Source organism: Myodes glareolus, chromosome X (assembly GCF_982192425.1).
Source record: "Myodes glareolus chromosome X, mMyoGla1.1, whole genome shotgun sequence".
NCBI lineage: Eukaryota > Metazoa > Chordata > Mammalia > Rodentia > Cricetidae > Myodes > Myodes glareolus.
This window is the reverse complement of record NC_142053.1, coordinates 52,153,284-52,225,372: the sequence shown is the minus strand read 5'-3', so window position 1 is coordinate 52,225,372 and position 72,089 is coordinate 52,153,284. Positions and strand designations below refer to the sequence as shown.

The following is a 72,089-nucleotide window of genomic DNA, read 5'->3' as shown; positions in this document are numbered from 1 at the left end:
GTTTTCATCTGCTGAACAAAGACATTAGTCACACTGGATTAAGATCTTTGTAGATGGCACCATCTCAAATTATACCTAAAAAGATATTTTTCCGAATATAGTCACATTCATGGGCAACAGGGATGAGGATTTTTGCATATCATTTCATGACGTATAATTCAAATCATAGTGCCTGTGGCTCAAATACTTGCCTCAAAATTTTCTATATCCTTTAAGATAGAACTGGTGTTCTTTGTTAACTTAGAGAATGGCAACAAAACTTACATGAGGATAGCTAAGCTTGGATAGTAGAAAGAAAGTGACTTAGTAGACATTTATGTATGAATTTTCTATTTTTTAAGCAAACACAGAGTTTCATGAATGTTGACAAGTGCTCTGCTACTGAGCCACATCCCTTGTCTCTGCATGAGTCTCTGGTATGCCACTGAATTCATCCCGAGGTCCAAGGGGAAGGAGGAACATTACTACCACAGGCTTGATGGGTCAAAGGAATATATATATATATATATATATATATATATATATATATATATATATATGACACACACACATATATAGATAGAATTTAGGATACTACATGGAGATGACCTCTTCCAGCAAGTGCCTAAACTGATGTAAGTAAACTATAAGATGACCTTGTCACAATGTATGCATCTTCTGTAGTCCTTGAAATAAAATAATATCCCTACTGCTGCTCTCCAAGAGATGATGATAAGTTGGATATTCGTTGTTTTTACTTTCATATATCCAAGTTCAACAGCTCGTTTTCACCACTATTTCAGACAATATTATTCAATTGAACATCTTTTAAGCAATCCAAACTCTTTCAGAGATACTTGCAAACTTTCATTAGGTCCATTCTTTATTCTGTAAGCCTTGGCATCCACTTTATAACGGGCATACCTTATGGGAAGCCTAAGGGAAGCATGTTTTCTTATGTTCTTGTTACCCAGTTTCCGTTGGTAATGTTTCAATGTTGATGAAAAGAGAAAAGCACAGAGTGCAGCAATGAGCACCAGGAAGCTATGGAGAAATATCTAAACAGGAGCAGGAGTGCTCATACCCACAGAGCCCGCCAGTGCTCAGAGCCTTACCCCAAGCCTAACATACAATCAGGAGAACATAATGAGAAGAAAACAGAGCAATTAGCAAAGTCCAACTGTGCACACCAGTCAAATATGTGTGAATTTCGTAGTGGATCATTGTCTCAAAAACAAACAAGCCAACAGAAAAAGACAAACAAAGGCAGGATATATCTCAAAGGTTAGCGCCCTTGCGTAGCAGGCACACATGGATTCGATCTCCAGCAGTGGAAAAAAAAATACCATGAGATTTCAGCAAAAAAAAAAAAGCTTCCTCTGACCGGATATTAATTAGTCTGATAGCTCCAGAATGTGATTGAAGGATCTTAACAAGTACAGGTGAAATCATAAAACAAACAAACAAAAAACAGCAAATCAATGCTTTCACCACTGTTTTCCCAGGGGGTGTGGCCTTAACTGTATATTAGTCTTGCTCTTCAACTTTTACCTGACTATAGTTATTAAAATAGGCTCAGTCAGACAGTTGATTATTGGGCTTTTTTGTTTGTTTGTTTGTTTTGAGCAATCAACCACACTTCCTTTTCAGAGTCCTCTTAACCACATCAGGACCTTTGGAACATGACTTCTAGGTATGGGATGTGTGGGACCAAGGTGTTCTATTGCCTAACAGGTCTCCTTCCGTGTGTTTGTGTGTTTGGTTTAGTGGTGTGAGAGCTTGCAGGAGAGGAATAAAAAGACGAGTCTTAGTTCTGGGAACACACTTCAGTGACAGAGTACTCACACAGCTTGTTTAAGGCACTAGGCTCAATCTCCACCACTCAGAAACACAAAATAAAATACACCTCTTCATCTAAATATCTAGGGTGACCCCCATGTAATTACTCCCACGTAATTCATCACTATTAAGATTCAAGTTAGATCCTATATATTCCAATGACAAGGGCTGGCACCAGAGCAGCTCTCTTAGCTCCGTCACTGCCATCTCTGGAGACTGGGCAGTCTCTTACTTGTAACTTTCACATCCACATTACTATACTATGTAGGCCTTTTTGGCCTGCGTTGTAACTCTGTATCTCAAACTTCTGTTTCCTCAACTTCAACTTTGGACCCTGCCAGCAGGGAGGGACTTCTTTTTCTTATCGTTTCAGAGTTGGAAACCTTGTTAGAAAAACAATACTGACCCTTCAGTTTTCTTTCTGTCACACAGAGAAACCTTGCCTTGAAAAACCAAAAAAAAAGAAGTAAAGATAAAAAAGAAAGAAAAATGAAAAAAAATCTGTTACTTTATTGTAACCAGTCTCCTATATAAAATTTGATTTGAAAGTATATACACATGTAAGTTTTTGCTCAAGAAAATTAGGTGGCTGCAAACAAAAGACTTATCCAGGATGGATCAAAAGGGCAATGTTCAATCATACACCCTCTGAAAGAAATAAAAATCCACTTGATAAACATCATATTCAATGGTTATGCCACATGATTTATCTACTTGCACGAATTCTTTCAATGTTATTCATTAATTTTTTTTTCTACTTTACACTGTAGCCTTCAGAACAATATCATCAAAAACAATTACCATTCTTTCAGCAAATATTCACCTACTTTACTTAAAAAAAATAGTGAATCACTAAGTATGCCAAATGGATTTTACAATATAACTAAGGAAAGCATCATAAACCAATACTCTTAAAACATTGTAAAAACAACTTAATGGTAGTAAAAAATAAGGAGGCAATTTTATCGGCAATTTGGTAGGCTCTGTAAATTCTTATTATGTGTAACCATATTCTGTTAACAATACTATTTCACTATGGGCACATGAAACATAGCCAAGAAATTGACTTGGAGGTATACATCATTACTTTAGCAAACTGACTCTGAACCCAGATTCGTCTGATATCCCAGCTCATGCTTCTATTCCACATCCTTTTAGTCAGTATCATTAACATGGCAGTCTGTATGACGTTAAATCAAGCAAAATTTGGCCTAAAGATGGCTCTATACTAGACCAATTACACAAGAAACTGCAAGAAAACTTGAGGGAAAAAGTTAAATGAAAGCCTAACGCTGGAGTGTACTTTCCTCACAAATAGCAGCATCTCAACTGTGCACAGCATTCCGCCTTCAGTCGGTAGCTGGGGAGGAAGTGTTCTAAACCTGTGTCTCATTTGTGCTTTGTTACTGTGGCAAAACATCATGACTCAAAGCATCTCGTGGAAGTAATTGGTTTATTTGACTCACAGGTTATCACCCACCATCGAGCTAAGCCAAGGCAAGAACTGAAGGTGAGACCATGGAGGAGTGCTGTTTATTGACTTGCTTTCCTTGATTTTCTCATCCGTTTTCTTATATAACCTAGGACTGCCTGCCCAGGGGTAACACTGCTCACAACTGGCTGTTAGCCCTTGAACACCAAGCATTAAACAAGAAAAGGACCACAGGTTTGCCTACAGTCCAGTTTGATGGAGGCAATTCTTAAATCGAGGGCCTCTCTTTCCAGGTGACTCTAGTTTGTATCAACTTGACCAAAAATTCACCAGGATACTAGGCTTAAAAAGCAAAACAAAACAAGCCCTAAGCTATAATCAATCAAGCTGTGTCTCTACCTCAGCTCTGTTTTCTGTACAGTTCCATTTTCTGTCCAAAACATGGGGCATGCATGTTGAGGAACAGCATCTTTGAACCTGCTCTGGCTCTGGGCTTTCTGGTTTGGGAATCATTCATTGTTCAAATTGATCAGTTTGTCTAAACTTTTTTTCTTTTGAGATAAGGGTTCTCTGTAACTTTAGAGCTTGTCCTAGAACTTGCTTTGTAGACCAGGGTGGCCTCAAACTCATGGAGATCCACCTGCCTCTGCCTCCCGAGTGCCGACATTAAAGGCATGCACCATCACTGCCTGGCAAAACTTTTGTTTGTTTGTTTGTTTTTAAAAACGAAGTGTGAGAGAGAGAGAGAGAGAGTTCAGAAATCGCTAGCATTGCTTCAAAAAGCAATTACTTGCTATGACTTTGCAATTTGAGATTTTGGAGCTATGTGCTAACATCTCCAAAGTCATAATTTTATAAGTGATATATAGCTGCCAATCCTTAACACACCAAGCATTCACACTTTACTTCTCCAGTAGTTCACATCATTTATCAGGGGAGGAGACAGTACAGACATTTGAGGCCCAAACTAGAAGCAACTTCTTGCTCTCATAATGAACAGTTATTAAATTGTAAATAACAATGCTATGTTTCTAAATATCTATCGTCTAGCTGTGATCTTTTTTTCACCCCTGGGCCTGTCTTGACTGCAGAGTGAGACTTTGTCTCAAAACAAGCAAATAAGCAAAAAATAAAAGCAGTGATCTCAATGTGGAAGAAACAGTTGCATTCAGGACAAGTTTCAGTGTGAGTTTAATTGCTTCATCAGCCATCCTTTGCTTACTTATAATATTTTTGAAACATTCCCATCAGAGTAGGAGGTTTGGGGAATAACTTCTAGATATTTTATGTTCTTCAGTTCATTAAATATTTATAGAGTAGTTTGAAAGGTTTGGAGAGGAAAGCAAGAAATTATAATGGCTCTTTTTCTTGAGGACTGTGGACTCAATGACATCGCATATAAAACCAGCACTTGGGAGGCAGAGGGAGGAGGCCGAGGTAGGAAAGAGTGCCCCAAGTTTGAGGCCATCCTGTTTGATATAGTGAGTTCCAGGCCAGCCAGGACTCCATAGTGAGACCCTTTCACAAAAAAAAAAAAAAAATCCTATAAAACAATGGTTTCTCACTGAAGGAACTATTCCAGGTCAGTTTTAAAGCATTAGCTGTGTTCGGCAAGAGTCCTTCCCTTTTAAAATAAAATATCAAAACAGACTAATGCAGTCTGTTTCAAAACAGCCATTCAAAACCCAGAGAATATATTTTCTGTGTGATACACACAGGTTAACATAAACATACTTTTTTTTTTCATTCTGCAGAATGAAGCATTTCTTTCAAAGCTGGAAAGTGACCAGCCTTGGTAGTGCAGGCCTGTAACCTTAGCTACAAGGGAGGCTGACACAGAAGGATTGAAAATTCAAGTGTCTCTCCAACAACATACACAGGCACTGTTGTCCTCATTTTTTTTAAGTTTACAAAGTGTGTGTAGTGGCAGGGGGTGGAGCAGTCTGGGAAAACAGCTCAGAAGAGAGCTAGCTTGTCCAGCAATTATAAGGCTAGAGGATTTATTCCCCAGCATTCCAAAAAAGAAGTGACCCTTGTAATTTTGAATTTTCTGAAGCATGCTGATTTTATTTAAGGAAATAAAGAGAAGTATGTACAATCTAGCCCACTTTCCACTTCAGGTTTTCGGTGGGGAGAGTTTCTGGGGAAAACGTTTGGCTAAGGTGGAAAGGAATCTCAAAGAAGGCTAAAGCCAAGACCCTGCTATAGTGGGAGAGAGAGATGGAGGATGGTGCAGATTCTCCCTGGAAACAGGGAAGGGAGAAGTCCAACCTCCAGACGGTGATGCCACTTGTGGGTCTTCAGATTGGCGAGGATCTGGATGAGTGACGGGTGGGGCCTGAGGTGCTCGCTCGCAGAGGGGAGGTGGGGGCGGGGCCTCCTGTCGCCCTGGCCTCCAGAGCTGGGGAGCGAGCTTGGCAGTGACGCGGGGCCCTCACGTGACCCGGGGCTGCAGAACGACGCAGCCTTGGGTGCAGTCGTCACTCCCGTCTGGCCACCAGCTCCGTGCTTCCCTGCGCACGGCGGGCTGGCATCGGGCCCTGGGCGAGCGGAGCAGGTAAGGGGCCTCATGCAGCTGCCTTGAGGGCGACAGCCTCCGGATGCAAGGGAGCGCACCGGAGAACCGTGCAGCAGCACCGCGCCTTTCTGCACCGCAAAGAGAATTGTCGCTGCTCCCGGGAAGGGGTGCCCCTGCTTGGGGGCGGGGATGGTGGGGGTCTCGGGGAAGGGCCAGCTAGGCCAGTTGGCCTAGGAGAGCGCTAGCTCTAGCTCTGGAGGGATGAGAAGGCGACGGGCCGGTGGAGATCGTGGGCGGCCAGGTAGGGGGATGGGCGGGGGGGCGGGGTCTCTGCTCTGAGTCGCTCCCATCCCGTCTGCAGGTCTGCTAGCCGAGAGTCGCAGCGGCGCGTCCAGCAGCGACAATTGAGAGGAGGTCTACGCGGCAAGGGATAGGCCCAGGTCGGTTCAGGGGCTGTGTGTGTGTGTCTAGGGGGGCGGCTGGAGGAGCGTTCGGGCAGCCCTGTCTGGGACCCCAATGAGGGCCCCCACCCCATCCTATTCTCCATCTTAGTCCTCCATTTTGGTGCCTGCAGAGCTTAGGGAAAGGATCCTGGGAAATAAAAAATGGTGGGCTTTGGAGGAGGGAGGGAAAAGAGAGCTGGGGGGAGGGGCTCAAAATGGAGGCTCCCTTGAGGTTGCCTGGAGACTCCAAGGTGGCAAAAATAATAAAATAATAATGAAAATTTTTGTTGTTAGTCTCGGAATATTGCTGGTCAGTGCACCAAGCATTCAGTTTCTTTCCTTGCCCTGTCTTACTTGTGTTCAAAGAATAACAACCAGAAAACAAAATCTCACCATGGCAAATATCCACCAGGAAAACGAAGAAATGGAGCAGCCCCTGCAGAATGGACAGGAAGAACGCCCTTTGGGAGGAGGTGACGGCCACCAGCCTGCTGCCAACAACCACAACCGAAGAGGACAGGCTCGCCGACTTGCCCCTAACTTTCGATGGGCCATACCCAATAGGCAGATTAATGATGGGTTGGGTGGAGATGGAGATGATATGGAAATGTTCATGGAGGAAATGAGAGAAATCAGGAGAAAACTTAGGGAGCTACAGTTGAGAAATTGTCTGCGTATTCTGATGGGGGAGCTCTCGAATCACCATGATCATCATGATGAATTCTGCCTTATGCCTTGACTTCGGCCCTTTTCCGTGAGATCATACTGTGATTCCCGATGGATTCCTTTTCCTTGCATTCTCCTTACATGCCTTTACTGATCTGTTTGTGGTGAGCCTTGTACTATTTCTATGTACCAGGTGGGTCTTGCGCTGCCAGCGTCTAACTGGAGATTGCCTTCCCACTCAGTGTAAGTTTCTGTCAACAGTACAGCGTTGCCCATTTGCATGGAAAAAATGTAAAGTAAATAAAGCATCTGAAAAGCAACCTGAATATCCATTATTGTCTCCTTAAAGCATATATAAATACTTACATATAAAACGAACCACAAAAAGTCTGCAATTCAAAAGTATTGGGGGCGGGCACGTGTATACAATTTTCCTTTTATTTGGAGTTTCATAAACTTTTTCAGTGTTTTTTATTAACTTATTGCAGCTGTATATAATTATTTGCTCAACAAACTTAAAGCGTATATCCCCTGACAAATACAACTTCTTAAAATTGTCCTTATTTCTTCTGTGAAGGAAGGGTCGATGGAGTCTTAAAAAGACTGTAGAATGGACCAGGTCAGGTGTGGGACTCTGTTGGTTTAGGGTTTTCCCTACTTGTCAGCATTCAGTAAGCCCAGACCTCGAACCCTCACTAAATAGTCGGGTGAACTGAGGGGAATCCTCAGTCCTTGCCCATTCTTCATCCTGGAAAAAAATGTGGGTTCCTCCATGTTGTTTGTTGCTATCCCACTTCTCTGGTTAAGGTAGGTAGCTTGGGCATACATCTCCTTCCGACTCCTGTTTTCTGTACCATGGAATGACAGCCAAACCTGATTTGTTTAAAGTCTGTAGTGACCTCAGTGTGACAGTGTGGGAAATGCCTTTAGAACTTGACACATTTATCCAGGTGAGTATAATCCCCATGGTTCTTGGCTCTTAAGAATATAGCCCTTTCTGGATTTATTTTTGTGCCCCCAATCAAAAGACTCTGGCAAGGGTTCACTGGAGACTAGCACAATGCCTTTCAGGGTTATGCCCAGAACCGCATAACTAAACATCCATAACACAAATAGGCTAGCAGCATAAAGGTGTTTCTACACTGGGGTGGATTTCTCTAAAGCAGCCTTTCAGCAGGCCTGCCCACCCAATTTACTAGACTTAGCAGAAACATCAGTTTCATTGGGGAACAGGCATTCTCTGGCTGCATCCTGTTTGTCCCATCCTCACCTAAAACTGCATTGTGAACTCTTAGAAACATGTAAAGTATTTTCCTTAATGATTTTTAGGTAAATGTGTATCCTCTAGACAGTAATACAGAGTAATCGGAAACAGTTGATTATTCTGATAGGCTAAGTACAGTGGAGTTAGATGCCCTGTTTGGTACTGTTCCTAATTGATTCTCCATAGCAGGAGCCTAGTAATCCCTGATCTGGAAACTTTTAAAGAAGCACCCCCAAAGAAAGTCTTTAATCCCATATGTAAAAATTATAGATATTATAATATGTTAGTGTTTATGGGAATATAATCCACCTTCCTGTACACATAAGGGAAATATTAAAACTGAATTCTTGCTACTTAGGTGCCCTTCTCAGCTTGTTGTCCACTGTTAGTGACCTCTGAATCAGAGATTACTGTTTTTAACAGTACACAGTTGATTTTTCATGTCTTAAGATTTGAAAGCATAGGTACAAAGAAATTGGTAGAAATCTCCCATTTTACAATAAATATACAATTCTAAAATTATTAAATTGAACTATACTAAATATTCAGTGTATAAGCCCTGCCCTGTATTTAATTTTTAAAATTGTTAAGTTACTGCATTACTATGAATGAATTTATGATACTAAAGTTATACTCTATAATATCTGTGTAGGTTCATTTCCTGTTCATTTATAACAATAATTTTGTCTTTACCATCCTAAAGCTCAGTGTTTGGCACAGTACCTAATATAATGTATATCAAATAGCGTGTTTTTATTAAGTTATTAAGTATTTTTAGTTATTAATCTAAAATTATATACAGCAATGCATACTTTTGTTTATGGTTGATTCATTTTTTTACACAACAGAAAGTTTTGATGAAGAACATTCAAACTTATTATCTTTTAGAAATATGCAATGAAAGGTCATTATGTATATTTAGATTGTGCCAGAAACTAAATAAGAGCATAAGCAACCGCAGTCCAGTCGTCCAGCAGTATCACTTGTAATTTCTTTTTGTCCTGCATGCAGCTACAGTGGAGTCTGATGCAGATCCTCACAGAAGAATAAACCCTCCTCTTTCTCACCTTTGAAGTTAGGTGTGATGGCACTGGCCTATAATCCTAGAATTTGGGGGTGGGAGTAGAAAGATTTTGAGTTTGAGGCTATCCTGGACTACATGAGACTACCCCTCAAATTAGTTTTCATTTAGCCAAACTTGGGAGCACTTTTTAAGGCAGCACATTTCAGAACTGTGCTTTTTGAACATAAATTATACTCGCTCCTGCTTACTAGAACAAGATAGAACTATTTACTTAAGATTAAAAATTGGCCCAGTAACAGAAAAAGATCTGCATTCTGTTAACAAGATTGTCAAAACTCCCCTGGCTGTTCTGTCTCCTTTCCTGATAATCACAGGTATTATATAATGTCATGCTGATGCTGTTTAGAAAGAGCTAACTTTTAGATTTTCAGTATTATATTTTATGCACTTTTATTATAATTGTGACCAAGGCAGACAAAGAGGACCCACCTCTCTCTGGGGCACTAGATAAGTATCAAGCACTGTTAAAAATCACCATTACTGTTAAATTAGGTCCATTTTCGGTGTAAATATGCTGGCATTGGGGAATGGATAGAGCAAATGGATTCCTAACTAGATGTTATTGGATTCTTCCTGCCCTGCCTGTCTTGAGCAAAAGGACTACAAGCCAAAAGGCCAGACAAACTCCTTTTCTGTCAGCGTCAGCCAGCTTGAACACTCCACAGAGGATTTGAGAACATTATTGCAGCTGGCTTCCCCACCTCCTGGAGGTTCAACTGGGGATGTCTGAAACTGTTTATTTCAGACCTTTCACTTTTACTAACCTTAACGAACTCTAAACAAGCGGGTAAAAGCCTGTAGGATAAGACAGGCCTGCCTAGAAGTATTCAATTAAATTGTCATCCTTAGGACTGCAGTAAGAACTGCAGAAGTAGATAAAACCAGCCAAGGAGAACAGAGAGACTGAGAGGAGATTGGACTTACAATCTTTAGAGAGAAAATATAGCTCGGTTCCTAAGACTCCAAGTTTGTAATTTATCAGAAGCAATTAGATTAAAATCTACAGCCTCTCCTCTTCCTAGTTTAAGAGAAGCAATGAGAAGAAAAAGTATAAGATGGTGGCAAAATGTTCACAGTAGGTATATGACAGAAAAAAAAAACGAACCTCAGAAAATGGTGAGAAGTGTATATACCCTGTAAGCAATCTGACGCTGTTTTTTAAATGTCACAGAAGGCAATGAATGTTCTCTAGTTAAACTAAGACATTTAAGAAAGAGATGAGTTAAGGCAATGAGAGTTCTGTTTATAAACAAGGATATTTAATAAAGAAAAACTGACAATCAACCCACTAGGAGTGTCATACTGCTTAACTTCTATCATCGCTCCGTGAAAGAATGCGGCATTCCCTTCCCCGTTGCTGTGATTAAATGCCCTGACAGCAACTTAAGAGACAAGGATTTATTTTGGGTCACAGATGAAGGGGCCAATCCTTCATGGTAGGGAAAGCATGGTGGAAGAGGCTGCGAGGTGGCAGCTGGTCACATGGAGTCTGCAGAGTGTGGTGGATGTTGTTCTGTTAGCTTCCTCACTTCTCGCGCATTCCTGTGCTCCCTCCGCCTGCCCGCCCTCCCCAGGGAATGGATTCCCCCACATTTAGTAGGAGTCTTTTCACCTCAATTAACTTAATTTAGATAAGCCCTGCCACATGTGCCCAGGGGCTAACCTAACCAAGATAATCCCTGACAGACATTTGCCTAGGCTTGTCTCTGGAGATTCTCGAGTCTGTTGAGCTGACAGTATTAACCAGCACAGAAGTAAAAATCAGAACACAGGAATGATAAGCTACTTCTCTGTCGCCATCACAGATGGCACGAAGAAAAAAATCAACTTAAATGAAGAGAGATTTATTTTGCCTCATGTTCCCCGAGGTTTCAGCCATCAGTTGGTTCTGTTTCCCTGGGCCTAAGGTGAAGCAGAAGCATCAAGAGTCAAGAATATGTGGCAAAGGCTGCTCACTTTCTGTTCAGGATTCAGGCAGAGACAGGAAAGGACCAGTCACAAGTTTTATTTTGCAAGATATGTACCAATTGATCTACTTCTTTCAACTAGGCCCTAAGTCTCACTATGACCATCACTGTGGATTCAACAAGCTGAGGCAGGGTAGAAAGTCAGGGGAAATATTGGAGACTTGAGGAGAAGGGACTCCCCCTCACCCTAGAATCCAGCCAAAGCCTCTGGCCAGCAAAGAAGCAAGAATTCCAACATACTGTTATTAACAACTCCTAAACAGCTGCTACTGGACTCTTCCTACCCTGCTTGTCTTGAACAAAAGGCCTTTCTCCCTTCGCAGCTGAAAAATCTGAATTTTCTAACAAGCTCACTAACCAGTCCACTTACAAGGACAGGTCATATACTAAATACCTTGGGCAATACTTCTGGTTTCTTTTATCGGATTCTAATTCCACCTAAGCCACCTGCATAGCCAGCCTATAATCTCACCAATTGAAGGAGGAGAAGAAAAATGATTTCTTAGCTATCCTCTGAGATGTAATCTGAGAGCTACCTTAATAGTATATATGACTAATGTTGACAATCCCTAGCTTACTCTCCCTTGAGAAGCCCATGTTGATGCTTAGATACACACTTGGTGCGCCTAATGCTCTGCAATTCTTTGAGAAGCTCAGACTCATGCTTTTAGACATGTCTTACTTTCTTCTGAGAGCCTGGCTTTCTGTCAACTGTTGTGCTTTTTAAAATTAAAATAGCTTTAATACAAATCTCCAGCACTGATTTCTAAATTGGCTAGTCCTGATGTTCTTTTTAGCAGCAAAGCCAAAAAATCCAGCCTGAGCTGAGGTTCCTAAAAGCTTAGGGGAACTCTTAGGTTGCCTAGGGTGGCAGTGTGGAGCTCCGTGTCGGTCTTCTCACTGCTGACGAAGAGATTAATCCCTTGATTAGGTCGGAGCCCTCAGAAACCTATCATTCTCCCCAAACCCATCAACTGACAGCCGAGCCTTCAGGGACAGGGTTGGGCAATTCAGATTCAAGTCAGATTCAAATCACAACAGGTATATTGAAAAAATCTATAATCAATATAAGAATGGTATAACTGGATATCAACATGTAGAAGAATGAAAATAGATCCATATCTATCACCATGCACAAAACTTAAGTCCAAATGGATCAAAGACCTCAATATAAAGCCAACCACACTGAAACTCATATAAGAGAAAGTGGGAAGTACACTTGCATGCATTGGCACAGGAGACAGTTTCCTAAATATAACCCCAGTAGCACAAAAATGAGAGTAACAATTAATAAATGGGACCTCCTGAAACAGAGAAGCCTCTGTACAGCAAAGGACACAGTCAACAAGACAAAACGGCAGCCTATAGAATGGAAAAAGATCTTCACTAACCCCATATCAAACAGAGGGCTTTTCTCCAAAATATACAAAGAACTCAAGAAATTGGTCATCAGAACAAATAATCCAATAAAAAGATGGAGTACAGACCTCAACAGAGAACTCTCAACAGAGGAATCTAAAATGGTTGAAGAACACTTAAGAAAATGTTCAACATCCTAAGACATCAGAGAAATGCAAATCAAAACCAGTCTGAGATTCCATTTTACACCGGTAAGAATGGCCAAGATCAAAAACACTGATGACACCTTATGCTGGAGAAGATGTGGGGTAAAGGGGAACATTCCTCCATTGCTGGTGGGAGTGCAAATTGGTACAACCACTTTGAATATCAGTATGGTGATTTCTCAGAAAATTAGGAATCAATCTACTTCAAGACCCAGCAATACTACTTTTGGGTATATACCCAAAGGATGCTCATTTGTACCAAAAGTACATGTGCTCAACTATGTTCATAGCAGCATTGTTTGTCATAGCCAGAACCTGAAAACAACCTAAATGGCCCTCAACTGAAGAACGAATAAGGAAAATGTGATACATTTACACAACGGAGTACTACACAGCAGAAAAAAATAATGACATCTTGAAATTTGAGGACAAATGGGTGGATCTAGAAAACATTATATTGAGTGGGGTAACCCAGACCCAGAAAGACAAATATGTACTCAGTCATAAATGGCTTTTAGACATAAAGCAAAAAAAAAGCCTACAATTCACAATCCCAGAGAACCTAGACAATAATGAAGACCCTAAGAGAGATATACATGGATCTAATCTACATGGGAAGTAGAAAAAGACAAGATCTCCTGAGTAAATTGGGAGCATGGGGACCATGGGAGAGGGTTGAAGGGGAGGGGAGAGAAGAAAATATATAGCTCAATAAAAAGAATAAAAAAAATTTTTAAAAGGGAAGAATCTATAATCAATATAATAATGCATAATGTAAGTTTTGGATATATAATACTATAATTAGGAAAATAACACTAATGATATTAAAGATTTACACAGCTAGTAATATATTTTATTAACAGGTAAAACACAGGAAACAACTGCTGAAAAATATCTTTAAGATGCACCTGTGCATTGGGGTTCAGTGGTAAAGCACTTCTCTAGTTTGTAAAAGGCACTGGGATTGGTCTCCAATACCACAATAAGTAAGTAAGTGAATGAATAAATAAATTTGTGGACTACTTCCCAAAGTTGACATATAAACTTGGACACAAAAGAAGGATCAACATATTTTAAGCAATGTAACCTGTCTGAATATATTTCCAGACTTGCAAAGACAATTAGAAGTTTTCAAATGTTTGAGTCAAACAATACCATCTATATAAGGGTGAATAGAAAGGGAATTACAGTGGCATTTAGATACTATTTTGAATTTAGAGATAATGAAGATATGGCACAAGGGAACTTATAGGTAGAAACTAATGCTGTCTTACAGACCAGTGTTGAATTAGACTATTCTGCCTTTTATATTCATCTTGCTGAGCACTCGGGTGTCAAAAATGGTTCATTAGGACCGTAAAGCAAACTTAAAGTAACAATAAAAATCGTATTTCAACAGTGCAAGCAAATGGTGAAAATGAATAGTGCTGGCTTCACATTGTTGTAGTTTTCCCAATAGAATAGAGCTAGAAGTGGGTCAGATGGATTAGCATAGATGGCAAAAATCATCCCAGTGCAGAGAAGCCACAAACCATACCTTCTTCTTATTTAAACTTGTGTTCAACACATATACAATGCACATATGTATATACATGTGCACACATGTATAGATGATAATTTGAGAAAACATAACACTCTGATAGTTTGACGGGGCTGAAGATTATGGATCTGGTCCTAATAGTGACATTTTCTTCATTTGCAAAGTAAATAATGAATCATTGATAATCCAAAATAGAAACTAATTAGAGATTTAATTATGAAAGCCATGTTTGATTTAGGACATTTAAAAGGGTATCACAAAACCATAATAGGCAAATTCCTATGTAGTCAAGGCTAAAGAACAAATTATTCCAGAACGTGCTTCTCTAAGTGACCCCTCTAATCACCTCACCGCTGGGAAGAACCACTCTCCCGTCTGCCTGTATCATTCACTTGCTTTGATCCGTGTTTAACTACTCATGAACATACCCATGAACAAAGCACACACAACTGTTTTCATGTTTTAATCTCTAACTGTATTGCTATTACATATTGGTAATTGCAGGATTTGTTCCTAAGAAGGTTCTAGTGTTTCTCTAATGAAATCTTTCATCATTTTAGCTATGCTACATTGACCATGCTTTCTCATGTGCCTAAGGCTCTCTGAGTACAGACTTAAGGGAGCGGATGTTGTTGCTGCCTCTCTTTACTCCCTCATTGACATTGCCAAGGGTGCCCACAAAGAAGTTGTGCCAGGTTTTCCTCTCCCAGTATTATATTAAGATCTCACAGTTCTCCAAGTTCCATCTTAAAAGGATGTAGTATGAATCTTGCCAAACTCTATAGTTATCTCAGGGCATGTATCAAAGCTTAAAAAAAAAATTCACTGTCTTCACAGTTAAAATTTGTACGTCAAATAGGCTTTTCATAGGGAAAGAAGACGGAAAATTGTGTAAGTTAGCTAACAGTCCAACAACAGTACACTACACGAACAAGTATAAATAATTTTGGAACGTTCATTATTGCATAGATGTGAGGAAGCAATATATAGTTGATTGGAATCAGTATTAAAGAGATAGTTTTTAACTGCATGGTAAATATTTAAATTGTTAAATGATTATGCTATTTGCCAAAATAGTTCCCCTTAAACTCCAGACAAAGCTTGAGGGATGCCCTTCTACCCTTATTTGTGTGTTTTCAGTTCATGGCTGAGTTGACGGGTCCTTAGCTGTCTCTATGACTTTTGGCCTCAGGACACCACTCTGCTCATCATTCTACTTATACAGAAAAATCTACCTCCTGGTTAGCTACTCGGTTTTTGTACACAACTTAATATCCTCTTTAATCTTTGTTATCGAGCTCAGATCCCTACTATTGAAGGAATCTGTAAATGTCTTCATTAATCCCTGAATGAGGAAACTCTCCCTCTTCTAATGTCCTCCAAAGGCCAATCCTACCTATCAGATATAGTTAAAAAATATATATATATAAATCTTTATATAAGATTAAAGAAACACTGACCTTAGAGAGCTTATTTTTCCATATGTGACAGAAAAAAATCCCTAGAACAAGGGGGAGGGTCCTAAACCCGCCTCCTCTGTGGTAAACACGGGAGATGATCAACCCTCACAGCAGAATGTGTTCTCACACATTGATCTCCCACAAGCTTTCCCAGGTGCTGGGGTTGACAGACTTCTTTCCTGGCTCTGGCAAGGGTCTGGAGCAGACTTCTTGCCATCTGTCTCTGAGATCAGGAACACGAGTGTTGTAGTCACACATCCATGAAGACAGAACAGAAATACCTCATAAGAGGGACTGTCCTGAGATTCAAAGCTGACACCAAAGATCCTGGAGCTACAATTGCCATAAAAAATGCTTTATAATAGTTGCTGTTTTTTCTCCCCAGAAAAAATGCTACGGTGGCCTCGTGACCTGTCTCCCCAGCCAGTGCTCTTTGACAATTATGCACATCAGAACCACTGCCATGTGGATTTTCTAAACCAAGCAAGTACACCCCTTTTGTTAGAAATAGGGTTTATTCTTGAAAGGTCAATCAAGCTGTTAAGCCATAATAATATGAGCCCAAAGAAACAAATTCATATGCTTATTTGATGTGGATGGTGTCTGTGCATGTCCTTTTTATTCTAGATATTATCAGTCTTAGTCTTTTTTTGGACATTCTGATCAGCATATTTTCCCAGACGTGCCAATTTGAAAGTCTCATCTCAGATGGTCATTGCTTTATGTATTACGAAGTTCTTCCCTTAGGACTGCTGGATTTAGTAAGGCAGAAAAAGTACAGCTGCAGTCAAATGAACAGAATAAAGATACATGCAACATCAAGAGAAAGACAATGCGTGGGTGTGGGTGCTTGGTAGAGGCAGAGAGTGAACTGTCGGCCTGGAAATCTAATGCTGATGAAGCTGGAGCTCTATCTGCTACAATGCCTCTCCTCCTACTCAAGGGCATTTGGACTTTAGCTTTAATCAGGCTTCTAAATGACTGGACGATGTTCATCTACATTATAGAGTACAATCTGTTTTACTTCGTCTGAGTCACCACACGTTTCAGTGTTAACCCATCCAAATACATCATCGCAGAAACATTCAGAATAATGTTCAGTTGTCTAAGCACAATGGCCAAGCCAGTTTAACACATTTAATTAATTTTCACAGGCAAATAAAAAGTATTCATCATTTATTCTGAACACGAATCTGACCAGTTGCTACCTTTTTCCCTCTGGTAACCCTGGAGGACTGGTGTTTAAACAAGTTGCTTCCAGCAACAGCCCCAGCTGAGCGCCCAGCAGATGTCAATACTAGTTGCAAAGCATGTAAAGAGAGCCTCCGGGTTTCCAGATAAATAGATCCGCCAAATGACTGCAGCTCCAGGTGACAGGCACCATATGGGGCAGGAAAGCATCCATCGGAGCCACGTCCACGCATAGACCACCGAGAATCAGTATCTATATTATTGAGAGGTATCAGTTAAGCAGACACATAAGTCCAAAACATTAAAGTTTGATTAAATGCTCCCTCCTTCTGAGTGAAGCATTTTTTTCATTGGATGAGAAACAATCATTTGTTTTTGTTTGCTGGTCACATGCCTTAGAATTACAAGGCATGCTTTAGTCATTGGGATTCTCTTACTCCTGAAGACTCAATAGGACTTCTTTAGAAAATTGACTATAATTTGTGTATGAGTTTTATTTGTAGACAGATGACAAAAATCACATGGTCACCTACATCTAATAGATGTATAGATGTATAAAAGGATTTTGACAACTTCCTCAAGAAACTTGGAAGAGAAGGGAAATATCTCAGTAGAATAAAGGCTCTTTGTGGGGCTGGAGAGATGACTCAGTGGTTAAGAGCATTGCCTGTTCTTCCTAAGGTCCTGAGTTCAATTCCAAGCAGCCACATAGTGGCTCACAACCATCTATAATGAGGTCTGGTGCCCTCTTCTGGCTTGCAGGCACACATGTGGACAGAATATTATATACATAATAAGTAAATAAATATTTTTTTAAAAAAAGGCTTTTTGTGACAAACCAACGTTATATTAAATGGGGGAAATCCAAGCATTTTCACTAAAAGCTATAAAACAAGGGTGTCTGCTTTCTCTGCTCATATTTGATATAGTATAGAAAAATTTGACTAGAGTCATAAGATGAGAGAAACTAATAAAAGATACACATCAGAAAAGAAGTTGAATGCTTCTATTTGCAGATGATATAATTTTTATACACAAGAAACCCAAAAGATTCCACAAGAAAACTTATGGAACTGATAATAAAAACTTTCAGCAAAGTGGAAGAATATAAAATTGACATATGGATGTGAGTAGCCTTTTGTACAACAAGGGCAAGTCTTTGATGAAAGAAATCAAGGAAACAATCCATTCACAATAACTTTAAAACTACATTGGACACCTATCACTTGAGAAGTAAGAACAAAGTTGGCAAATGGGTTCTCATGAAATTAATAGGCAAAGAAAACTGCTAATCTGGGAAAGTACAGAAAGGGGAAAATTCTTTGTCATCTTATACATCTAACATGAGACTAGCATCTACAATATACAAAGAACTCAGGAAACCAAACATCAAGAAAAACAACCTAATAAAAATAGGCTATATAAGATTAGCATTTTTTAATATACAAAGAATTCAATAAAACCAACAACCCAGTAAAATTAGATGATAAACTAAACAAAACATTCTCAAAAGAAAAAATACAAATGGCAAAAAAAAATTCAAAAATTAATCAACATCATTATCTTTTAAATTATAGTTTTAAACTACATTTAAAACTGTAATTCATCTCACCCAAGTCAGACTATCTATCACCATGAAGAGAAATGAAAAAAAAATTCTGGCTAGGATGTAGGGGTTAAAAGAATCTTTATCCACTATTGGGAGTATAAATTGACGAATTCACTATTGAACTACCATATGACCTAGCTATATATTCAAACTCTGTATCCTACCATGGGGATAACTGCATACTTATTTTCACTGCTGCTCTACTCACAATACCTACAAAATAAAATCAACCTAGGTGTCTACCAAGTGATGAATGGATAACAAAAATTATGTGTGTGTATGCGTGTGTACAATTCATATTAAAGGAAAATGAAATTTGTAGGAAAACAAATAGAATTAAAATCTTATACTAATAAAGACAAGACAAATTCCACATTTTCTCCCATATATGAATCCTAGTTTCAAATTGTTATATTTGTGTATTTAATTTGGAATGCCCATAGAGGTCAGGGAGCATTGGTTAATGGTTAAGAGCACTGACTACTCTCCCAGGACATGGGTTTAGCTCCATCTCCCACATGGTGACTCACAATGGCTTGTAACTTCAATCCAAGGAGCAATTCAGCTTCCCTTTCTGGACTCCATGGGCACCAGGCATGGTGCACAGAAAGACATGTAGACAAAACACCAAAACACATAAAATAAATAAATTAAAATGAGTTTGAAAAAAGATATATTGAACAGGTGAATATACTTCCCCCTGAAGACATGGAGTGTTAAATGAAAGTCTCAGTGCCAGATATTAGATTCCTCCCTATGAGTCAAGGGGGCCCGCAAAGTGCCCCCAAACAACACAGACTATTGTCATTCTTCTTGGTTGTCCACTATAACTAGACAACAAAACCTTACTGCTGAACACACACGCTGGTTGCAGGGCATAAAGAAACAAAACTCCACTATCCAGGAGACTTCCTTCTTGGTGGCTAAATACAAATAATAACATGTATACGATGTAAGTTTTTATTACACAGGAAAGTTTTTCTCAAAGGTTGTTCTTGAAACACTGTCTCCTGCTACCAGGATAGACTTTGTCAACAAAGATGCTTTCCTTGTCCACCATGTACAGAGACAGTGTCCTCTTTTACAGCACAGCAGGTACCTGTGAACTACAGTCTAGCGTGGGACTGCCCCAACACAGCACTGCAGGCAAACATTTCTGGAAAATTTTAAAGTTTATTAGTAGGAAGCCAACATGCTGGCAGCTCTTAAGTAACATTGTCTAATATCAGCCTTCTACAGGACAAAGTCCGTGTAGTTTTCTTCTTTTCCCTCCTTAGCTGTTCTGCTCAAGGATAACTATGAATGTGGCCCAATCCCAAATCATAAGTTCATTTAAAATATTTTTTGTTGATGTTTCTTTGGGAACTTCCTTGAATGCCTCTCAAGTATGGACTTTGAAGTTGATAATGTAGTGTCACAGTGTTGAGAGGATTTTGTTGGGTCATCGAAGCCTTTTGAAGGAAGATATAGCTATACTTTGGGAGACAGTGGGGCACAGAAACAGGAAAACAGATTTAAGCTTCATAAAAGTCTACACACACAAAATCAGAGGTAAATCAGAGACATAGCTCCTGCAAGGTAGCTTACTGCCTCTCTGATTGAATAGAGAGCACTTGGGTTATGCAACCCTAGTACAACTTGCAGTGTCTCAAATCAGGTCAATCATGGGTGATTACACAGAGAGAGGGGGGCATAATGCATGTTGGTTAATAGCTATCCTTCTATATTGGGGAAAGTATCAGGAATGGAGGATAAAGATTCCTCAGAATAAACAATTGTATGGCTGAATTGACTAGATTACTGCCAACTAAATTGTGGGTATATTATTCTAAAGACTCTGAAATGATTCTGAGATTTTATTAAATGACATTTGTTGATGTTTCTAGATCATCCAGTCACATGATTAGAAGACAGGGTCTTAGTTTTTTGTTATAAAAGACTGACTGTATAGTATAATTATCTATATGCTGTGTATACTTATAAATATAAGACGTATGCGCATCATATGCTTACCTGAAAGACCTAGCCAATATCTGGAGCCACAAAAGACATTTCTGCCTCCCTTTTTATTTATACTACTCTTCCATGGTCAAGATTTGTTTTGTTTTGGACAGGGACCTTTGAAATATAAAGCATTAAAACAGTGAGCTTCATTATGATATATTCATACACACATTATACTTTGATCACATTATCTTCTCCCAATCACTTCCACTTCTCCAGATTCTATTCCTCTTTCCTAAAAATACTCCCATTTTTATATTCCGCCCCCCCCCAGATTCCATGTACAAGATAAGACATACTCGTCACTCATTTTAAAAATGTATTTGTTCTACTTAATTATTTAGTATTTATTCAAGGAGTTACTTTTAAAGAAAACAAAATTCCCAACCCCAGAAACATGCTTAATTTCACCCATCTGGACAGGCTTCTGGTAATTGCTTGCTTCCATGCATAGTTTCTTTAACGAGTTTGCTTTCTCAGGTGGGTTGAAGAGGTGATTCCGTTTTTGCTTTCAGAAAAATGCGAAGACAAGGAAGGGAGGGCTATGGGGGAAACTTTTCCAGTCTGTTGAACATCCTGTGAATATCAGTTGCCATAGAAACCTGACATCATTAGGGTGACCTTGAGGACTTTTAAATGGAAACCAGCAAGATCTATTACTGAGAGAAGGGGCCAGTCACTGGGAAACTGTTTTGTTTGAATAACATGGTCAAAGTTCTTCTCATTTCCTGATTCCCATCCTACTTTCTCTTAGTGTGCTTTCTCAGGTAGCCCAAAGGTCTTCGAAGGCATTTTGCTTTCAGAAAAAGTCTAGGGTGCAAAAAAGGATGAGCGGGGGCATCTCTATACAGCCGCCTGTGCATGGCGGTTGCTGTAGAAACCTGATGTCATTAAGGCTAGCAGGATGACTTTTTTTTAAATGGAACACTAGGTGATCTGGTAAGAAGAGCAGAAGTTCCCTGCCCTCAAGTATTTGGACTGAGCTGAGAGTGTGAGTGCCCTACAGTGGGGGCTGACATCCATAGGCATCGGAAGACAAAACTCTCAGACCCAAGCCAGAAGGTGCTGCTTCCTGTCCTGAGGGAGAAAGACATGAATGCCGTCTGGATAGACAAGCGTGTACTGTCCTGGTTCAGGGTGGCCAGGAGCCATTTTCTGGAGAAGATGGAATGTTTGTGGCAAATAAAATAGGCATCAGTGCCTGCTCTCGCCCAATACCCGGGTCTCTGAAAAGGGGATAAGAATGACTCATCCATAAATCTCTGGGATCTTCAGTGATAATGCCTGCTTACACCATCATCTGTGATGTGCTTGAATGTCTCAGATGAATGTAAAAAGACACATTTGGATTGACAGGCTTGCTAAGAATCTGATTTTAACACAGACTTTTCTAGATTTTAACAGAGACTTTTCTCTGGGTACCAGGATGTTGCCTCTTACTTATATATGCATTTTAACAAATTTTGATGATTACAATTTTTAACATAATTTCTTTATTGGTCCTCCAGGAATTTCACGTCTTGCAATTCTGTTCATTTCCAGGTACCCCCATATCTGCCCTTCACCCCACAAGAGAATAAAAATTTAAAACCAAAGCCAAACAAACAAAACCCAAAAACCAAGCAAGCAAAAAGCCTCTTATCTCCTCCATTTTTTTCCTCCCTGTCCAACACACCTCTTCATTCATCTTAGTGGCATTGGGATCCTCGGTGATCACACAGTATACCCTTCTGTCCAAACAGCTCTTGTTGCAAACATTCATTGCAACGAGTCATTTGTCTCGTTCATGACCTCTGGTTTCTGGCACACCATCATCAGTGAACCCCCACCAAAACTCCTCTCAGATACCCTGTAGCCTCCCACGTAATAGAGATCCTGCTGGAATCATGCACAGGACCAGTCGCTCCAGTCGCCTCCAGCATTCAAGCAGATCATAAATGGGGTAGATATTAGGATGGGCCAGTCCAAGACCCTGAATGTGGGCCTGGGTGGTAGCCTAGCTTTTGAGCCCAGGCCACCAGGACAGTTCCCCAAAGACTAGGGGTGGAACCAACTCACCTATGCCCATGCCATCAGGGCCATTTCTCCCATGCCCATGGTGAAAGGTAGGACCAGCTCTCCCGTGAAGGTAGGGGTCAGCTACTTGCCGTGTCCAGTGAAGGGCAGGGATAGCTCAGCCTGGCCTTGGATTTCATAATGCATGGTTTTTATGCCCCCTTGTGTTAACATGGGCCACAGACATCAACACAGACCCCCGTTGCAAAAGGACTACAGACGCAGACATGGCTCTTGGCAATAGCTGGAACCCAGATGACACCATGGCTCCAGGTGGAAGTACAGACAACTCAGATCACCACAGCTCTGAGAGGCAAGGCCTGTAGACGCCAATAAGATCACAAGTTACGGTCCAGACCTTGGGCTCCTGTGTGGCATTTGGTGGCAACACAGGCCTAGGACTTCAAAACAGCCCCCAGCTGTAGGGTAGGACCATGGATCCAGAAATGGTCCTTGGCAGCAGCCAGTTGTGGATGTCACCTTTGCCCCAGGTGGCAGCACAGGCAACTCAGATGGGCATGGCCCAGCTGCAGGATGGCCCTCAGACACCAACATGGCCCCAGTTGGTGGCCCAGATCTCAGGTATCCACATGGTCTTCAATTGTAACAGGAACTATGGAATTCAACTCAGATACTGCCTGCTGTAGGGCCACAGACCCAGACATGGCCCTTGGCAGCAGCCTGAGTCCTGATGGTTGGAGTGCTAAGAAGACCACCCACCTCAGCCTGTTCCTCACTGCCTTCACGTCTCTTCACAGCTCATGAACCATCTGCTGCTCTTTCTCTCCTGTTTCTCCACCGCACATTTCACTCATCGTAATGGCCCCCTCGAAGCACCTGGTGGACCTGTGGATGTCTTCCCGCCAGGCCAGGATTTGACAATCCAGGCTGGCCTGTGGGTGGCTGACACTTGCCTGAGCAGAATGTCGTCAGGCGTGCCAGAGGTGTCTTCCCACAAATCAATGATTGCAACTTAAAAAATGTGTATATTGTAAGCACTGCAAGTTACACGGAAAGGGATCCTGGCAGTCAGGAGCCAAGGAATACCGCAAAGTCACCATAAGCATAGCTGCCTATAGCTCTCCTCCAGGGAAAGGCTTTGTAACAGCTCGTTTTGGCAGGGAAGGGTTTCCCCAGTAAAGTTGTTCCAGTTCTGCTAAAGTCCCAGGGAGTAGAACAACTCTGCTCAGCTAGGAGAGGGTTTCCCTGGCAAGAGTGTTACAGTTCTGCTCTGCTCTTCTCTGCTCTGACTCAGGCTAAAGCTGTTGCTTCTCTACTCCACTTCAGTGAAAGAAGGTCTTGTCCAAATATCGTTCAAGGGATTTGTTGGGAGGGAAGAATCCAGGAGGGTGGCTGCCTCTGCCAGGGTGGAATAGGGCAGCTCCAAACTGAACAGGCACAGGACTTGTATAGGGCTTCTTGGAGAGGAGGGTTTTTTTTGGGGGGGGGGTAGATTTTCAGGGTGGAAATTGGTTGGATTTCAATTCCTCATCTTGGAAAAGCTCAGAGATTGACTGGATTTTGTGCTCAGGGATTGGTTGGTTTTGTCCCCAGTTGGTCTGGGGCAGATGGTTTTCCTTTGGTTCTGGTTTCAGGGCCTTTTTTTTTAACCCTTTGGCTTGGTTTTAGAGCCAGCGAACCAGCTCTGGTCTCAGGGTGAGAGTGTGTTTCTTTCACTCTGGTTTCAGGGTCACAGTGTGTTTCTTTGGCTGGCCTTTTTACCTACATGGACGTATACTGAGTGGGTGCCGGATGAAGGCCAGAAAGGAATGTTGCTGTAAGCATCCCAGCTCGAATGAAAAGGGATCCTGATAGTCGGGAGCCAAGGAATACCACAGTCACCATAAGCGTAGCAGCTTACAGCCCTGCTTCAGGGGAAGGCTTCCCCAATGTAACAGCTCTGCTCTGGCAGGTGGTGGGGGGTTCCCATTTGAAGTTGTTAAGTTCTTCTCAGGTCCCTAGGAGCATAACAACTGTACTCTGCCAGGGGCAGCTTTCCCCAGGGAAAGGGTTGCAGTTCGGTTCCGCTCACTCTTCTCTACTCTAGCTCCAGTGAAAAAAATGTTTCCTCCCTGCGTCGTTTAGTTCTGGAAAAAGAAGATCTCACCCTAACCTCATTCAAGAGATTTGTTGGGAGGGAAGAATCCAGGAGAGAGGCTGCCTCTGCCAGGGTGGGAGAAGGCAGCTCCCAACTGAACAGGTACGGGGCCTATGTAGTGCTTCTTACAGAGGTGGGGTTTGATGGGATTTCTAGTCCCCTGAGCTTGGACACACTCAAGCTGGCTAGACTTCATGCTCAAGGATTGGTTGGTTTCATGTTCGGTTTCAAGGGGAGATTCAGCTCTGGTTTCAGGTCCAAGCTGTGTTTCTTTCACTGGCCCTTTTTAGACTTTTGGCTGTAGTTCAGTGCCAGCGTGTGTTTCTTTCACTGACTCTGGTTCCAGGACTAAAGCGTGTTTCTTTTGTTCTGGTTTCAGGATCAGATTGACTTTCCTTGGTTCTGGTTTCTAAAGTATGTTTCTTTCACTGGCTCTCTTTTCAAGGCCAGAGTGCGTTTCTTTCATTGGCTCTGGTTTCAGTGTCAAGGTGGATTTCTCTGACTGGCTCTGGTTTCTGCCTGGCCAATCAGCATTTATTTAAAACAAGATTGACAGAATACAGACAATTCTCCCACACCATGTTTCTTTTGCTAGCTCTTTTACCATACATATGTAACTACCTGTATGTACATATAATGAGTGGGTGCCTCACGAAGGCCAAAAAGGGGTGTTGCATCCCCTGGAAATAGATATACAGTCCATTCTGGGCCACAAAGTGGGTACTGAGAACCCAGCCCAGGTCTTCTGTGAGAGTAGCAAGTCCTCTTAACCATGGAAGCATCTCTGAAGTCCAAGTCCCCAAATTTTAAACATAATTATTATTTTTCTACTTTGCTCCATAATGACAATAGACATCTTCTTATACTCAGATAGGCCCAAGTTTCATTATTATTTACCAATCGATAAGGTTTCATTTCTAAGTTACTCAGGTTCTCAGTCCCAACCACTGCCCTACCCTGTCTCTAAGCAAATGCAGCAATCTGTCATTATAGACAAATTTATATGTGCTTGAATGTATTAGAATAGAATTAGAGTTTAGAGACATCTGGCTTCCTTTATTCATCTTGCATATATGTTTAAATTTATCTGTTTTGCTGCACATGATAATTATTCACTTTTTTCTTTTGGTAAATATTTTTTAAAGATTTATTTATTTAATATGTATACAATGCTCTGCCTGCATGTGTCCCCGGAGGTCAGAAGTTGGCACCAGATCTTTTTACAGGTGGTTGTGAGCCACCATGTAGTTGTTGGGAATTGAACTCAGGACCTCTGGAAGAATAATCGGTGCTCTTAACCTCTGAGCCATCTCTCCAGCCCAATTGTTCATTTTTAGTACTGAATAATGTAGCAATGTATAATCACACTACAAGTTTTAAAGATTTATTTTTATTTTATGTGTATATATGTTTGCCTACAAATAATTCTGAAGAGCACATGCATGCCTGGTGTCCATGGAGGCGAAAAGAGGGTATTGGATCTCTTGGCACTGGAGTTACAGACAATTGGGAACTGCCATGTCGGTTTTGGGAATTGAATGTCTTTATCTGTTGGCTATTGTTTAGGTTGTTTTCGGTTTCAGTCTCTTGTATTGAAAGGTCTGAATTTTCCCATTTTACAACTGGCCCTGAGTTTCAGTTTCCTAAAAGAACAATGAGGAAGATGGCACCTGTGCAGAGATGAGGGTGACAGCCTATACTAGGCCTGAGCCAGTCCCAGAGTACTTCAAGGAAGTGACGTCAAAAGGGGCATTTCCTGTAATCTCCCTAAGACATACCCTGCTTTTCCCAAGTAAGCTCTCAAATGGCAAAACTATAAACACAGCCAATTAAAAATTACTAATGCACCTATGAGTTGCTTTACTAATTGTGTTTGAGATGACCTAACTGTTCATAGAATTACCCTAACTGAGTTTAAAACTGGCCTGTGTGGTCTTGTTGGGGTCTCCATTTTGTACAAATGGTGGACCATGCATTTTGGAATAAATGTTTTTGCTTTTATGTAATATTTATGCCTGGGGTCCTCTTCAACAATTTAAGACTAAGCTGCTACAAATTTATATAAATAAGTCTTTTTGAGAAACTATGTTTTCTTTCTCCAGCATAACAGCTTGGGGATGTGATGGCCAGATGATAATTAACATATCAAGAAACTGAAAAATATTTTTCCAAGTTATTGTCCTGTTTTTCATGGCCACCAGCAGTGGATATGGGAGCGTCATCGTTCACAATCTTGCCAGGTCTTTGTATGAAAAGTCTTTATTTATGAGTATTTTGTGGGGGTGTCGAGAGTCCCCTCAGAGTCACCTGTCTCTTCCCTGAGTGTTAAGGATGTTGATGCTGTATGTTTCCCTTAGTGGAGCATCTACTCACCCTTCTGGTCAACTTTTATTTCCTAAATTGTCTATTTTCTTAGTGGCTCTTTTTGAGGCTTTCTGTATTCTAGAAACAAGAAGACTGTCATCTGAGACACAATTTCCAATGTTTATTTTCCTAGGCAGGGAAAATATTTTTTTCTACTATATACTTGAAAGAGCATATGTACATTTTTCACTTTATAGAGTCTTAACAATCCAGTTAGTTCTTTATTTAAAGAAAGAGGATTTGTTAACTCTAAGAATTGTCCTCCTAATCTATGGTCCTGAACGGTAAAAAGCTTTCTGATAAGAGTCATGTAAAGTTTGTATTTTAGATAAATTACCTTTCAGATTTATTTTTACTTTTTACTGTGTATATGCTTGTGTGTCTGTGTGTGGGGTATGTGTATGTGTGTGCAGATCCCAAGAAGACAAGAAAAGCTATGATTTGTCCTATTCAATGCCTAAGTACTACATAAAAGTGAGTGGGCAGATTTTTTCCTAATTATTTCATATTTTTGATGTTATCTCCAGTGACAGGTATTATTTCATATAATTATTCATATTTTCATATAATTATTATTTTCATATAAGTCACTGTAGTCTACTGTAGGTAGTAGATTTTAACAGAGGCTGTTGATGAATATTTTAGGTTGAAATGTTAGGTTACTTTCTCTATGATGAAAATGTCCTTAATGCTAACATTTATTTTCCTGTGTTTCAGTTCCAGTATTTTGAAGTTTCAGAGAATTTAGTGAATGATGACAAAAGAAACAAATGTCCAACACCCAGTTTAGGGGAAAATTTCGAAGACAGTTATATGCCAAATGTTTGCTCCAAATAAAATCTGTGGAATCATAGAAATAGTCCTTTACTTCCCAGCCAGCTGAATCAAGGAAGTGCTGAGATCATGGGTGGAGAGAAAGAAGGGGATACACATGAAGATTTAGGTATGTATGTGTAACTCCAGAAAGGCTTGTATTGTAAAGAAAACTTAGCTAAACATTTTCATAATACCTAATATAATTTTCCCAACACAAAAAGGGCCAGGTGAGTACTCGTGTGTTTCCCCTCTTGTTTTCCCATCAGTCACGCAGATTTTAGCAGTGTCTGCTGTGGACTGTATACAGAGGGGGTGTTTATGTATGGTTCTTTCCATATGGTTATTACCATGACACCTGCTAAGCGCTGCTCTGATACCTACTTCCCTGTGCAGTTTCTAGTCTACAAGCATTGCTTGTCTTTGAGTAAAGTTGCTTATTAACGCATTTACTCATGTGTTTGTGTCTACTCAGAAACACCCAGTTTTAAAGGAGTACTCCCTTGTCGTCATTATATATTGTGATGCTTAAATTATCCCATAACGTGCCCGGGCGAGGACACACAATCAAGCGGACCTGCTCTTCATTTGTATCTGCCTAGAATTCTGGGTTATCTGACCACCCCTGGAAGAAAGTCACCAGCACATGCTAGATATCAGTGGCACTTTGTCTCCTCTTTCTGTCAATGTTACGTCTCATCTATGAGAAGAACAACCGGACTGCAGAGAACACGCAGAAGGTTGACAAGAAGCTGACATGAGCCCTTGTTTTCAACATGTGAGTCATCAGGGCCACTGGTATGTGTGTGTGTGCGTGTGTACATGGGTGTGTATAGGAAGGGTCCGTGAGATGAACAAAGAAGAGGAAGATGTCACTGCACAGCTCTGACTTGACTGGATGCAGACAGGCTACTCCATCTCTATATTCAGTACAGTAAACTGCATGAACATTCTCATCTGCCTTCCTCTCCTCTCCGTGTGCTTTCTCTCCCCCTACTCTGCCTTCTAGTAGAACAAGGGAGAAGACTGCGAACTCTCCATCCAGAACCAGCTCCCGGAGAAGAACCAAGTGTGGTGTGGTCTTGTCAGCGTGTTACCTGAGCAGGAGTGACGAGATCACGTGGGACTCACCAGGTGAGTCATCTCCTTTTCTCGTCCCATCCGTGTGAGCAGCAGCAGATCTGTGATGCCTTGTAGGAACACATCCCATCGCTACAGGTAGCAGCAAAGAGTAGCAGACCGTGGAACAATGGCATTCATAGACTCCCCAGATGACTGAACCCTGCATGGGTGCCATTAAATTACCAGGACTCAAATGGAAGCCATCCACATCAGACCATTTCCCCGAATGAGCCATGCATTACTGCATCACATTGGTAGGGAGTGCTTATTAAAATGGTAGATGGCTGGGTCCACAAAAGACACTGAATCAAACCCTGGGAAGTAGGGTGGGGCATATCCACTTCTTTCTGATGACTTTCCATGTTCAAAAGTAATGCCAGTGGGTTTGATATTCTGTCTTCCAGGATATGGAGTCACGGACCGCTTAATTCCATACCATGTTCTCTTATTACTCCAGTAAATATTAGTGTGTTACATGGCAAGTCAAATACGCATCAATTCCTTCAGATATGTTTATCCAGATATTTACATACTGGCCTCTTTTGTGTGTACTGTGTTCTTGTATTGAGAAAAAAAGCAGGGACCCTGGAGTATCATGTTAAATGGCTAAACTCTCAGTAAGCAGAGGAAAGCCATAATTGGAGTAACTCCATATGTCATTTGTGCTTTGAAGACCACAAAGGGGATAGAAAATGGCTGTGATGGGGATTGTTGTAGGTGGTGTTTCCCCTAAAGTTCGGTTTCATCAGTTAACATTTGACTCGAGTCCTGATTGACATAAAGAACAAGGGATGTACAAGCCTTGTTGGTGGGCTTGTCCACATGGACCTCATTTGGTCTACGAGCAGAGGACAAGCCTAGAGGCTGCCCGCCAGTGTAGTCATGTCGGTGTGAGGTGGAAAGGGTAGATGACTCATGGTCTTTCAGTTGGATTATGACTATGAAAGGAAGGTTCAGAGAGAACTGCGATTTGATTCTTGTAGTTGTTTTGTGATTGTGTGGAGAATGGACTGAGTAGGAACTGATGAGAGCGTGGGTTGGAACAGCCATTATGGTCAACAGGAGCCATGCAGCTGCAGTGTGTAGAGAGAAAGAAACCTTTGGCCATGGTTGCTGTTGGCAGGGCAGTGACTGTGCATGGAGCTTATGGAGAAGATTCAGGGCAAAGATTCCTGGGCTTTTCTGGCTCCATGGTCACACAGTGGTGCTGTTTTATGATTTCAGTTGTTTCTTGTGTTTTTGAGACATTCTCTGGATGGTTTGGAAACCCAATGACCGGGGCTGGAGAAATGGCTCAGTGGTTAAGAGCATTGACTGCTCTTCCAGAGGACCTGGGTTCAATTCCCAGTACCCACATGGTAGTTCACAACTGTCTGGAAATCCAGTTCCAGGGGATCTGATACCTTCACACCAATGCACATAAAAGATAAATAAATCATAAAAAAATTTAAAAAAAGAAACCTAATGACCCTTATCATGAAACTTGGTGATTTAATAACATACATCATTTGATGAGGATGTTTCTGATGTAATAAAATTAAAAAAAAAGAAACCCAATGACCCTTATCATGAAACTTGGTGATTTAATAGCATATGTCAGTTGGTGAAGATGTTTCTGATGTAATAAAATTAAACTATTTTCACAACAGTGTTTAAGCCAATTTTTTTAAAAAAAAATCTGATAATTTGTCTTTTGAAAAGTTAATGCACTAATATATTCTTGAAGATGGTTATTTTCCTGCAGTCTGCATTGCTTACCTGATTTGCTGATGGAGCAAACACACATGCTTCGTGCGAAGTAAATGTAAAAATCACAGTTTTCACATGATACACCTCTCTCCCTACTCTGCTCTACAGCCCTGCTCTCATCCTAGCCACTGCTGAGGAAAAAGAAAATGACAGTAGACCCGTGTCTTCGTTACGGTTTCTGTTGCTGTTGAAGAGACGTCATGACCATGACAACTCTTATAATGGAAAACATTTCATTGTGGTGCCTCGATTTCAGTTCAGAAGTTTAGTCTGTGATGATCATGGTGGGACATGGCATTATGCAGGCATTTATGATGCTGGAGCAGTAGTTGCATGGTCTGTGTCTCATTTTGCAGGCAGAGAAGTGAACTGAGGCACTGGGTGTAGCTTGAGCATATATGAGACTTCAAAACCCACCTCCACAGTGACACAGTTCCACCCACAAAGCCACACCTACTCCCACACAGTCACACCTCCTAATAGAGCCACTCCCAAATGAGCTTATGGGAACCAATTACATTCAAGCTATCACAGCCTTTTCTATCTGGACCATAACTCAATGGAATCTTTCTAGTAGTCATCCTGTATCTTTCTAGACAATGTTTATCTAAGAAGAAAGATCGCAACAGTAAAAACTGCTGTTGTTAATCATCATAGCTATGCCTTGAATACCATGACATCAATTCCTTGGACCTATAAGATGATGTTTTTCACTGTTAGGACCTCATAAGGCTTTTGCATTTGGGAATCACATTTTCCCTCTCTACCAGAGACCCTATTGCTTTGGAGGAATACCTGCTCAGGTCTTCTTTGTCTGGTCGAATTTACCAAGGCTACCAGCCATTTGTGAGTTTGGAGAGATACTGTGCCTCAGGTATGTTCTGTGTTTCTCAATTATACACCTGTGTCTAAGAATTTGCCTTGTTCCTTTCAATAGCAATTCTTTCTCCTGGGTTGACTGCACATTTCCTGCAGGTTAACTAGCATATAATGTAAAAGTTCACCATATGTCTTTGAAATAGAAGGAAGTGGATGTTGATTTTTTTTCTTACCAAGCCACAAATTATTTCTTATTAGCAGATTAGGAGAAAGACTCTGAATCACTCATCGCGTGTTTTCTGTGTGTCCTCCTTGGCAACTGACTGTGCTGTTTACATTACTGTTACCTATTTATATTTGTAGACCATTTACTCTTGCTAGTGTATTGTATTACATTGTGTGCCTATTTCATCAAAAATGCATATTTCATGGAATTCTGGGTATTTTCTAGTTTTTATTGATATATATATTGAGTTCTACATTTTTTATTTCCTAGTTTTTAACTTATTTTGAATTATGGTGTTATGAATCCCTTGTGCATAGCTTTGTACGGACACTTACTTCGACTTTTCCCAAGCATGAATCTGCCTGAGACCTGAGTAAGTTGTGTTTGGTAAGTAGACAAGGGTAACCAGATTTTTTTCTAGTAAGTATTCTATTATATTCCAACCAGCAGCATGTGGCATGTACACTACTCTATATCCTACTTAGTACTTGGAACTTAGGAACCTTTTGTTGGCCAATCTATGTGATATTATGATGTTTATAAAGTATTTTCTATTACTGTTTCTTTGGAATTTCACATCATGTACTCCGATCCCACCAGTTTCCCAGTTCTTCCATGTCTGTCCTCCACCCTTTTGTAGCCTCCCTCCACAAAGGAAATTAAAAAATAAAAATTAAATTTACAAAACAAAGCAGAAAACCCTCTCGGCAATGACCTGCTCCTCTGTTACCCACAGAGTTCTCTCTCATGTCCCATCCTGTCCCATCCCACAGTGTATGTGCCACTTTGCTCCTGCTTTTCTTCCTCTCCATCACATACTCCTTCATTGCAGTGCCATTGGGAGCTGCAGTGAGTCACACAGCAGCTCATCTAGCTTTGCTTGCAAATGTTCATTGCAAAGAGCCCTTGGTCTGCTTCAAAGTCTCTGGCTTATGCTACATCATCAATACTGAACCCTCACTGAGAGTCCTTTCTGCTATCTTGCTGCTGCCCCAGGTCATGGAGATCCAGCAGTTATGGTTCCAACAGCTCTCCAGTGCCTTGTGGCAGCTGGTGAGGGGCAGAGCAAGCTCTGTAGGTAGGAGGGTGCAGCCAAAGAGAGGTAGTGTGAGCTCCCCTTGTTGTTGGGCCCTAAAGTCTTCCTCGGAGAAAAGGGTGAGAAGGCACAGTGTCATCATCTCAGACACTTGGAGTTATGTAGAAGACATTCCCCTCAGCCACTGTGTGGTGGCCAGTAAGGCGTGGAACCAGCTCTCCCTCACCCACATCATATCAATGCTAATGTGTGACAGGAGGTGAGTCAGGACCAACTCTCCAGCTACTGGCAAGGGGCATGGCCAGCTCAGCAACACCCTTGAATATCAACAGGGCTTCAGGTGGCAGCCCAGATCACAAGCATCCACATGGCTTTTTGTAGTAGTATGAGCTACAGACATCAGTACAGACCCTGAATGGCTGCAGTAGGACCACAGACCCAGACATGGTCCGTGGCCACAACAGGGCTTGGGCATCACCATGACCTCAGGTGGCAGCACAGGCCACTCAGATCATGATGGCCCTGGCAACAGCATGGTCCTCAGCATCAACATGACCTTTGATGGTGGTGGCCCAGACCATGGAAATCCTCATGGCCCTTGGTGGTAACAAAAGCAATGGACATCAACATAGACCCCAGCCCTGAACGCAGACATGGTCCTCAGTGACAGCATAGGCGGGACATCACGTGCCTCAGTCTGTTCCTCGTTGCCAGCAAGGCTCCAGTTCTGCCTCTCTCCACAGCATGTGGACCGCTCCACTTCTCTTACCCCCTCATCTCTCCACTACACACTTGCTCATCAGTGTGGCACCTGTCCAGCCTGTGCCACGTGGCAGTGGGCCGGGGCTCTGGTTGTCTCTCCTATTATGATGGTTTTAAGATTATTTGTTTTACAATTTGTTTGTTTAGGAGAGTTTCATACGATGTCCTCCTACCAGAGTAGTGGTAGTAGTAATAGTAGTTGTAGTACTAATAATAGTGGTGGTGGTAGTGGTAATAGTTTCACGTCTGGGACCTATGAACTCGCCAACCATGGGATCATGAACAGATTTATAGTTCTAGGCAAGTGTTACCTCCTGTAGAGTGGGCCTTAAATTCAACCGTAAAGTGATTTGGTTACCTCTGTGGTACTCATGCCACTGTTTCAGGGGTATATCCTGCCATGCTGGCCTTTATTGTAGTTCACAGAGGGATAAGCATACTGACGACTTTCCTCCCCTCAATAGCCTGGTAGTATCTTCAGGTAATAGGAAAACTAGGCAGTACGAAGGAAGGTTTCTGGTCAGCATCAACTTGATTTCTCCACACCCTGTGGCCAAAGTGTGTGGTGTCTTAAGCAATAGGAATCAAGAGTGATGACAATGACCTGTGTTGTTTGGGGGAGGGGTCACTGGAACAGCCCTGACCAACAACTGGAGTGGGTAACCCACACTTTGCACTGGGCTTTTTAATAATCCATGGCTTCTGGGAGGAGCATTATCCCTTTTGTCAGGTAGCTCCGATTAAACTCATATATATATATATATATATATATATATATATATATATAATAAAAATCATAGGTTTCCCTACTACTGTCACGTCTGGTCTTTAATTCAATCTGTAAGAGAAAATATTCTATATCTACCTGATAAGTCTGACTTGTTGCACTCATGTGAGGATCTCCATTTTAACACAGGCTTCTGAGTCTTTTCCAAATTCTTCCCGATGTGATAGGTCACTGTGCACTTATCTGGAATCAGCCATTTTCCCCAGGAATCTTTGAGTGGGCAGTGTTTTTAGTGTACTCAATCTGAGCAATGGAGTTGAGTGATAAGTAGTTGATTGGATTCAGTGCATGGAATGAATACTTCAGCATCTCTTCAAGAGCGTAAATGTTATCAGCCTCTGTCCTGGTTTCTTCCATGGCACTCTATAGGAGATCATTTTCTCTTCTTGGGGGGTGCTCAACTATCCACTGTTTCATAGCACAGGCATACACATATTATCAATTCTAGCACTCACAACAAAAGGTGTGAACTCTCGGTGCCCAATGTAACTTTCTGAAGAGATGAAAATGCTCAGTATCTGCACTGCCCAGCCCAGGAAGCACTCACTAGCTGTCTGCTGTTGGGCACCGGAAATCTGAGCAGTGCTAAGGATGATATTTATAAATTCGGTTAAATTTTGTTTGTTAAAATATGACTTTATTTATTTTAAATAGGTTTATATAATCTATTAACCTCCATGTGCCACATGTAACTGTGAGGACAATATTAGGCAGATAACACTGGCCCCATTTCTTCACCTTGTGTTGTCTATTCAGAATACACCCTGGAGATCACTCTGTAGAACTATAATCATGTGCTTCATGTTGCCTTTTTAAAAATTATTTTGTTCTTTTGTTTTGAGATAAGACCTCAATATATAAGTCGGGTAAACCTTGAACTCACTATGTAGCTCAGGATAGCCTCAAAACAACTATTGTCTTGTCTTTCCCATCAGCTTGCTGGCATCCCAGATCCGTACCACCATAGCTGGCTAAGCACATGCGTACCTCATCCTTTGAGTCATAGATACACCCGAGATCAGGCCGTCACTCTCTCCTTCCCCACAGACGATTTTCATAGTTCTGCTCTTGGAGTTCTACATTGCTGCTCTGAGAGGGTCCTTGTGTCCCCTTCTGTGTTCTTTGGGATGGATCCTTAGAAGAAAGATCCCTGGTCCCAAGAATGCACGCTTGTGTTATTCACTAGCCTCAGATTCTCTCCATACACTTGGAGAACAGTTGCATTCTCTCCAGCAATGGAGAAGAGTGTCTCTTTGCTCACAGACTACCCACGGGGAGAGCTGAGAGGAGGTGACTCCTATGTGAGAAACCTGCGGTGAGCATTTCCTGAAACCAGGAGAGTTACATGCTCAGACTAGACCCTCTGCCTGTCTTTGTGTTTGAAGACGTGGTTCTTCTTCCTCTCTGTGTCCTGTGGCTCTGGCTCTAGTCCCAATGTGGGAAAGGGAAGTCACGTGCTTGGTGTCACCTCAATGTCCCCTTTAAACAAATTGTTTTCTTATAGATCATTCATACTTGGTTAAGTATGGAAACATGTTAACTGCACTATCAAATGGGAAGCATAATCAGGAAAAATCTACTCCCCACTCAGGACAACTTCCAAGACAGACACCACACAAGGTTTATCCTCCCCTCCCCTCTTTGTAAGGGAGATACAGCCAGGAGCAGGGTGGGGCCTGATAGCTAGCACTATGGGAAAGATGGCCAAATTTTCCTTAGTTTCCCAAGGCGGTATTTTTTTGTCTTTTTGGACCAGACCCATGGAAGGCAGTCTCTTTGAATCGTTTCCATGGGAATCCACTTGAGCAGATCAAAAGAGGGAAAAAGGAATTGTGTGAGACATGTAGATGTGGGGTTAGAATGATGATGCCTGGCTCACAATAAACTAATTCACAGAGTAAATTTATGACAAGGATGAAGAAAGTAAGTGTGTGTGTGTGTGAGTGTATGTGTGTGTGCATGTGTATGTGTGTACCTGCACTCAATCTTGTATAATTCACAATACACAGAGAATCAAGGTGCGTTAGCACTTATTATTTTGTTACCTATTTTGAGAAGTATTTTTGTTTCTGTTCATAAAAAATATTTCTTTATTTGGTGAAATTTTAGCCTTTAGAAAATAGAGCCAGGCGCCATCTGGTGATCAAAATGTGAGTTGCAGGACCTCATAGCAACTATGGAGTTTGCCTATAGGCAAGGCTGGGGCATCAGAGGGTGGTGCAGGGGTCCACTCACTCAGAGCACTCAGGGAGATCAGTGCCCTTAGCATCCCGACATCTGGTAATGGTCATAGAATTATGCCCAACAATCGAGTGTTAGCGTGTATGTGGCGGCCGAAGGACCCATAGATTAATATACATACAGCAACTTTTCATTCCAGAAAGGATTTCTGAGGTTTCTGGGGTCAGGTCATCTGGGACCTCTTGGACACGTGTAGCTATGCTGTGCGACCATTCTTGTGCATGTTTTCTCGTGTGCACATGCCTGCGACCCTCTCCTTAGTACCCGAGACTGCGGTAGCTGTGGAAGCTTCACGTCTGACTTTTGGTCAGGCTTGCCTAGTTTTTCTACATAGGGAGTACATGAAATTTCTCCTCCAGCAACGTATGGAGTTCTCCTCTGTCACCTTTTCCATTTCAGTGGGTGCAGCATAAAGACATCTTAGCCATTAGACTTTCCCTTCTAGAGCATGAAGTCTAGAATTACCCCAGACATATGTTGTTAAGGCATCAATGTAAACTATGTAACACATATGGAAATTAGAGAAAATAAAACACAATTCTACTTTCTAACACTAGAAGAACATAGACTAACATGTACTAAAATTTCGTGACTTGCATAATTTGGCCAATTGGCAAAACACATGCTTTCCTTTATGGCAGGGTTGGGACATGCAAGCAGAAGTACCAAGACTGTGGAATTCTTGGCCCACATGATGGCTCACTAGACGAAGGAGCTTACAGCCAAGCCCAATGAATTTGAGGCCTGGAACCTACTTGGTGGAAGAAAAGAACCAGCTCCTGTAAATTGTCCTGAGCCTCACACTCATTCCCTGGAATGAACACACTACACACCAGCACAATAATTATATACAATAAATTCTCATTAAAACTATGAATTTTCCTACTGCTGAAGGAAGCAGTCCCTCTTCCCCTCTGTCCACACTGCTCAGGGCAGAGGTGACCACGTCCGCAGTTTCCCTAGAACCTTTCCTTCGGGAACCCTGGCCCTGAGGCGGTGTTTCACAATGCGCCTTCCATTCCTGCTCTTGCAGGGTGAGGGTAAGTGGCCAGGTGGCCGCTGCAATGGGAAGAGTCTGGTCCTCCCTGTTGCAGAGATGAGCACCCTCTCCTGCCACACACACCTCCACAAGAGGAAGCAGCAGACGCGATTAAGAGAAAGCAGGGGGAAAACGTGGCAGGAGCCTTCAGTATTCCTTCCACACCAGGTGACAGGCGGGCTTGGAGTCCAGCCCTCTGAAGAATGTCAGAAAGCTCTGGAATTCATGGACTTCCCTGAGCTATGTGGTAGCAGGCCTCACTATGTTTACAGTGGAAAAATCCTCACCGGCAACGTAAGAGCGTCATAGAGACACTGTGAGTTTGTACGTGCAGGGGTTCTGGATTGGGATGTGCTGTGAAAGGCGGTCCTGAGCCAGTTTTCTTTTCTTGGAATTATCTGAGTCTAGGACAAGCCTCTCTGGAAGAAAGCTGTTTGTCCTCTCCCAAGGTACTCAGCTGCCCTTCAATTTCCATGTACAGTCAGCATCATTTCATAAGCTCATTGGAGCTCAGTGGCATGTAACAATGCACAGTTCTTCTGTCTGGGCCTATCAATTGGCTAGATGCTTCTGTGCACACTGTGAAAGGCAGATATTCTTTATTCAATTGTCTACTGAGTCCAATACTAATCTTTTCCCGAAAAATCTTCCCAGGCATCCTTAGAAGCAGTGCATTACCTTTATTCTATCAGCTAACATACAACATCGAATGTTACCATGAAAGATGTCAATGTTTGTCTGATCTGCAAGTTTTCCATGGACCTGCCATTGGAACACTTCTCTTAGCTTTTTTTCTTGACAGTCCATAGAGTGGCTAGATGTAACATTAAATACTTCATATCCCATAGAATCCAAATTTTAGATAAGTAATATAATATGGCATGCCACAACCAATGAAAGTAATTGTTTTGTAGAACTGAGATTGTACGGAGTTGAGTTAAATCTGACAACTATAAACACAGCAGACTATGTGGAGTAGAAGCAGAACGTTCTAAGCAATTGCTCCTGGCTCATAAGGACCCAGGAGTTTCTAAATGGGGTTTGTTAAGACTCAGGAAATTTTGAAGACAGACTCCTTGAGACTCAGAAGTAAACAATTCAGGAGTCTCTGGAAGTCTTTAAACTGGCCAGATGCACAGGGCGCTTTCCTCACCAAGATTATATAAGCAAGTTGTTCACCGAGGGCCACGTTTCCAGATTTTGTTGTCACTGCCCATGCTAGGGCTTTCAGGGACATGGTTGCCACTGAGTGGTTCTTCCCCCTGTATGTAACCCCTCACACATGCTCCCATGTGGAACTCTAATAAACTTCATGTTTCACCAAGCTAGACTTCAGCGGTGTCATGTCTTTTACTTTGGTCTGCCATTGGTTCCCTCTCTGGGGTAAGTAGACCCTTGTCTCTGTCTCCCTAGAAATAGTGACACACAAGTGTTCACCTAAGGGGCATCTCTGAATACATCAGATTGCTGAAAACCTCTACTGACAGATCCTCATGGAGTGCACAACACCCAGCTGTGCCTGGTCAATGTACAGAAGAATCCTGGGAAATATTCAATAGCCATTGTTTTGTCAAGCACAAATGAATATTGGAAATGTGGCCTCCATGAACTTCCTATCCATTTTTACCGTGATCTCTTACTATATGATAATATACAACTTCCCTCTTCCCAGAATTCTCATTGCCCCACCTCTACTTCCTGCTTGGTAGCCATGCCTATACTTCTTGCCTGGCTACTGGCCAATCAGCATTTATTTAAATTATTATTAAATTATAATTGACACGGTCCAGACCATTGTCCGATAGCACTCCCCACTTCCAGGAAGGGTGTTTGGGGCATAGTGATACTTTTGTCTGTAGCTAGTGTGTTAGTGTATGCAGTGGGGTGTCGACTTTCAAACATTTACACGATTGCTTACTAAAGTGAAAATCTCACCTTAGTACCTCTCTGTGTGAAGGAGATGACCTGGACAGTTTCTCCTTTTATACTCTCCAGAACCTAAGTTGTTATTGTCGTGGTGAAGAGATGACTGTATAGCAAGGCTAGGTGTGAATAGTTACAAATGCACCTTCCCATGGAGGAGAACATTTGGAATGGAAAATAAGGATTTCTTGGGATCAATCAGCACATTGTTGAAATGATTGTGCCTCTCCCTATTATCCCAGGCCTGCGACTCCAACACAACAGTGAAGTTCTGCTGCTCCTGAATCAGTAAAGTGTGTGATTATGGCCAGTCTATTAGTTCTTTGGCAACAGATGGCAAAGTGTGTCTTCCTTCCTTTACAGGGCTAGTTCGCCTAGACATCCACTAGAACATCTCCGCAGGTCTCTCTGCACTGATAGTATTCCTCGAAAGTCACATTTGAAGGCAGCAAACGCCCCCCCCCCCCGACAATGGGAAATTTCTGTGGTCCTTAACGTGGGACAACTCTGCCAATTACCTGCCTCCTGGCCTCCTCTTTCCTAGTGAGTATGGTTTTCTTTGGGTGACCTGAAGGGTGAAGAAGTTTTACTTTCAGGGATGAGAGGTCACAGAAGGGTGAGCTGGGTGGAGACACCTTCAGTTTGTAGAACATCACATGCACCATAGGTACCGCAGAAACTTGATGCCATTTTCACATTTTAATGCCTTTTTATTGGAGGCTGGTGTGAAGAGCAAGGCAGAGTCCCACCTCCAGGACTTGGACTCAGACAGAGGTGTGGGTGACCACACTGAGAACTGAACACCTCTCATGGTGGGGAGACCCAACTATCCCAGAAGGTTGGAAGTTCTTTTTGTAGCAAATTTAAATTGTTCCATGTCTTATGAATTAGATACTGGCATGATGCTCAGGAGATTCCCATGATTCCAGACCTTGGGTGTAACCCCAAATCTGTGGATTCATGGATAACATTTTTGATTGTTCTGAGAAGATTCTTATGTGTAAACTGAGTCTTTAGGGTTCACCATGCTTACCCAGGCATTTTAACATTCACAGCACCTACATACCTATTTTTCAGTCTTCCTTTCTAAGATTTAATTTTATTTTTAATTTTGTGTATGCCTCTATAGATGTTCATGGAGGAGAGAAGAGGATGTCAGTGTCCTTGGATTTAGAGTGACACGCAATTGTCAGCTACCTAGTTTGGGTACTGGGAAGCAAACTTCGAAAGAACAGCAAATGCTCTTAACTGCCAAGCCGCTGCTCTAGCTTTTATTCACCATTGTTGTTTTTTGGAGACAAGGTTTCACTATGCATCCCTGGTTTTCTTGGAACTCACTATGTAGACCAAGCTGGCTTTGAACTCACAGAGATGTGCCTGTCTCTGCCTCCTGAGTGATGTAATTACAGACCTGAACCACAACACTCAGCTTCTATTTATTCTTAAACCATGATTTCCAGTGATGTATGACAAAATTCCCAGTCACACATCTGGTCAACCCAAACCTATATGGTTCCTTCCTAATTTCGTCCCTCACAAGCCAACATTGCTCCCATTTGCCACCCTGTAAATTTCTACAAGCAGAGCTATTAACTTTATAGACAGGTTCCATGATATCATGGATGACAACAGAGGTTATAAAGGACAAGGATGTCATGTTGTAGTAGTCTTATGAAGTACAGTAGCATACCATGGTCAAGACTGATATAAAGAGTCTGTTGCTGGCATTCTCCCCTGGTGTCCAACTAAAGAGACTTCCAAAACCCATCTGTGGTTTAGATTTGCTTCTGGTGTAGGAGGGTCTTCTGTCTATGTGTTATTTTCATTGGTTAAATAAAGAGACTGCCTTGGTCTAGTTGATAGGGCGAACTCAGGTAGGTGGGGAAGACAGAACAGAATTCTGGGAGGAAGAAGACAGTGAGGCAGACGCCATGGCTCTCCTCTCCAAGACGGACACTGGTTAGACTCATGCCGGTAAGCCAAAGTCAAGTGGCGATACAGATTATTAGAAATGGGTTGAATCAATATGTGAGAGTTAGTCAATAAGGGGTGGAGATAATGGGCCATGCAGCAATTTACTTAATACAAATTTCCATGTGATTATTTTGGGCATAAGCTATCTGGGAGCCGGGCGGGACCAAAAGCAGGCCCGCTCCTCATGTGGTTTAAAGGCATACACCACCACCGCCCGACTAGATTTACTTCTTAAGTGGCATTTCTCACTCATATAATTTATATCTACTTGCATCAGTAGATACTGCCAAGCACGATTTAAAAACGATTGTTCCAGTCTAAATTTCCAGGCAAGAACTCAATGTATTCCACATGCTTGCCAACACTTGGTGACATCCATCTAGTTCTTCTATTTGTGTGGATATTTTGGTATCTCATCGTTTTAGAGATGGTGTGCCTCATGTATCTCAGGCAGATCTTGAATTCCAGATTCTCTTGACACATTCTAAGTGCTAGGATTACAGGCATGCACCAGACAGTCTGGTTTTATATAGTAGTGAGGATTGAATCCAGTGTGCCACAGATTCTAGCCAAGGACTCTACCACCTGAGCTACAACTCCAGTCCTTGTTTTGTTTGAGAGGGGGTTTTAGGATGACCTTGGATTTCTGGTCATCCTGGACCAGCCTCCCAAGTGCTGTGATTAAACACATGTGCCATTGGACTCAGCTGCCATTAATTTTAGTAGGTAAATCTCTAGTGTTATGTCTCTTTTACGTATAAGAATGTGTGTCGTCTCCCCTCTGCATTATTCCATGTTCTCAATAGAAACATATCCAAAGAAACCAGATGGATATGATACCATGTAGACTAATACCATGTAGATGTAGTGGCTTACACGATCATTAGGTAGTCATGTTTTAAACAAAGGATAACCTATAGAATAGTCACAGCTTAATATCAAGGGCAAAGAACTGGGAGAAACAATGCTAGAATTTCCAGTTGAAATGTCACTTTTGCATTCAGTTCTGAAACTGGTAAAAAAAAAAAAGATAGTTCAGTTCAAGCAGTCAATTCGGTCTGTCGAATTTAGTCTGACCATTGGTTGTTTGGGTGATGTGAATCTGAAAAGGCATGCTGTTTTGCTTGGCTCGGAAATTCAAGTGTAATCTCATCCACAGAGATACATCCAAAATAACATTTGATCAAAGTCTTTAATTTTTCAATTTTCATAAGAGCTTGTCTTCTACCCTATGAAGATTGCTGATTTCACCCTTGGTATGCCATATATCATTTGGGTCACTTCTATAACTTTTAAATTCATATTGAAATTAGAAGCTAAGCTAAACTCAGAGTTTGGCGAAAATAGGTCAAATGTGGTGATGCTTATTCCTACAATCTCATTAAGAACTCACTGTTCTAGTTGTCTTTCTTCTGGTAACATCAAAGCTGATCACCTGGTGATTAACCTGATGAAGTCATCATACAATTTCTCATATGTATTACACACCAAAGTTTTTTCAAACAAGGAACAATGTTGGGTAGATCTTCATTGTTAAAAGGGTGATACCATAATTTTATAACTATTTATGTATTATTTAGGATTTTTTATTACAGGAACTTATCTACTTTGTTAAACACTGGTATGCAAAGAGGGTTCACATAAATACTTAATTCTTTTGCAGTGGTTTTCCTAACGTTTTGTTACTCAAGATACATAAATCTTACTTGTTTTCCTTTCCATTAAATTTCTTTACATTTGGGACACTGAATATATGAACACATGAAATATAAGTATGACAGGAAAATGAAATTTTAATTATGAATTTAATCTTAAATTTGAATGGCTTTCATAGCTAGTTAGTGCCACAGTGTTATATAGCAAGTAGTTTAGATGTTTTCCCATATCTTAATTTCTTCATTTAGTAATATTCACTGAATATCCCTTACACAGTAGAGAAAGGGAATCCTGCTTTATTATTCCTGCATTATATATGGTATAGGATGTGGATGTACCTTGCATTATTCAGTGACTCCCCCATTAGTGAACATCTATATTATTTTTCATCATCTTCTGTTATTATTTATTTTTACAAGGAAAGACCTTATGCTTATATTCATGTCTTTTGATATTTGTGCATTGTGCTTTATTATACCTTTGGGATAGAACCTTAGAAGAAGTGTGGCGTGTTCAGAAAGAAAACATTCTGTAACTCTTAATGAGAAGATTTTGCCTAGGTGGTGGCGGTGGCATATGCCTTTAATCCCAGCACTTTGGAAGCAGAGGCAGAGACTGGAGGATTTCTGTATTTCTGTGAGTTCAATCCCAGCCTGGTCTACAGAGTGAGTTGAGTTCCAGGACAGCCAGGGCTGTCAGAGAAACCCTGTCTCAGAAAAACAAAGCAAAACAACAACAACAAAAAATTACCTCAAAGAAAGAGGGAGAGAGGGACGGAGGAAGGGAGGGAAGGAGGGAGGGAAGGAGGGAGGGAGGGAGAGAGAGAGAGAGAGAGAGAGAGAGAGAGTTTGAATCACAGACTTCAGAATACAGCAGTGGAAAGTAAATGTGAGAGAAGATGACTCCAAGGCTAAGATGCTTGCTATATGAGCATGAGGACCCGAGTTCAGATTCCCAGAACTCAGATAAAGGTGAGAGAGTACTTGTGTGTCATCCTAGCACTCTTAGGGCGAGACAAGAGATGATAACGAAGAAGTTCCCAGACACTCACGGACAGCTAGCTCAGCAGACACAACGGCACACACACGGGAGTCAGTCACAAACATTTCCTTGCTGGCATGCTATGGATGAAGAGGTTTTTTTCACAAAGGTGTGACCAACCTCCTGGTAAAGCTTCCAGGAGGAATGGTTTAATCCTGGTTCAGTTCACCGCAGAGAAGACACGTTGTAACGTGAGAGCAGGAGTATGCAGCAGAAGAAAGGTGTTTATCACATGCCTGACAGGAATTCGAGAGCTCACAAGGATAACATAGTCCCAAAGAAGCATCCAAAGTGAAGTACTTTCTCCAACTAGGCTCCATCTCCTTCAGTAGCTACAACTTTTCTAAATGGAGCCCTTAGCCGGGACCAAGCTTTCAAAACAAGAGCATGGGGGGAAGAGCTCCTTTTCAAACCTAGTACTCTGCTCAGTGCATACCCAGAGGTGTCTTCTGCCAATTCAAGTGGCTGGTTTTGGGAAAGTTCAGGAGAAACATAATGGGAAACTATGACATTTTGGCACCATGCACATATACCAATAAATGTAATTTTAAGTCTTTAAAAAAAAGGAAGCATAAGTTATCATTTACAATAATGCAGGACACCAAGAAAATTAGCAATACAGCCCATGTGTGGAGGTCAGAGGGCAATCCTTGGGAGTTGTTTCTCCACTTTCACGGTGGTGAACGTGCTTTACCCATTAAACCATGCCCAGTAACTCATACTTTCTGAGGAACGCAAATGGCATGGTTTTACCATCTTTGATGAAAGCCATATCTGTATATTAATCCACACCTATCTATCAATCAACATAATAATAGCGCTGGTGAAAGAAATCTTTTTTATTTTTAATTTATTAGATTTTTAAAAATACCAATCCTAGTTCCCACTCCCTCCCCTCCTCCCATTCCCTCCACACACCACTCCCCCCACTCCCACCCAGTCCTCAGAGAGGGTAAGGCACATTGCTTTGTGAAAGGAATCTCAATAATATGCAATAATAACTTCCTTGTTATCTGACGCTAAATGGTAAGTTATACTTTTAAAATTTTTTCACACCCTTTGAGACGGAGCTATTGCCTGACTCTAAATATATGGGATTGATGCAGGCAAACGCAGTGAAAAGGCTCGATTTGAACACAGGCTATGCAGGTTCATAATGAGTACATGTGGGTCTCTCTGACAATAAAAGTCCCCTATATTCACAATTACAGCAAACAAAACCCCTGCAAACAGACACGCGTTTGCTGTCCAGAAACAGAAGAATTTTGCCAATTGTCTACATCCCCTTTTAAGGCGGTAGCCTGCAAAAGAGCAAGCGTTTTGCTTTCAGAGAAAGATAAGGGAGAGAAAGGAAGGTTGTATGTAAAGAGTGCCAGAGTGGAGGATAAGGCTGCAGGTCGCTGTTGCCACAGTAATCTGACGTCATCAAGGCGACCCATAAGTTTTTAGGTAGATGTGCCTCATCTCCCGAAAACAGGGTTTCGCTGCCGCTAACGTGGTTTGCTTCCAAAACTTGCACAGGGTTCTGCTAACAGAAAGCAACCTGGCACACTTTCTCAAATGACTGTGATTTCTTTGGTTATCTTAGAGTTTACTTTCAGGGACAGACAAGGGCATGGAAAAGAGGTCCATGAGGAAACATTTAAGATTGTCTAACAATCCTAGCACCGCGATTGCCCTAGAAACATGACGTCATTATGGTGACCAAAATGTCTTTTAAAGCACATTCTGCATCTAAAATCGTACATTTTAAAATCTGTCAATGGTCTGCGTCCTAATCTAATGAACGTTTTCTCAGGTGGCCTCAAGGGTGAAAGGTGCTTTGTTCTCAGGAATGAGGGTGGGGGTGGGGGAATTTGAAGACCGGGTGGGTACACAGTGACTTCCGGTTTGGGGAAGACTGCGTGCATCCCAGTTGCCATTGAAACCTGACACCTCTTTTTGACACCATCGGGCAGGTTTTGACTTGTGATTAGGAAGGAGAGAAAGTGAACAGAGCTGGTTCAATCCTCAACACTACTGTAAAACAAGTAAGACAGCAACAACATGGTAAAATTAAACATAACCCCCCCGCTCTCTCTCGTGTGTATGATCCTGTCAACTATAAGTCAGTGAAAATCTGATGCTGAATATCAGTATTACCAATATCAATATCAATGTTCTGATACTGAATTATATATCAATGACACAGGAGTTAAAAGGAAACAATCTAAAATCCATCACCATCACCACCTTGCATCACAATAATGGCTCCAAAGCTTGAATCTCAATGCAAGCATGAGTGTGGGCCGCTTCTTACTGCTACCCTTCCAGGGAGTCTCCATGTGAGTCATACATTTTAGCCACTCTCGTTGCTTCCATGGCATGAAGGAGGAAGCTAGGCCAGAATGGAATCTGTTGAGGTCCTTCTGTATACCATATAGTATGTGAAGGACTTCAATTCTCTAAAAATCCATCGGCTCGTTTCAGAGATAATCACTGGAAATGTAATTTCTCTAAAGCTTTCCTTTTATGCCCAGAAGATGTCACAAAAGAGTGTACTGATTTCTCTGTTGCCCTGAATGCAGAGATCCTTGAATCTCCCTCAGCCTCCCCAATTCTCATGGCTACAGACCAACTGGCTAGATGGCTTGCATTCCTTGCATCTGATGACAGGAATCATCAGATGTTACCTGCCTCCATTGGCGGCGGCGGAGGGGGGGTGGATTGAGACAGGGTTTCTCTGTAGCTTTATCCCTTCTTGTAGGACTCAGGGGATAATTTCTCTTTCAATATCAAGTTAGTGGCTCTAAAATGATGGAGAGGTAAAGGAAATACTTTGGAAATCTTCCTGCAACAGAGAAGGCCCCCCCCAAGCTTGTTTCACATCATAAAGGTGAGGATATATTACATCTGAACTATATGCAGACCACATGCATTTCCATGGCAAACACACCACAAACACCATTGGGGGGTGGGGTTGAGACAGGGTTTCACTGTAGCTTTGAAGCCTGTCCTGGAACTCACTCTTGTAGACCAGGCTGGCTTCGAACTCACAGAGATCTGCCTGCCTCTGCTTCCCAAACCATGGGGTTAAAGGCGTGTGCCACACTACCCAGCCACCTGCCTCCAATTTTAACAGATTATTTTTCTCACCATGAACCATCTATCTCTCCAAGGGTGGCGGACATAGTTAACTTACTTCACTGTGTTAGAATTTGTTATGTGACAGCGACTGGTAGTACAACTCCCTGTCTGCCTGCTCCACCATCTCATTCTATAGCTGCTTCTTACAAAAGGAAATTCCCCTGTGGATATTTGTGCCCACTCACAAAGGAATGACTCAAGGACACTTCCTTTCACCAGTGGGCCTGCTTCTTCAAGCAGTGTGGTAATTCAAATCTCTGAGTTTCCAGTTTTAGTAAGTTGCACAATGTTTTCATTTGCCCAAAGACAGCTGAGTACCGGAAGAGACCACCTGTTTGTGGATGTCTGAGAAATTGTTCAGTTCCACAAAACTCTGGCTATGTGCACATCTGCTATCCTGGTATAATGACTCAGACTGTATCTTGGAAGCAACTGTAGGGTTGCAAGGAAAACCCTACTGCCCAAGTTGTGTTTATGCGACCCCTCATAAGAGCACAAAGTGGGGAGCAGGTCACATTATGCTAAAAAAAAAGAGATAGAAATTTCACAATCCTCTTTGCAGAAAAATGGGGGGGCATCAATGTGGGATAAAAGGGAAACTTTTGTCTGCTAATGTTTTCCTCGTTACAGCGGAGACTGTCCAGGGATATGTGCCTGGCAAACACAGAGCTCAAATCCATTGGAGTCTGGAGGTGGTGCGGTGGTTTCAATAAGAATGACACTCATAGGCTCGTGTATTTGAATGCTTAGTCTCCAGGGAGTGGCCCTCTTTGAGAAGGCTTAGGTGGTGTGGTGTCCTTGCTGGAGCAGATGTGGCATCCCTGGAGGAAGTGTGCCACTAGGGGTGGGCTTTGAATTTCAAAATCCCATGCCAGGACCAGTTTCACCCTCTCTCTCCCTATGGATCAGGAAGTAGAACTCTCAGCTACTTCTCCGACACCATGTCTGCCTGTGTGCCACCACGCTCCCTGCTGTGATGATAACAGACCAACCTCAGAAACTATAAGCTTTCTTTGATAAGAGTGGCCTTGCTCATGGTGTCTCCTCACAGCGATAGAACAGTGACCACGCCAGATGGTGTTTGGTAAATTCCTGTGTGCTCAAGGTCTTTAAAGTTTCCGTATACCCAGGCTTTATCCATGAAGAGGGCCAATAGGGGACTACTGTCTTCTGAAGAGCACATCATTTTAGATTAGTAACTTGAACGGCCTCCTGCTCACCCCAAATGTCACACAGTAGTCTCTTCTATGAATAACTGACATCTTGGAACAGATTCTAGCCTATGCACGTATGAGTGTTCAACCAGCCACAATTCTCCCTCTGCAGCTGCTGATGGGGCAGAGGAAATCCCTTACAGGACGGTGGTAGTTTGAATGAGGATGGACCCCATAAGCTCATATGGTTGCTTATCAATCCTAGCTGGTGCATATTTTAGGAAAGATTAGGATGTGTGGCCCGATTGGACGAGGTGTGTCACGGGGGGTGAGTTCTGAGGTCTCCAAAGCCCTCTGCCTCCTGTCTGTGACCAGGATGTAAACTCTCAGTGACTGCTACAGTGCCCTACCAGGCTGCCTGCTGCCATGCTGCCCACAGTGATGGCAATGGACTAACCCTCTGACACTGTAAGCAAGCTCCGAATTTAACCCTTTGTGCTGTAAATTCCTTCACCATAGGGCTTCTTCACAGCGAGAGAACAGTAGCTAAGACAGTGTTCTGTGTGCTGTAAATCCCTTCACCATAGGGCCTCTTCACAGTGAGGGAACAGTAGCTAAGACAGTGTTCTGTGTGCTGTAAATCCCTTCATCATAGGGCCTCTTCACAGCGAGGGAACAGTAGCTAAGACAATGTTCTGTGTGCTGTAAATCCCTTCACCATAGGGCCTCTTCACAGCGAGGGAACAGTAGCTAAGACAATGTTCTGTGGCTGGCAAGGGGGTTGTGGCTCCTGCTTCTTCTCATCTGCCTTGTCCCTTCTTGTAGGGCTTGGGGATAATTTCTCTTTCAATATCAAATTAGTGGCTCTAAAATGATGGGGAGGTAAAGGAAATACTTTGGAGATCTTCCTGCAACAGAAAGGGGACCCTGAAGCTTGGTCCACATTGTAAGGGTGAATACATATTACATCTGAGCCATATGCGGACGGTGTCTGAGACATGTGTGCTCTCCAGATTACAGAATGGTCTTCCTTTCTCTGGAAGAAAGCTGGCCCAGGATGCACACTGCTAAACTCTAACTGCTAAATTCCTAAGTAATCCCATGAACAGTTCTGGAAAGAGGGTGTTGTACGTCTGCTTAAATGATGCATACTTCAGCAGCCTGGCAAACGCTAACCAAGGATTCCCGCATCACACTTAAGTAAAGAATGAGTGTGGTTTCATATCTGCTCCTACAGCAATGTTGCCTGACTCCTCAACAGGAGCAGTATGCTCACAGGGGTGACAGTCCACATTACTTGTGCTCTGTGGCAGGGCCACAATGTATAAAGAGCTTCCACTTCATCTGTGATGTCAGAACTCATAGTCTGGTAAGAAAAGGGTGTGTGAAGAGGGAAAGTGTCCAAAACTCCTTCCTTGGCTGCGATATCGAAATGACATTAAATCCTACCGTCATGGAAATGATTGACCACCAAAGCTTATGGTGGCATAGATGCAGCAGCTGGGACAGGAAAAGGAGTGGATTCTCCTGGAGCTGGCATCCTGCAGTGTAGGACTTAACATTCTTTAAACTTAAAATAAACAAATGTTATGCGAGATTGTATTACAAATTCAACCCAATTTGGACTCCACAGTGAGATCCAGACCAACCTAGGCTACATAGAGAGCTGCTTCCCAAGTGAATAAAATATATTTTCCTGAGAAGATTAGCAAAATAACGGGGCAGTTGGGTTAGAAAGATCATAATTTGATGTAGATCAGTCTTCCATGTATGTCTCTAGCTGTTTATCTGGAAATTTCAAAGCACAATAATAAAGGGTCACTGTTCCTCTCATATATAATATTTTGCTCGTGATCACGAGAGGCCAGTTCCTTACCAGTGGTGCACAGTGTTCCTGTACTCCACGACTATCCTGTCCACCAAGACCTTCACAAATAAAACCGGTGGCCATAGTGACATATGTGCTGCTGTGGGAGATGGATTGTCAGGTGGGACTTGCTGGCTTCTAGCCTGGACCTGAGTTTATGGAGAGCCCCTGTCTGCAGTGAATAGAGCAGGAAGTGATGGAGCAGGCCACCCAATGTCCTCTTGTGGCCTCCACAGTCATACGAACGTGCATATGCACACACCAACTCACAAGCATACACCCAAAACCCAAACCATCTTGGACAAAATGATTCTAATTTGCCTGTAAAAATGAAAAGCACGGAAGCGTACTTGGCAGACACACCACAAACACCAGGTTGTTCTTGGAAGTCCCCAACAAGCATCATGCAACACAATGCCAGTGACTGACCAGGAGTGAACTTGCCTGGTAGGGAGCGATCTGGGGGCTGTACCACAGCCTCCTGGAGAGGGGATGGAAAGTCTAGGTAATCCATCCATCCCAGTGTCAGGGGATTCCATGTGACCACCATATTCATATTCTCTACAGAGCACCACTCTATCCAGTGTGCACTGCCCACTTTACACTCAGGGAGGATGAAGTGGGTTGTGGAGCGCTAGCTTTGCGGTAATCCATAAATGGAACTGCTCTAGTATGTGTGCCAAGTTTCCAAACAAACTAAATTGTATTGCTATTCCATAAAACATCAGCCCTTTTAAAGGAAATAAATGTGGGACTATGGTTTGGCTGCCACCTCATGGCCATAGTCGGAAGTACACCTGTGAGAATTTTGGGTTGGGTGGGAGGGAATATTGGCTATGACCTGGACTTGAAGAGACCTTACCTAGGGAGTTTAGGCAGTGTTTTTTCACCTCAGTATATTTTCCTGGCGCATAAAACTTGACATCTTAGGTATATCAAATGTAGACCTGAGATTGGACCCAATTGCAGTCTAAGGTTAACATAAAGCTGCCTCATTAGATAGAGATGGTGGAGCACTGTGTGTAAACACGAACTCTCTCACACACACGAATGCACAGAGCATCAGCGTCGATTCCATTTGTCCTTCTACTTCATTGCCCAGAAACAGAACACAATGACTACTTCTCCTGAAGTATGGAAGGTCTATACATCCTTTATCAATGTGTGGGTGTGTGCCCGTGTGTGCATATGTGCATGTGCGCCTGTGAGTGCATACATGCATGTGGTCAGGGGCCGGAAGACAGACTACGGTGTTGTGCGCCTGTGAATGCGTGTGCAATTGTGTGTGTGTGTATACATGCATGTGGTCAGGGGACAGAAGATATCCTCTAACGCTGTACCTCAAGCGGCCTCCCTCTTGAAGTTTTCCTTAGACAAGTTTTCTCACTGGACTGACCATCCAAGGCAGGCTGGGTTGGCTGGCCAGTGCACTCCAGGGATGGGCTCGCCTCCACCTTCACAAAAAGAATGTCCCACCACACCTGTTACTTTTCCTGCTGTAGTTTAGCTTAGGTTTCTTAATCATGCAGTCTGGGGATGGATCATGCCCACAAGGCCAGCACTTTACTGATTTAGCTGTCTGCCCAGCCCCTCTTTTACCAGCCAAGCACAAGTATCTCCTCAGTTTACACTTTAAAGTACTTTCCTTCCTGGATACAAAATTTCAAACACCACAAGAAAGCACATGTAGCACCACAAGGAATTCTGTGTCTGTCGCTGGGCTGATTCCTACCCCTAAGGCACAGGGCTCTCTGCTGGGAAATCTCCTGAGAATGAGCTATCTGAGTACAGTCACAGCCACCTTTTTCTGTGTGCTTGCTGTATGTGGTGGTGAAGAAGTCACTTCCCATTTAGGGGATGGTAATCTTTAATGTGTCTGTGCCAGGGGCGCACAGGGCTGTGCCTCACATCCGATGGAAAGAGGATGCTTCCCATGCCAGAACTAAGCTGAGACTTTCCCACAAGTGAATGGAACGTTAGTAGTCCTGCTCTCTGCTTTGTGGGTTTAGTACAGAGTCTCCCGGTGCAGCTCAGCCCAACCTGGGCCTCTTCACCTTCCTTCCTCAGCCTGCAGAGCGCCGACCTTCCAAGCTACCACACCGCCCCAGCTCAAGGATTTATCTTAATGTAAACACATTCTTCATTCTACTGTGTTTTCTTCTTGGCCCAGTAACATTTCCATTTCATTTTCTACATGTGTATTGTTGAATTCCCAAGAACTAAGTAATTTTATGATTGGTTTTCTGGCAAAAATTTATTTTATACTGACCCACATCTCTTGAAAAACCATGTACTCTCTGATTGCTATTCTAAGAAATTTAGCATTTTCTCAAATATTTCTGGGTTTTGTTTGATTCATCTTGAGGCAGGGTCTCTCTATGTTATTCAGGCTATTGTGAGACTTCTTAGCACTCATGATCCTGTAACCCCAGTGTTCAAATAGCTGGAAGTGCAAGCATGTGACACATAACGCCGATGAAAACTGTTTTCATTACTGCTGGCATTTGAGCAGCTTACTCTAATGCTTCACAACAATTACTTTAGTTTGTAAATAATTTTTAAGGAAAAAATTCATGTAACAATAAAAATTATGTTGTGTCTATTCCTGTGTGTATGCACACATGAATGCAGATGCCTACAAAGGTCAGGAGGGGTCATTGCTTCCTGGAGCTGAGTTACAGTCCATCATGGATGTTGGAAATGGATGCTGAAAACAGACCTTGCGTCCTCAGTAAGAATAGAATGCACTCTTAACCACTGAACCATCTCTCCAGAAAGACTGGAGCTGATTCTTCTTTTTTGTTGTTTAGGTTTTACTTTTACTTTTAATTATGCATGTCTGTCTGTCTGTCTGTGTGTCTGTCTGTTTGTCTGTCTGTGAGAATGCACATGATTGGCAGAAGCATTTACTCCTGATGGACCTGGAATTAAAGGCACTTGTGAGTTTTCTGACATGGGTGCTGGGAGCCATACTCACGTAAACAGTAATGCCTCTCACGTCTCTTGCCTCCTCCCTCTACGCCTTGAGTGCTGGTATTACCGGTGAGGGCGAACATGCCCAGACTGTCAAAGAACCCAGTGCAATTTGCATTCTAGGCAATCATTCTACCACGTGACCTACGTCCCCAGCTCCCATACTGCGGCTTTTTAAATTCACCAATGACTTCTTTTCATGGTAGTAGCATTCTCACTTATCAGCTACCAAAGAAATCACGAATATAGCTGGGAATGTCCTGCACAGCCAGGGAAGCAATAGCAGTGTCTAGGGACCACTTTTTAAAATTCTGAAATGTGCTGCCATCACATTTGTGAAGCACTTGGGACAGGGGTCATCAGCTGCTGGGCAGATCTAAGTGCTGCAGCATCCTCGAGTCCAGCCTCTGGCAGGACATCATGTTCCTGAGAGCAAGTCTCCTGCCAGCAAACCTACCTTAGATCCCCAGCTTCCTCAAAAGTCAGCAACAAGGAACTGGATGCTGCTGTTGTGCTGTCTTTTGGTAGTGTGGGCAGAGCCAATGACCCAGACCCTGCAGAAGAATCACAAAACAGGAAAAACGTTGGTCAAAGGATCAGACACATCCTTAAGCTGAGTGATAAAGATATTAAAAAAGCAAATTTGGAAATATAGCATAGTGTGAGGAGATAGAAATGATGCGGAAAGAACAGGGTTCCCACTGCACAGAGATGTGACTGTGGGTGTCCTGATGTGGGGCTGCAGCTCCCTAGGAGTGTGGGGACAATGATGAAGGGGTCCCTGACATATCTGAGAAGCCGGATTCTGTGTTTGGATGTCTGTGGAGTAGTGGTTCTCAGCCTTCCTAATGCTGTGACGTGACTCTTAATACAGTTCCTCATGTTGTGATGATCCCAACCAGAAAATTATTTCTGTTGTTACTTCATCACTGTAATGTTGTTATAGTTACGAATAGCAATGGAAATAATTTTGGGGATAGATGTTTGCTGAAGGGGTCATGAGGCACAGATTGAGAACCACTGTTCTAGAGTCAGAGAGATGTGGGACCTCTTTAGTGTCAGCAACTTTGGATCCCTGAGCCAGGATGTCCTGGACCCATTACCAAACACAGGCTGGGCATTTCTGTGAGGAGAAAACAGAGGGAGACCGTCTGCTCTGAGCCCTGCTTCCCACTCTGTGAAATGAGAGCGTCACACTGCTCACCTATGGATTTGGGGGGCCTTTAGTGATAATATCTGCTTTAAATACCAGTCAGAAGTCCCTGCGTATGTGGCAGACTAATGTTGACGTATGCAATTGGAATTACAGGCTGGCCTTGAATTCAGACATCCAACTGCCTCTGTCTCCTGAGTGCTGGGATTAAATGTGTGCACCACCAGCACCTGTCAAAAATATGCATTTCTAGAGGCAGCCTTCTTCTGGAGAAAGAATATGGACACGCAGTAGCTGCGGCACCTAGAGACTGATTTCACTTGACTCTGCCTAAAACCTACTCACTTGCTTCATCTGTAAACTGCCAAGAGCAGCACATGCTATAAAACAAATATCAAAACTACATTAAACGTTGGGTTCCTTTTTATTAGACAAATGTTAGATTCTTATTCTTTTGGAAATTCTGCTACAGTTGTACTTAGAAAAGTTTATATCTGAATATTATTCATCAGTTGACACGTTATTAAATTACGAAGATTTACGATAACTAGTTTGTGTATTCAAACTATCCTGGGTCAAAACCACACGGAACAGCTGATGTCAGTAAGCGGAAGCACTGTGTCTCCATGTGGTCAGACAAAAGCAGAGATGGTAGAGCGACGTCTCCACAAGGGAAATGCACAGTGCATACAGCTACTGTCTGCCCTCTCCCAGACACGGCTGCGCAGGGGCGGCTCTCCCGCTGATCACTGCAGCGTGCCTTCATTCCTCTTTCCTACCACTTCCATCCCTCCCCTGTCTTCTGAAACCTCTCCACTGTCTCCACACACTCCCTCATCTCAGCTCCTCAGGCCTTTCTCTGTGCAGTGCCAAGAAACCTTCCACCAAAAAAAAAAAAAAATCAAATCATGGCATTCCATAACTCACCTTCCACACTTACAATAATCCAAACGTCATACACAGCTGAAAACGACACACATCTTCCTTTCTATCCTATCCCCGAGCAGTGTCCACATTGTCTTCAAGGCTCTGGCCACCGGCCTTGTCCTCTACTCTTAGATCCACTGTTCTCCATGGGGGCAAGCACGCCCACAACACGGCTTGTGCACGGCCTTGTTTCTTTTTGTCGTTCAGGACTCAGATCAAGTGCTAACTTCTGAAACTGACCTTTGGGGGTAACATCACATACCACAATCCCCATCACAACTATTTCCTGTCCTCTTTATGATCTATAAAGCACAAATACTACATGAAATTCCCTGATTACTGATTTCCTCTGCTTACTGACAGTTTACCCATCTAACACGATATGCCAGGACCCCTGCTAGTCTACTCAGTGAAGGAGCCCGGTGCTCACAAAGGAGGCCACTATGTGACTATCGGGATTAATATTTATGAAGGAATTGGTGCATTTGTGACATGCCATGTACCACACTGGTATTTATAGGAGTAGCAAGAGCACATGGTATGGAATTAAGCAGGCTGTGACTCCATATCCTGGAAGACAGAATCTTAAACCCACTAGCAATACTTTTTGACATGGACAGCCATCAGAAAGAAGTGAATGTGCCCCACCCCACGATCCCCGGTTTGATTCAGTGTCATTTGTGAACCCAGCCATCTACCATTTTAATAAGCACTTCCTGCCAATGTGATGCAGTAATGCATGACCCATTCGGGAAATGGTCTGATGTGGATGGCTTCCATTTGAGTCCTGGTAATTTAACGGCACCCATGCAGGGTTCAGTCATCTGGGGAGTCTATGAATGCCATTGTTCCACGGTCTGCTGTTCTTTGCTGCTACCTGTAGCGACGGGATGTGTTCCTACAAGACATCACAGATCTGCTGCTGCTCACACGGATGGGAAGAGAAAAGGAGATGACTCACCTGGTGAGTCCCACGTGATCTCGACACTCCTGCTCAGGTAACATGCTGACAAGACCACACCACACTTGGTTCTTCTCCGGGAGCTGGTTCTGGATGGAGAGTTCGCAGTCTTCTCCCCTGTTCTACTAGAAGGCAGAGTAAGGGGAGAGAAAGCTCATGGAGAGGAGAGGAAGGCAGATGAGAATGTTCATGCAGTTTACTGTACTGAATATAGGGATGGAGTAGCCTGTCTGCATCCAGTCAAGTCAGAGCTGTGCAGTGACCTCTTCTTCTTCTTTGTTCATCTCAGGGAGCTTTCACATACACACACACACACACACACACACACACACACACACACACACACACTCACGGACACACACACACATTCACAAACACAGACCCCAGTGGCACTGATGACTCACATGGTGAAAACATGGGCTCATGTCAGCTTCTTGTCAACCTTCTGCGTGTTCTCTCTTCAGTCCGGTTGTTCTTCTCATAGATGAGACCTGACATTGACAGAAAGAGGAGACAAAGTGCCACTGATATCTAGCATGTGCTGGTGACTTTCTTCCAGGGGTGGTCAGATAACCCAGAATTCTAGGCAGATACAAATGAAGAGCAGGTCCACTTGACTGTGTGTCCTCGCACGAGTACGTTATGGGATAATTTAAGCATCACAATATATAATGACGACAAGGGAGTACTCCTTTAAAACTGGGTGTTTCTGAGTAGACACAAACACATGAGTAAATGCGTTAATAAGCAAAAGAGAAAAGTGAAACTTTACTCAAAGACAAGCAATGCTTGTAGACTAGAAACTGCACAGGGAAGTAGGTATCAGAGCAGCGCTTAGCAGGTGTCGTGGTAATAACCATATGGAAAGAACCATACATAAACACCCCTCTGTACACAGTCCACAGCAGACACTGCTAAAATCTGTGTGACTGATGGGAAAACAAGAGGGGAAACACACAAGTACTCACCTGACCCTTTTTGTGTTGGGAAAATTATATTAGGCATTATGAAAATGTTTAGCTAAGTTTTCTTTACAATACAAGCCTTTCTGGAGTTACACATACATACCTAAATCTTCACGTGTATCATCTCTCTCTCTCCACCCGTGATCTCAGCACCTCATTGATGCAGCTGGCTGGGAAGTAAAGGACTATTTCTGTGATTCCACAGATTTTATTTGGGGCAAACATTTGGCATATGACTGTCTTAGAAATTTTCCCCCAATGGGTGTTGAACATTTGTTTCTTTGGTCATCATTCACTAAATTCTCTGAAACTTCAAAATACTGGAACTGAAACACAGGAAAATAAATGTTAGCATTAAGGACATTTTCGTCATAGAGAAAGTAACCTGACATTTCAACGTAAAAGAGAGCGTCTGTTAAAATCTACCAATAGACAGTGGACCACAGTGAAATGTGTGGATGATGTCATTTAAAATCCCTGTCACTGGAGATAGCATCAGGAAATAGGAAATAATTAGGAAAAATCTGCCCGCTTCTCTGTAGTGCCTAGACACTGAATGGGACAAATCATTGCTGAGAGAGAGGAAAGATGTATAGATTCATAGACTGTGGTGATATTGTGTTTGTTCCTTGACAAATAAAGCTTGCCTGAGGATCAGCATGGGCAGATAGCCACTAGTTAGCCATGGAGGCCAGGCAGTGGTGGCACTCACCTTTCCCAACACTCAGGAGACAGAACTCTGTGAGTTCAAAGCCACCCTGGGCTACACTAGATTGATCCAGTCTAAAAGAGAAACAGAGTCAGGCAGTGGTGACTCACACCTTTCATCCAAGTGCTTGGGTGTCACACACCTTTAATCCCAACACTACGGAGATGGAGACAGAAAGGGACATGGATGAGTGAAGAGAGGAATATAAGGTGGGAGGAGAAAGGAGCTCCAGGCATTCAGTCTTAGGTCTTGTAGAGACAGGCTACCCCATTCCGTCTGAGGATTTTGTTGAGGAAAGAACGAGTGGCTGGCTGCTCCTTTCTTATGATCTTATAGCTTTCACCACATAATATCTGACTCCAGATTTTTATTATTAGGAACAGTTAGAATTCACGCTACAATCATCTTCATGCAATAGAAGATACAGGTGTCTGTTCTCCTCAAACTGACCTATAGATCCAGTGCAATACCGACAGAACTCTTAACAGACTTTTCATAAACTAGTGGGCTTATCCTGAAACTCATAGTGAATATGAAGAACCCAAACTTGAAAACTACCTTGAAAAAGAACAAACCTGGAGAATGAACAACTGACATCCAAACTCCTTATAAACCTAGAGAAATGAAGACAGTGTGCCTGATTGGTAAGGACATTAGGACAGGAAGACTATGAAGGGGACAGAAGAGCACACACGTGTGAGGGGACGCCTTTAGCAAAGACACAAAGACACTCCAGTGACCAAAGCATATGCTCTTCACCGAGTTTTTCTGGGACTCTCGGTGGTGTAGGGAGGTACAGCCCAGCACTGTGACCAGCAGCCTGAGGACTACCCTGTCCCTTTTCTGACCTTGACCCTGGTGAAGCTGGATCTATGATTAGGCTGCAGAAAAGAATTTCAGGAAAAGCCAGGATGAAGCAAAGGTTGTGAGCTTATTAATGCTTTGGACAGAAGCTCACACAGAATAAGTGTGGTTCCTGTATGAAAACACTAGTGTGGACTAGAGAAAGACTTGAGACGAGGTGTCATTGCAAAGGGTATTTGAGAGCAGGGCAGGGAGGGAGGGAGGGACCGAGGGAGAGGGAGAAATGGAAAGATTTTTATGGCTCTCAAAGTTACACTGCTGAAAGAAATTTTCAAGAAAATTTCTTCAGAAAATTTCAAGATTAAATTTCATTAAATCCTACATTCAGACTTTAAAATTAAGTTTAAGAATATTTTTACTCTTTAAATGGGTTCGGTTTTTCCATTAGGAAAAAAATACAATAGGTTATTAAAAAGTAAAATGAAAAACAATGCTTGTAAATGTTCTTATTCCTTTTCAAATTTCTTTCAGTAAATTGAATTGTAAAGAGATTATGTGACTTAGGTGAGAGAATAAAGTTCATCTCAAGGCTACAAACATTGTGGCCCTAAGTAAGCATAATTACATATTTTATTTTCTGCTTTTGAATTCTTTTCCACAGGGAAGTCTGTGTACCGCACGAGTACCCAATGCCCATGGAGGGCACCAGAGTTTATGAGATCTCTTGGAACTAGAGTTACAGACAGTTGTGAACCATCAGGTAGGTTCTGCGTATCAACCCTAGATCCTCTGGAAGACATCCAGTGATATAAAAGAATGAGCCATCTCTTCAGACCCTAATTTATTTGTTGTTATTTTTAAACTTTCTTTGAGACGTCTTTAGGAATAGTTGCATCATACCTGCAGGTAATTTTTGCTCTATCAGTTGGGTTGAGTCTTCTTGAACGTCAGAAAAATGTAAAAATGGTCACAGGATGAGGGACTGTGCATTCCCCTCTCATATCCCCTTCAGTGCCCTGTCTTTCTGTCTAATTTTGGGACAAGCAGACTTCCTCATGCACAAATATAAATATAGACAAGTTGTTTATCACAGGATACAAAAGTCAACCCAAAACGAACAAATGATCTACACAGGACTAGTGAGACGTCTCCAAGGTTAAGCGAGCCTTTGGCTATTGCAGAGGACCTGACTTCAGCTTCCAGTACCCATATGGTGGCCCACAGTTGCCTAGAACTCCAGATCTAGGGGAACTGGCAGTCTTTTCTGGTCTCAGTGGGCATCAGCACTCAAATGTGCATACAGCACACACAGACATACAGGCAGACACTCAGTAAATAGTGAAAAGAAACCTAAAAGAAAATTGATCAAGAATACAACCCAAACGTGAATCTTGTGGCAGAAAACAATGGAATGTTCAGGTTCATGAACTATAGACAAACTTCTTAGATAAAACAAAACCTCTTTCATTAAATGAAGAACTGGATTGTTAAGAATTCCATAGAGTGAGAAAATGTCAACTCTTCCAAATATATGTGAGAAACATATTTCTCCTGCCTGGGTAAATGAATGTTGGAAATTGTGTATCAGATGACAGTCTTCTTGTTTCCAGAATACAGAAAGCCTCAAAAAGAGACACTAAGAAAATAGACAATTCAGGAAATAAAAGTTGGCCAGAAGGGTGAGTAGATGCTCCACTAAGGGAAACATACAGTATCAACATCCTTAACACTTAGGGAAGAAACGGGTGACTCTGAGGGGACTCTCGACATTTCCACAAAATATTCAGAAATAAAGACTGGTCATACGAAGATCTGGCGAGGTTGTGGAAGATGAAACTCTCATACCAACTGCTGGTGGCCATGGGAGACAGGACAATAACTTGGAAAAATATTCCTCAGTTTCTTGATATGTTAATTGTCATCTGGCCATCACATTCCCAAATATATAACCTGGAGAAAGAGAACATATTTTCTTTTAAAGACTTATTTATTTCAGTTCACACCAGCTTTATATACAAGACACTGAAATTGAAAACAACCTCAACAACAGGCAACAGGTAAAGACTCATTTCCCAAAACTGGCATGGCAGCTCCCATCTGTCTGTAACTGCAGTGCCAAGGGATCCAGTGCCCTCTTCTGGCTTCCATGGGCACCAGAATGCATTTGCTCGTCATACCTATCTGTAGGCAAACATATATACACATAGTGTAGCTATACATTGCTACACCATTTAATATTAAGAATGAACAATTTTCATGGGCAACAAAATAGATAAATTTAAACAATATACAAGATGAAGGACAGTCAGATGTCTCGAAACTGTTATTCTATTCTAATACATTCCAGCATATACAAATTGTTTGATAATGGCAGATTTCTGTATTTTCCTGAAGACAGGGTAGGTCAGTGGTTGGGATTGAGAACCTAAGTAACATAGAAATGAAACCTTCTGGATTGGTAAATAATAATGAAACTTGGACCTACCTGAGTATAAGAAGATGCCTATTGTCATTATGGAGCAAAGTAGAAAAATACTAATTACGTTTAATATTTGGTGACTTGGACTTCAGTGATTGCCCCATGGTTAAGAGGAATTGCTGCTCTTACAGAAGACCTGGGCTGGGTTCTCAGCATTCCCTTGGTGCCTCACAATGGACTGCGTATATGTTTCTAGGGGATACAACACCCCTTTCTGGCCAAAGCAGCACATCCTGATCCTGAAACCAGAGCAAAAGAAACATACCTTGACTCGAGACTAGAATCAATTCACTGGCCCTGAAACCAGAGCCCAACGTTTAAAAAAGGCCAGTGAAAGGAACACACTTTGCCCCTGAAACCAAAGCCACAGAAACACACTCTTCCACTGACCAATTCCGAAAAAAAAAAAAAAAAAAAAAAACTAACCAATCTCTCAGCATAAAACCAACCAATCCCTGAACAGGAAAACCAGCTGATCAATGAGCAGGAAACCAACCTGTACCTGTTCAGTTGGGAGCTGCCTTTCCCACTCTTGCAGGGGCAGCCACCTCCTGGATTCTTCCCTCCCAATGAATCTCTTGAATGAGGCTTGTGGGTGAGACCTTCTTTGCCTAAGAACAGAGAAGCAAGGACTTTAACTGGAGCAGAGAAGAGGAGAGGGGAGCAGAACAGGAAAAGCTTCTCCTAGCAGAGCAGAGTTGTTACTCTCTTGAGGATCTGAGCAAAGCTGTAACAACTTGGCTGGGGGAAACCCTCCCCTACCAGACAGAGCTGTTTACTTGGGGAAAACGTTCCCTGAAGCAGGGCTGTGAGCTCCTAAGCTAAAGGTGACTTTGTGGTATTCCTTGGCACACGACAGCCAGGATCCCTTTCCATCTGAGCAGCAATGCTTACGATATATACACAGTTTTTAAAACTTTGCAGTCCTTGGGTTCTGGGAAAATATACCCAGACTGCCTGATACCATTCTGTTAAGGCAAGTGCCAGTCACTCACAGGCCAGCCTGGATTGTCAAAGCCTTGGCTGGCAGGAAGACATTCACAGGCCTACCCGGTACTTCAAGGGGGCCATTGTGGTGAGCACAATGTGTGGTGGAGAAATGGGGGAGAAAGAGCAGCAGAAAGAGCTATGAAAAGAGGTGCAATGGAGGAAATGAAGGCCGTGAGGAACAGGCTGAGGTGGGTGGTCTTCTTACCGCTCCAACCATCAGGACTCAGGTTGTTGTTCAGTGACATGTCTGGGTCTGTGGTCCTATCTTAGCTGGGGTCTGTGTTAATGTCCACGGTCCATGCTGCCACCAAAGGGCACACGGAAGCCTGGAGTCTGCACTGCATCCTATGACCTGCGTGGTGTCCGAGGGCTGTGCTGACACTGGAGTGTCACTGATCTGAGAGACCCGTGCTGCCAACCAGAGCCGTGGTGTTGTCCAGGTCTGAGCTGCTGCCAAGGATCTTGCCTGGCTCTGTGGCCCTACAGCGGCCTGGGTCTCAGCTCATGTCCAGGGCTCCTGTCAGCATTGAAGGTCATGTGGTTGCTAGAGGTCTGGGTCACCACCAGGGGCCATGTTGGTGTCTGAGTGTCATGCGGGGAGACCTCAGGGACCTGCACTGCCTCTTTTTTAATTAAGATAGTTTCTTTGTGATTATTCAGGTCTGGGCAGATGGGAAACCAAAGTGCAATCTGTTTACAAGAACTGGCGTTGATGGCATGGCCATAGGAGAGCGGCTCTGCCCCTAGTCTGAGGGGGGGCATCCCAAGTGGTTTGGACTGACAAGCTCAGCTACATCCCAGGCCCATATGCAGGGCCTTGGGTTGGCCCATCCTAACATCTCCCCCATCTATAACTGACTAGAACTTGTGAAGGGACAGGTCCTCTGGAATGACACCTGCACAATCTCCATTACTCATGGTGGCCCTGGAATGTCTGAGAAGAGTTTTGGTGGGGGTACACCGATGATGGGTGTGCCAGAAACCAGAGGCCATGAATGAGACCAAAGACTCATTGCAATGAACGTTTGCAACGAGAGCTGATTGGACAAAATGGTATACTGTGTGATCACTGAGGATCCCAATGCCACTAAGATGAATGAACAAAGGTGTTGGCCGGGGGGAAAAGACGGAAGAGCAAAGAGGAAGGCAGTTTACTTGGGTTTAGGTTTTTGTTTGTTTTACCTTTGTTTTAGCTGTTTATTCTTTTGTTGGGTGAAAGGCAGGTGTGGGGGTACCTCAAAATGAAAAGATTTGGGTGCATGATGTGAAATTCCCAAAGGATCTATAAAGAAATTGTGTTGAAATTGTAATCAACAGAGTTTGTTAAAGTGCATTTGTAAGTATTAGGCTCCAGCCTGGTGCCCAGAGAAAATTCTCTGTTAAAATCTAGAACAGTTTGCGTTATAATCCCAGAGAACATAGCAATGGGCACCCTCCGAGTTACATACAGGGATCTAATCTACATGGAAAGAGAAAAAGACAATTTCTCCTGAGTAAACTGAGAGCATGGGAGAGGATAGAAGGGGAGGGGAGAAGAAGGGAAGGGAGCAGAGAAAAATGTATAGCTCAATAAAATCAATAAAAAAGAAAATTTTGTCTTCAAATCAGATTCTTAACAAGACTCTCAAGCCAAAGGAGTCTTTTCATATCGACCTGAGACATTCAAGCATATCACTGGTGATGGTGTAAGCAGGCATTATCACTGAAGATCCCAGAGATTTGTGGATGAGCCATTCTTATCCCCTTTTCAGAGAGCTGGCGTTGGGCGAGAGCAGGCACTGAGGCCTATTTTATTTGACACAAACATCCCACCTTTTCCCAGAAAATGGCTCCTGGCCACCCTGAACCAGGACAGTACACGCTTGTGTATCCAGACGTCATCCATGCCTTTCTACCTCTGGAGATGAAGCAGCACCTTCTGGCTTGGTTTGAGAGTTTTGTCTTCCAATGCCCATGGATGTCGGCCCCCAATGTAGGGCACTCACACTCTCAGCTCAGTCCAAATACTTGGGGTTGGGGAATCTCTGCTGTCCTTGTCATATCTTCTTGTGTTCCATAAATGTCATGGAGGTAACCTTAGTGACATCAGGTTTCTATGACCACTGACAGGAACAAGCTGTGTATAGAGACGCCCCCACCCATCCTCCCTTGTGACCTAGACTTTTTCTGACAGCGAAATGGCTTTGAAGACCTTTGGGCTGTGTGAGAAAACACACTGAGAGAAAGCAGGCTTAAGTCGGGCTGCAGGGGTATCTCGGGGGTCAAAGTGCACTTTGCCACTGCAGAGGACCTAGGTGGCTTACAATTTTCTGTAACTCTAGATCCAGGGGAACCAACGTCCTCTCCTTGCCACCATGGGCATGTGCACTTAGGTGCACATATTCTACACACAAATACACACCATTCTCATAATTAAAAATAAAAATTCTGAAACAGAATAATCCATCTAAAAAGACAATCTAATAAATAGAGAACCTAAATACCTTCAAGCTCAGGAACATGGATTCCAAACAAACTTCTTATCTCGACCCAGAAAGACAAATGTAATATGTACTCACTCCAAAGTGACTTTTAGAAATACAGCAAAGAAAAAAGCAGCCTACACGACACAACCCCAGACAACCTAGACAAGAAGAAGGACCCTAAGAGAGACATGCATGGATCTACATAAGAAGGAGAAAAAGACAAGTACTCCTGAGAAAATTGAGAGTGTGGGGGTCACGGGAGAGGAGGAAGGGAAGAGGATAGGAAGGTAGAGGAGTGGAGCAAAATGTATAGCTCAATAAAAAACAATAAAAGCCATACTTCTTAGATGTATCAAACCTCTTTTCATAAGTTGAGAAGCTTGTTGTTAGGACGTTCATCAAGTGCAAGATGTATGCTCTTCCAAGTAATGGTTGATCAACGACAACAATGCCCTGTCTGGGGAAATACAAGTTTGAAAACCATGCACCAGATTATGGACTCCTTGTATCTAGAATGCAGAACATCTCATAGACGTCATGAAAGTAAGTGCTACTTATGTGTGTTCATGTAATAGATTAGAGATTATTCCAAGTGACCAAGCGTATTGATTTCATAATAAATGTAGATGTATATGAATTTATCAAGCAAAGAAAAATACTCTTCAGGTTGCCTGTTAAGATAAAATCTTAAACTACTGACTTTTAAGCACATTCCCCTTAAATGTTAGTTACACTGAACACTTAAAAATGAACAAAAAACAGTAGCCAATTAAAATAAAAGGAAACCTGAGACAAAAATTCTGATATTTGAGAAATGCTTAAAAGAATATGCAATTAAGAGAAATTCTTGAAACCCACAATAATTCTATGGCAAAATGTTACTTTTTCACGGAATATGCCAATCATGTGGCTTTTTTTTTTTTTTGAGGAATGTGATGGCTAATCTTGGTTGTCAACTTGACTCCATCTGAAATCAACTAAAAGTCAAGCAGCTGGGCACTCCTGTGAGGACTTTCTGCTTTGAATTATTTGAGGTGAGAAGACCCACCCTAATCTGGGCAACGTCTCTGTTGGAAGACCACGGCAAAGGATGTGGAAGAGGAAAGCTTTTGCTTTTGTGTGCCCTCATTCTTACCAGCAAGGTCACCTACCCTGCTTCTGAGGCATTGGCTGGAGTTAGAACCTATGCTTTGGAGAATCCATTACTGAACAAAGACTAGTAGCAGGTCCCTAAGAATTCTCTAGAACTCCAATGCCAAATTGCGACTGCTGAGCCATCCAGTCTTGTGGAGTGAACAATTTATGGCTTTTCTGTGCAGAGACAGCCATTGTTGGACTAGCTTGACCACAGTCTACCAATTATGTTCCTTTAGAGCAGACGTTCTCAACCTTTGAGTTTGACCCTTTTCACAGGGATCAGATAAGACTATAGATAAACGCAGATATTTACATTGTGGTCCATAAAAATAGCAAAATTACAGTTATGAGTAGCAATTAAATAAGTTTGTAGTTGTAGGTCACCATAATATGATGAACCGTATTGAAGGGTCACAGCATCAGGAAGGCTGAGAACCACTGCTTTAGTGAAATCTAATACAACGAATAAGGAAAAGCTCAGGAACAATAGTAGGCTGCAACACACTGCTTTCGATGCAACAATAATCATATGGGATAATACACTGAAAAGATTTATGAAAGCTAATTTCCCGGTAGATCCTATATGCAGCTCTATGAACTTCTGAAACCTGATAGAAGACAACCTACCCACTCTCCAGATAAACATGGAAGATTCACCAACACCATCTCCACATGTGGCTGTTAAATTTGTACACAAATGCACGTATGGATTAAAATGTTGCAATTTCAGAGAGTTCAATTGGTAAAAGAAAAGCACATATAATCATGCCTGCTGGCTGAGTTCAATTCCCATGACCCAAGAGGTGGAAGGAGGTAACCTATCATCACAAAGTGTCTTTGATCGGCACACATGCGTCTAGACACTGATGCACTGAAAGGTACACAGAAACAAGACACACACACACACACACACACACAGTGAGAAAGAGAGAGAGAGAGAGAGAGAGAGAGAGACCAACATACAAGTTTTTAAACCCAGATAATTGGTCACCATGACAACTGCCTACAGATCTACAGTACTACGTACACTAACGTGTATGTGTGTGTGTGTGTGTGTGTGTGTGTGTGTGTGTGTGTATAATTGTGTGATCATAGGCTTGGAAATGCCATAGTACAAGAGAGGAAGTCAGAGAATAATTTATTATGGAGCCAGTTCTCTGCTTCAACCTATGAGGCAGCGTTTCCCTAGTTTCTGCTGCATACACTGTGCACTCCAGGGTCCCTGGCCCACAAGCTTTCGCCAATTCTCATGCTTACATCTCCCATCTTGCTGTAGGAATCCTGGGATTACAGATGTGAGCACCACATCTGGCCTCTTACATAGGTTCTGAGATCCGAACTAGATCCTCAGGCTTGCCCTCCAAGCAAGCACTTTTCCTTGCTGAGTCACCTGCAAGTTAAAACAACAAACAAACAAACAAACAACAAAAAACATTTGCCCAGCTCCTTACATTTTTATGAATTATAAATCAAAGGTGTCACTTTTCTGTTTCTTTTTTCTTTTTCCAGACCCCAGTCAAAATCCTAAGCCTGCCTGCCTGGTACTATGGACATCTCATTCTTTCTGGAGACCCTTGTCCTGCACGTGCTCCACCTCCAACGCAGCTGCTTGCTGACCTCAGTTGTTGAACCTTCCTGCTTTCTGGGACCTTAACTCAAAGGGATGACTTTCTCTACCCCTCTAGTCCATTTCCCTCCTCCTGACAGCCACCGAAACTTATAGCTTGCCTACATTTTTTGATTTGTCTTGGAAAGCAATAAGTTTATTCTTGATCTTAAGAGAAAAATCTAAATTGTCTACTATGGAAAATAAAATAATACTTAAGCATCAATGTAGAAATGGAGGGTTTAGAAAATTAAACTACAAGATGTGTCAGGTAGTGCATGATCAAAATCTCAACACTAAAGAGAAGGGGGAAGGAAGATGATGAAAAGTTCCAGCCCAGCCTGATCTAAATAGTGAGTTCCAGGTCAGCTAGGAATACATGTCAAAACAAAACCAAGCCACAGAAACATATGTACACAAAGAAAGGGATAAAGAGTACCCGAGTGTGCTGGATAGTTTTATATCAGCTTGAAACAATCTGGAGTCATCAGCCAGGAGTGAGCATCAACTGAGAAAATGCCTTCATAAGATCAGGCTGTAGGCAGGGCCATAGAGCATTTTCTTAAGAGTGATTGATGGAGGGTGGTCCTGGTTCTATAAGAAACCAGTCTGAACAGGCCATGTGACCAGTCCAGTAAGCCGCACCCCTCCATGATTTCTGTACCAATTCCTGCCTCTAGGTGCATGCCCTACTGAAGTTCTTGTCCAGACTAACTTTGATGGTGAGCAGTGCTGTGGAAGTGTAAGCCAAATCAACCCTGTCCTTCCCAACTTGCTTTTGGCCATGACGTCTTTCAACAGCAGTAGAAACACTAGCTAACCCGAAAAGAGAAAAGTATTCCAAGAATCGTGACCTCTATGCATCCTTAAATGGAGCAGAAGACTCACGTTTTCCAGAAGTTCAGTAAAACAAAGCAGACTCAGGAAAACTAAGCACACTCAGTAAGGATAAAAGACCCAAGTTTTCTCTCAGATATCGAATCTAGAGTTGAATGTGTTTATGAGTGTGGCTGTGTGTGGTTATGCCTGCAGGTCAGGAAACTAGAAACTAGATCATGAGGAGAAGAACATGGGCTTAAAAAAAGGATGGAAAAGAGAGGACACTGAAATATGTGGGACATGAAAGCAGAAGGTGCAACTACTTGTGGATGGGAGCTCAAAGGAAAAAGCTATGTCTAAAACAATGTTGAGCAATCCAGGTAGTGTAGGAACCCAAGAAATACATGAAATGATTGATATAGTCAAACTTCAGAAAAGAAAAACAAAGAAAAAATCTTGAGATCACGTTAAAGAAATTCTATTTCTGGTTCAAGAAAAAAAGGCAAGAAGACAACCATGTAATTATTACAAGGCAAGTAGTCCAAGGGATAAAGCACAATATTTATTGAAGTGCTGAAATATCAATTATTAATATTTGATAATAGCAGTTATGAAATCTGAATCTCTATGTCTACATAAATTGTTCTGCTGGATTATCATGGGGATAAAAAGACATCATCAAAAGTAAACATAAGTGTTTATCAATATGAGACATACTGCTAAATAGGACTAAAGGAAGTTTATAAAACAGAAGTAAATCTATAAATCAAACAGAAATATCTGGAAGAAAGAAGAATAAAATCATGGCAGAATATAATTAAACAAAGCACAAATTTTGTTTTCCTCTTGATATCTCTCAGTTCTGTGTGATGTTTGAAGCAGGAAGCATAAGCAATGTGATGTGATGTGGTCCTCTATAGACGTAGAGTAAATGTATTGTAGATTCTGTTCTTACAAGGGATGATTGTGAAGGAACTATATTTGCACTAACATCAAATAGAGATAGACACGCAGGCACTCACTGTATTTGAGTACCATTATCTAACACCTACCAGGGAGATCTGGGATAGCTGGTGTAACATGCTCACTCCAAAGTGCCTTCGTCTTTCCACCCATGTGAGATTTATGCCCAGGGGATCACATTTAACCTCAAAGGATTGCTAATGAACAGAAGATGAGGTATTGTTGTCATATTGAATGGATAAGGATGGGGATAGGGAACTAACTCACCCTTAGTTATAACTCCTGAAATAGAGGAAACCAGCATGAGAAAGCACATAAAACCCAGAGGAAGGAATGACGGAGCCTTGTCTGTGCAGACGACATCACTGGTGGTACACAGTGATGTTTCTACTCTTCCCAGGCCATCACACCACCCTGGGCACACGTGGTGACACCTGGGACTGCAGACACATCCTGGGAATGTGAGCTTGTACGGTTGCCATTCCCCTGGCAAGCACTCTCCCTGTCTGTGTGCACTCAGGTCCCTATTTTCATGCCACAGCCATCCACGGGCAGCACGAAGGAGGCAAGGGAAATCGGCCAACCACATAAATACACAGGTTTTGTTTTCTCTCCATTCAGGCCCTGAAAATGATTCTTTGAGGTGGGCATCATTACTTCCTTTCCACACAGGGGCTCAGAGAGTGCAGTGCTTAGACTCAGGAAATTCTCCAGAGGCCCCAGATGAACACTGATGCCATCTTAAATGGATTCCTCTGCCAATGCTGGGAAAAATGGAGCATGGGAATAGAGAACAGCAATAGAGAGGAAAACAGTTTGGGGAAATGGGTGTTGAGCCATCCTGATATAAGTCAGCACACGAGTAAAGACCTATGGAGATAAGTAAGCAGCGTACTGAACACCAGGTCGTCATTGACGAGGACTAGGAGAATTATAACACTTAAAACCTCTCACAGCAGTAAGTGGTTAACTAACTTTCACAAATACATATCCAGGAACATATTTACACACGCATGAGTATATACGCAACCCACACTAACAAAAGTCAATGTAAACACACAGCTCTCACCTCAGAGGAAGAAGAGAGTTCACTCTGGAGTCAAATGTCTGTGAGTAAACATGAGTGAGACAGGTTTAGGTTAGGACAAATTCCGTGTTACAATGCAGAAACAGGTTTATGAAGTTTTTATAATAAAAGAATGAAGAAACTTTAAACACCCCTCAATTACACTGGTGATGACATTAAGTAGACTATGAAGGTAAAGGAGAAAAACCTCAGCTACAGGCACTAGCTGCTATGTGATGACACTCAGTCCTTGAATGCTAGAAACTTGAGGCTTGGTTAAGGCAATATATTCTGAAATTTTAGATGTCAGGTCCAACGTCATCTGTTAGTGACAAGGTGTTAGGAAAGTCCAACACAGAGGGCCCAAGGAGTGGCTACTCATGGCCTCAAGAGAACATAAATTAAATTGTCATTAGGCCCTGGGACTGACATTCCACCATCTCCATATCACTGCAGGTCTAAGAGTCAATCAACCAGTCTTTGCAGACCAGCCTCTGCCGAGGAATTCCTGTTCACACACACACACACACACACACACACACACACACACACACACACACGACACCTCTCACTCTCCTAGCTCCCTGGTGTTTACTGATTGCCCAAAGGGTATAACCACATTACTACAGATTCATCTCTGACCACACACGGGATGGTGAGAGCTACTAAGTTACGTCCTTTGAGTGTGGTTCCTGTGAGGACAGCCATGGACTTGTCTCTGGGACATTATTTCTCTCATTTATTTCAAGTGTCAATACCTGTAATGTTGATAAGGAAACAGGGGTAAACTACATTACGCATCAAATAAAGTTTCTATCATTGAGTAATGCATGCTGTCAACAAAAAAGACCCTTTGTAAGTGTCATTGACACTTGGTTCCCGACAGTTTACAGAAGGTTTAATAATTTGTTCACAGAAAATATGATACTTAGGAATTGTGTTTTAAAAATAATACCAGTTATAGATGAATCAAAAAGTGCAAATACTTGTGAATAATCCAGGCACATAGATCCATAGGGCTTATAGGCTGAAAGAACTCCAAACATTGCTGAATTGGAGACAACCTACATTAATTAAAGACATACTATGTTCACGGCTCAAAAAAACATTATTAATAAGATGTCTATTGATTCAAAACTGAGCTACAGATTCAATGCAGTAACAATGAAATTGCACTTATTATTTTTTAAAAAGTGGATAACTCTAAACATTGTAGTTAAATGCATAGCTTGTGGGAAAACCTTAGAAATAGACAAAGGTAGAGAACAGCATTGCCTGATAGGAGACCTCTGTTTGAAGCTACAGTAAGTGGACCAGCATGCTATTGAATCAAGGTCGGGAAGTAAAAGACCAAAGCCAACAGTCCACGCTCACATCCACACATTTACAGACCACTGCCTATATTGAGTCAACACTTTTCCATGTACCCCATGCTGGCATCAAGGTTGTGTGTAGTGTGTGCGGTGTGTGCTGAGAAGAACTGACCATACTCCTGCTGCAGCCTCCCAGGCACTGGGATTATTGGCATATGTACCTTGAATGAATTATTGGAGAATTCATGTTTGACAAATACACAAAGACAATTTGGTGCAGAAAGCTGGTCTTTCAGGAAGCAATGCTGAGGCAAGTGTATATCCAAACCCACAAATATAAACTAGG

General features: G+C 42.3%; 1 protein-coding gene and 2 long non-coding RNA genes across 4 annotated transcripts; 1 reads left to right on the top strand and 2 right to left on the bottom strand.

Moving 5' to 3' along the window:
• The first annotated feature begins 5,746 nt into the window (after positions 1 to 5,746).
• On the top strand, positions 5,747 to 7,197 carry Bex3 (brain expressed X-linked 3). 2 transcript variants are annotated; one of them, XM_048428194.3, is made up of 3 exons: positions 5,747 to 5,807; positions 6,130 to 6,208; positions 6,624 to 7,197. In XM_048428194.3, the coding sequence occupies exon 3, from the start codon at positions 6,636 to 6,638 to the stop codon at positions 6,948 to 6,950; it is 315 nt and encodes a 104-aa protein (XP_048284151.1). In that variant the 5' UTR covers positions 5,747 to 5,807; positions 6,130 to 6,208; positions 6,624 to 6,635; the 3' UTR covers positions 6,951 to 7,197. The 2 variants fall into 2 exon arrangements, with proteins under 2 accessions (XP_048284151.1, XP_048284150.1); XM_048428193.3 differs by having other exon boundaries at positions 5,755 to 5,807; positions 6,578 to 7,197.
• A 48,152-nt stretch (positions 7,198 to 55,349) lies between these two features.
• Positions 55,350 to 57,239, bottom strand: LOC148117312 (uncharacterized). The gene is made up of 3 exons (XR_015736985.1): positions 56,832 to 57,239; positions 56,428 to 56,549; positions 55,350 to 55,706 (listed from the first exon to the last, which is right to left on the bottom strand). It is a non-coding gene; the product is annotated as an uncharacterized LOC148117312 (long non-coding RNA).
• A 3,937-nt stretch (positions 57,240 to 61,176) lies between these two features.
• LOC148117311 (uncharacterized) lies at positions 61,177 to 65,305 on the bottom strand. Its single transcript, XR_015737004.1, has 3 exons — positions 65,198 to 65,305; positions 61,887 to 61,995; positions 61,177 to 61,623 (listed from the first exon to the last, which is right to left on the bottom strand). It is a non-coding gene; the product is annotated as an uncharacterized LOC148117311 (long non-coding RNA).
• Positions 65,306 to 72,089: the final 6,784 nt, after the last annotated feature.

Coding starts and splice junctions, on each gene's coding strand:
- Bex3 (XM_048428193.3), top strand. CDS start 6,606: ATGGCAAATATCCACCAGGAAAACGAAGAAATGGAGCAGCCCCTGCAG.